General features: G+C 35.1%; 2 protein-coding genes across 2 annotated transcripts; one reads left to right on the forward strand and one right to left on the reverse strand.

The window, feature by feature from the left end:
• Positions 1 to 20,714: 20,714 nt before the first annotated feature.
• Positions 20,715 to 21,206, reverse strand: LOC149536311 (uncharacterized). The gene has a single exon (XM_089806266.1). The coding sequence runs from the start codon at positions 21,204 to 21,206 to the stop codon at positions 20,715 to 20,717; it is 492 nt and encodes a 163-aa protein (XP_089662392.1).
• Positions 21,207 to 36,263: 15,057 nt separating this feature from the next.
• LOC149536312 (peroxidase 57-like) lies at positions 36,264 to 56,561 on the forward strand. The gene is made up of 7 exons (XM_089806267.1): positions 36,264 to 36,418; positions 36,765 to 36,816; positions 37,039 to 37,111; positions 41,717 to 41,952; positions 42,124 to 42,318; positions 42,396 to 42,956; positions 56,361 to 56,561. The coding sequence occupies exons 1-7, from the start codon at positions 36,264 to 36,266 to the stop codon at positions 56,559 to 56,561; spliced, it is 1,473 nt and encodes a 490-aa protein (XP_089662393.1).
• The last annotated feature ends 15,528 nt before the right edge of the window (positions 56,562 to 72,089 follow it).

Consider the following 72,089-nt stretch of genomic DNA (forward strand, 5'->3'; position numbering starts at 1 on the left):
TGTGTTTTGAGGTTTTGGTTTCCACAATGGATAACACTTTAGTAGAAATTTGTGGTGTAGATGGAGAAAGAGTTGGATTAGGAAGAACTACTTGACATTTAAAAGCTAGATGGGTAAAACATCCTTATGAAACTCATATAAGTTATGCATAAAGGCTTAGTGCAAGATAGTGTAGGGTTTTCATTTTTTAATCTTCTCCCTAACTGTAAAGATGTTTTCTTCCATAAAAGGTAGATGAAAAAATAGGAAGGATATAAGGTCATGATTCTGAAAATGACTTAAAATGGGGAAATGGTAGTAGTACAAAATATGAAATATACCCTTAAGCATGAGATATCACAAAATAGTAGAACATACTTCCTTCTAGGGATCATGAAGCTTCATTCTTAAAATCCAACCTTGATCATGCATAGGGATTTCTCAAACTCAGAAAAATTGATTGAAACTCATTTCATTAGCCAAATAGGTTCACTTTGTCCTTTTTATGCCCACCTATGAGAAACCACCAACCAGATCTATGACATATTTTTTGATATCAAACGAGATTCCATTGATTAACACCCTCTTATTAATCCAAGAGTTCACAAACTACATGGATTTTACTCATCATACCCTTCAATGCACTGCATAAAAACCATTGAATATCCTTCTCTTAGATATGTTCATGCCACCTCTTTGTAGTTTCTAATAAGACTCAACTCAATATGAGCTAGGTTTACAATCATTTCCCCACTCTCACCCATGTCCTTAATAAAATCCTTAAAGATATCTACCATAAATAGAGCTTGGCCTAGATGAAGACTAAAAAAACCTCAGAGAGAACCCAGAAAATTGTAGCTTAAGAAAATGAAATGATGAACACCCAAATACAATTACATTAAGAAAAAATTCCACTCAACAGACTTGGTCTATGAAAACCCATTATTATCATATTTACTTTCCACCTCATTTGAAATTTCACTTCCATTCTTTTTGATGCAAGTATATGTCCTTTAAGGGTATGTGTAGTATCATGGTGCACCAAAAAGTGCCCATTTTAAAAATAAATGCCTCGAACCATTTCAAAATCTATTATAAATTTTTTCTAACCCATCCTAATAGAAACCCAAAACATTAATACATTTTATAAGGCCTAGTATTGCTTTGGATACCAACCCTACATGGTCAACATTAAAAATGTCCTAAAACCAAGTTTTTGTGGTTGTTCTTGTGTGCTTTTTTTACTTCAAACATGTTTTTGATAATTTTTTCACCCAAATTTGATGAAATGAAAAGGGTTTCTTAAGAATGTGTTTATCTTTCAATAAATGTAATGTTTATCAAACTATTAGTTTAGTAAGTAATTATTATTCATTTTATAATAGAGTTACACATAAAGTGTTCATTCACACACTAATTGATAAACAAATATAATTTTCAAATCGTATAAAATTTTTGAAATCCAAAAGACGTGTCACATTATATACTTCTTCTAATATAAGGAAAATCAAATAAAAATTAAATTTTGTAAAGTTTTGAATTAGTTAAGGTTGCCAAACATGAGAGTTTTTGTATTTGAAAAGTACTATAGGAGAAAATTTGCAATTAATTATTTATATGTAATCAAAATACCCAAAAATATGTCTAACATCCAAATATGATTCTACTTCTCATATCTAGAATCATATTAAAAAATATTATCATATGATTTTGATTACAATTGTCACGCATATGCCTACTTCTTAGTTTTGTCTTGAAATTTTTGTACTATTGCATTAAAATTCAAAATTTTGACCAATCATTTTTTTGTATCTTCAGATAAGGCCTATTAGTTTAGAAATCAAATTACATTTCCTACATATTCTTTTCTATCATTTTTTTTGATTAAAAATTCATAACAAGTTTAAATTTACACATCAAGTTGACAAAACCTTGATTTACTAATTTTTCAATGCTACTTAAGGGCATAGCATGCTTGACCATGATCATGCACATATACTTAAATCATACCACTCTTTTTGGTCATAGAATAGTTAGTGATGAGGTCTAGATGATCTTTTAGTGATATCCTCTAACAAGGTAACTTTAACAAAGTATATGTAACATGTAACAATGTTGCTTCTTAGTTGAGCTAACTTCATAAGAGTGAAAATATTTAGGTTGTCGATCCCAAGAGGTTTTTCCTTTAACAAGGATTCCATGCTACCAATAATGATGTTATTTGTGTTAATTTTCTTTGTGTTGCAAGTTATTTTATATGTTTTTACAGTATTCTACAACTCACTAATAACTAAGTTTAATTGGTAATAATGAGAATTTTACTGACAGTCAATAATGCAATGAACATAAATTTAATAGTTTGAAAAGAAGTGAATAAATTATTTAAGTAGTAATTTGGATGTGTACACTAAATTATTGTTCTTATATTTTCTAATTAATTTTTGATGGTAGAATCTTTGAATGAGACTATGAGATGATTGGATATAACTTATTCACAACCCCTTCTACTATATAACACTATGTTTCCACAATATCAATTTGTATTTTTGTATATGTATGTATGTATATTTATGAATATATATACATAGACACACACACACATGTATATATAGTGTACACATGCACATGCACATGCATAACATACATACATACATACATACATACACACATCTATATACATACATACATACATACATACATACATACATACATACATATATACATACATATATATATATATATACATACATACATATATATATACACATACATACATATATATATATATACATACATACATACAGACATACATACATACATATGCATACATACATACATACATATGTGTGTGTGTGTGTGTGTGTGTGTGTGTATCCACATACATATATATATATATATATACATACATACATATACATATATATATATACATACATACATATACATATATATATATACATACATACATATACATATATATATATACATACATACATATACATATATATATATACATACATACATATACATATATATATGTATATATATACATACATATATATATATATGTATATATATACATAAATACATATATGTATGTATGTATATATATATACATCTATATATATACATATATATATATATATACATACATACATATACATATATATATATACATACATACATATATATATATGTATATATATACATACATACATATATATGTATGTATCTATATATGTATATGTATGTATGTATATATATATATATATATATGTGTATATATATGTATATGTATGTATATGTATATATATAGATATATATAGATATATATATATAATTTGAATATTTGGAAGAGAGTACAAGTACAAACACCAAGCATGATAAATTGTTAGTCCCTACCTTACAACACAATATTTAAGTTTTCAATTGTATTTTTTGTACTAATTTAGATTTTGATTATGTGTCGTAACAATTTAAACAAAGATTTTTTTCATTTTCCTATTAAAATAATTTTAATTTTTTTTTTTAAAAAAATTATTTTTATTCACTCAATTATTTTTACCCCAGTGGTTTTTATAATTTTTTATTCAAGAAAATATGCATTAACTTTTGGAGTGATGTCAAAAAGTGGAAATGGTGATAACATGTAGAAACTTGTGAAAAGTGAGGGATATTATTATGTAGAGAATTGTACATGGCTTCTGCATGTTATTTTAACATTCATTGAATCAACCTATATCATGTTGATGCCATAGAGGAGGGTCCATTCTTTCTTATAGTTTTATTATTATAGATATTGTTTCTTAAAATTTCTATTTTTGATTTCTATTTTAATGTATAGTTGTTAGGTCCTCTCTTCGTTGTTAAAAAAAATCCTCATCATATTGTTATTCTCAACCTATTTTTTCTAATTCTTAAGCTACTATTGATTTAGGATCCATGATTTGTTTTGATAATTTATAACATAAAATAGTTTTCTAACTTATCCTATAATAGAACAATGTCAACCTCTTTTCAAGTTCTTTATGTTGAATCTATGTGTGCCTATTATTACATCTCAATAGTTCCATTTGTTAAGGTGTGATCTTTTAGAGTCCCTAGTATAGTAAAATATGTTTCCCTTTCTATTCAATTCAAAAGAAATTTGTATAGTTTGAATCTATCTCTAATTTAGGGCATCTCGCATAAGAAATTTTTATTTCCAATTTGCTCATCTCACTTGTATATAATCAACTATTTAACTTGTTCTTATAAATAGAATTCCGGTTTAGGGTTATTTCTCTATCACCAAAGCCTAAAAATGTGTTTCAGTATAGCTTATGATTTAACAAGTGTATGTAATGAAATTCATCTATTATACAAGTAACTATCAAATGGCTATAGTAGAATACAAGCTTCAGGCATAATGTGTACCTTTTCTTTATTCCTACAATATTTTGGATCACTTTTAAAGTTTTTCTTTGACCTATTTTATTATAGAACCCTTCAATGGTAAGTGAAATTCTTCTCCTTGAATTATGTGAGGATTGAATAAGAGTTAAAGAGGAAAAATAGGGTTTGTATATGTGTACCAATGGTTTCTATTTCTAGTACTCTACCTACATCCATTCTTTGTGTCGATAAGGGATGTTTTTCTTTTTGTTTTGAATAGGGTTATCTTCCCACAAATGCATGTCACAAACTTGTCTTAAGATGAACCTAATCCATTTCCCTTGGGAATCACTCAGTATATGTAAGATATGTATTAACCCTTTGGTTTTCAAATGCTTGTGCTTGGGTTTCAAGATCCCATGCATACAAAATTCATCAAATGCCTAGTTCATCTCTAGGGGTCCTAGCTCTTGTATAGAATAGTGCTAAAATGATGAATGTAATGGATTAAAAGTACCATGGGAGGAATTTGTAGCTACACTCGAATAGGACCAAGTTCCTCTATAATGGTTGGACTCAACTTGAATGAGGGTGCTTTGCAATCGACTTCTCAAACAAACATTTCCAAATACATCTTAGTTTCTTTGCTAGAAAGTGTCATTATTTCTTGGAAAATCCTTAAACATGATATTAAACTTCAATAATGATAGCTTTGAAGTGCTCGAGGGCTCTAGAATTCTCTTAGCTCTTAACTCTTGAAATTCATGGTGAAGCAATTCAATTAATTTGTTCCTTTCAACAAAATCTAGTCTTCAAGTCATCATTAATAGATTGTACCAATGTTCACTTGGTGATAGGTTGACCTCCACTTGGATAAGTATTTAATCTCTTGGGAGATACCTTTGACTTGATAAGGAATCTTCATTTGGTAGGAACTTCAACTCAACAAGAACCTCAAACTCGGTAAGAACTATCATCACTTGGTATGATCACGATACTTGGTAAATTCACCAATTTGACATCTGCATTCAAAACATGGAAATTTTATGCAACACAACCTTTCTCGGTAAGGTCTTATGACACAACCTTGCTTGATAAGGTCTTGTGACCTGACCTTGCTTGGTAAGGTCTTTAGCTATCATCTCAACTTGGTGATCCTTATTATGAATTTGGTATGCTCATATGGATCTTCTACTTGGTAATTGGAACTAACGTTAAATATCTCCTTATGAATCATAGTTCCACTAATTTCCATAAGTAACTAGCTTGAGATAGTTGAGTCACCCAATTCATTGATTATTAAGAGATTTGTAATGAGACTATTATGTCCACCTTGTTAAAGGATTTGACTGATGCACTTGTCACGATGAATCAATGGTTGATCTATGATCTATAACTTTGTTTACTAAATGAGAATCCTTTGAATAACAATGATCACCTAACTATTATAGATAAGTGTTATATTTTTCTTATACTTCTTGTAGCCTTCTTTAATTAGCACTCATCACTAAACAATTTTTTTTAATCTCTCTCTTATTAATGTATTGGGTCATTCTTATCATCCTAACTTCTACAATCTAAAACAAAACAAGGTTTTCCAAGATGATCCCATGAAAACAATTATAATATGTTACACTTTGAAACACTTCTATATGATAATTGAAAGGTACTTCTAATAGCTAAAAATTTACTTCATTGGAAGTGATTATGCTAGGTCTTTGAGGCTTAGCATATTTTTTCATTTATCTAACTCACTTTCCCATCTGCAACTTATGCATTAATTTCTATCTCTTATTTAACTTTCTAGTCAACATTTCTTATGAGATCTTACATATGAAACTTTTACACTAACCTTATTCATGAGACAGTGCAATGCTATAATTAAACTTTTATTGTTTCCCATAAGTGATCTTCTCTATTGATGACTCATTCTATAGTTGAACTTTGTTCAATGCAAATTTTGTATCTAAATTCTAGATGTTCCAATGGTATAATCAAGGAAAAAATGAACATGACTTGAATTAACTATATGATTTCAAGCCATAGGTGAAATTGGTAACATTTCTAGTGGCTTCTTCTACATTATTCGCTACTATGTATATTGACTTGTTTCGTCAATTCATCCTTTGGGAATTGTGATACCACTCTGATGCAACTTAATTTGAACATTGGCTATGGTGTAGTTATCATATGCTAACTTGTTAGAACATCTATTCACATGAGTGTGATAGTAATATTGCACAAAAGGAAGAATGGAACATAGGTTTCATGAGATCTTATAAAAAAGAATTCATAAATCCCTTCTCCTAGCTAGTAGTGATGGACATTAGTATTGACCAAGGCTATGGGAGAAATGCTAAATAACAATGGGGAAAAGTTTCCTATGGGGAAGAGAGCACTTAGACAAATCCATTGAAGGCTTACTAACAACTATGTTTAATCCAAAATGCAAGATATTGTAAAAATATTTATTTCATGCAGTAATTATTGCATCTATTAATATAATATCGCAAAGACTTTTGGAATTTTAGGTAACCTAAAATTTAAAACATTTTAGAGCCTTAATAAAAAAAACAATAATGTTGATAATAATTTTTCTCAAATTTTGTTCTCTTTAAAATAACATTTTTATTTCATTTAGTAATTATTGCAACTATTAATATAATATTGATAATATTTTTAATCTAATTTTCTTCAATTTTTGTTCACCAAGTACATCAACCTGAACGAGAAGGGCGCGGTGATGAGACTGACTCGTTGGAGCAGCGAGTGCAGCGTGTCCATGTCTTCGAGCGACACATCGAAAGGGAGCGATCTGGCGGAGGCATTCAAGAGAATGCTCCCAAGCATCCGTCCTTATCTGATGAGGGGCCACGAGTGGGTTGCTGTGTCGATCCACAAGGACTGGATGGATTGCTACGTGAGGAAGCCATACAACGGAGAGGAGACCCCCCTGCAGCCTACAATATTCTTTCCGATGGTCCGGGAAGCAGCGTAACCGACTGTGCGACCCAGCCGACCATGTTACTCTCCCACAACTCTGCCCTCGCTTTCAATCAGATGCGCCCTGGAGATTCTCTTCTCTCTCCCGACGGCAAATATAAGCTCACCATCCCTCAGTCGGGTCGCGTAATGGCATCCTGCGTGCTCAACTTGGAGGACCAAAATGGTAATATACTCTAGCAAAGCGGCCCTAATCGTCCCGTGCCTCAGAACGATTGTACTTTCGCCTTCCGCACCGACGGGACACTGGAATTGTGGAACAGCAAGTACAACCGCATCTGGTTCACGGATTGTACTTGCGCTTCTGTGACCAAATGCGCTGGAGCTTCGTCCTTGGCCTTAAGGATGGAGATTTCAAGCTCTAGACGAGCCTCGATAACCACCTCAGCTCTTACTAGTCCGCTAGACCCTCCAGCTAGCCACCGCACTCTGCCGCCTCTTCGCTGAACGGATCAAGCTGCGCTCAACTCAGCTTTCCCTTATCTAAATAAATAAATAAACAGTTGTCGTCGTGTTTGCCTTGCAATATCCTAATTTCTCTCAGTATCGGTTTTTTCACTAGCTCTATATCTCTCACCACCCTAACGGTTTTCCATCGTTTTTGGAATGTAAATGCACATCACACTTCACACACTCACTACATCACAGGCTCACTATTTAGTTGAAAACTAAGTTAACTTTGAATATTTAACACTTTTAGCTTAAAAATCAAGTCTTAATGTGTGATGTTTAAGCCATCCTTAAATGTTTGAAAACATGAATTACTTTATGCTCAAGCAATATAAATACACAAGAGCTATGATGCGGTTAGTGTTTCTATTCATTCTATGTTTAAAACTTTAAGTTCAAAATGAATGATAAAACAAAACAAAATATATTGATTGAAATTGAAAAAAATTAAAATTATCAGATGACTTTGGCTCAAGATATAGATCAAGTTTAAATGAATTACTAAGGATTATGTTCAAAATAATTTAGATACGAAAGTATAGTGAGTGAAATTGAAAATACAAAATGTATAAAATTATTAATAAATGATAAATTGAAATGTAAAAATCAATCTGTATTTAGCATAACAACCATAGTTCAAGCAAGGAGGCTCATGTCATAAACACTTCAAAATTAAAAAACTGAGGTAGATCACATAGAGCTCAAAGGTAGAGAACATAGACTAAAATCATTCAGATTACAATATATTAATGGAAAATGGGCATGGAAAATTTACAAAAACCATTGCTAAATTTAGGTAGCATAAAATTGAGAAAATGTATTTTGATTTCAAGGTGAAGTTGTAAAATTAATTTAGTTAAACCTAGTAAACAATTTATGAAGTCTAGAGAAAATAATTAGTGAAAGTTACAGTTAAATATAGTGGTAAGTATGAATGCAATGTAGATGAAGAAAATGTTTCGCATCCTATTCAAATGAAAATGGGAAACTATATCTTCACATCATTGTAATGTTAGTGGATTTTCATTAAGTAGATATAGGGAAGAAAAAAACTAATCTAATTGAAGTTTCGTATATTTTAGAAGAAGAAAAATCGATGTGGTCCATTGATGGATTGTAATGCTAATGGATGATCTCTTCTTATCTATTTAGATGGAGGAAAGATGCCAAATAAGCTAATGTTCAATGCATATCTTTTATTAGATTTTTTTCATTTTTCTTATGAGAATAGAATAAAATGATGTTTTTAGTTGGTGGGAACCTAGTTGTATAGGGATAAAAAGAACCCAAGATCATAGAAAATAAATAGTCTTCCAATAGAAAAGCTAAACTAGAATCTAGGTCTTTGCCACTCTATAACTTTGCCACCCTCAACCTCCTTCCTACCTCCATGCACTCTTAGTCCTGGGAAGGATGAATCACCCATCCACCTCTCCCTGCCCACTAGAACTAGCCCTCATTTGTCTAGATTTGTAGTAGGTCGCAAAATCTCAGGATGGTTGTTTCCTTCTTTAGTAGGAAACTTCTGGTCTGATGGAACCTGGAGTTATTCTTGACAATTATGCTTTTTTTGGCCCCAAACCCCTAGATGATACATTGATAATAGTAACACAAAAGTCAAACTTGTTGTAACCTACTGTTTGATCCAAGACTCCTAAGGATTTTGGTGTAAACAAACATTCTCGTTAGGACCCACTAAACATCTAATGTATTTACTTGATTCTATGGTGTATTTGATTTCCTCATGGTTTTCCTTGTGCCTTACTAGAAAGATGTCTCTTTCCGACATACAGTGGATATGGTTAGAAAATCATGCTCAAAAAAGTGGAAAATAATGATTTTTGCATCCATTTCTACGATGTTTGGGGCACTCTTAAATTGTTTAGTTTCATGGGTGAAAAGGACCAGGATTCAATCATGGCTGGATCTTACAACTTTCAAAAACAAAACTTGATGCTAGTGAAATGGAAACCACATTTGAATCCATAGAGTGACCTTTACATATCCACCCTGCTTTGGATATGCTTGCCTAGGCTCCCCTTCGAATTCTTGGATGAGTGTGTTTTCAAATGGATCTATGTTTTCTTAGACAAATGGGTTTCACTAGGATCTATGTGAATGTGGGAATGAATAGACCCCTGCCAACCATACAAGACCGGCTAATGTCTAAATGGATTACCTAGTCACAACTATTGGTTTATGAGAATTCTACTACTTTCTACCAAAAATATAACAACTTTGGCCATCTTTTTATTGAGTGCCTAAAGAGTCACAAACTCAAGAGCAAGGTCTCCTCTCTAGGCATGGAGGTGTTTGAAAGTTTGAAAATAACTAAAAGTGATGTTATGCCCAAAACCCAAGAAAACACAAAGTCTATAGGTTTTACCAAAACTTGTGTGGGGGATTCTTACCTAATGGAACCCCTTTAATTGATGACAATACCATAAGCCTTGTGAAAGTGAAGGATGTAGTGCAAGGTGATGGGACCACAAGTAATCTAACTAATTTAATGGACGTTACTACTCATGAAGAGGAGATTGTTGAAATGTGGATCCTATAAAAGTTGCATTTAGATGATGGTTTAGTGGACAAAGAAATGGTTATTGAGGGGGTTGTGAGGTATTGTAGTCTACCACTTGACTCTAGGGCTATCTCACCACTTGCAAATCAAACCCTTATAATTTCCCTCAAGGTATTGTTGAAGTATTTTCACCTACTTCTGAGGGCCCAAGACTTGATTTTGTTAGCAATGAAATTGAATGGATAGTTCCAAAGACAAAGATCAAAGGAGGGAATAGGGAAAATGTTGGATCAACATGTAAATTTAGTGCATGCCAAGTAAATAGTGAATGTCAAATCACTCATACGTTGAGTCACTCAAGTGTTGAGTAGATAGTATATGCTAAGTGATTGAGGAGCCGAGCAAGTAGTGCATGTTGAGTCATTCAAATGTCGAGTGACAACATTGAAGTCATAGTATGTGTCAAGTACCAGGGATTTCAGATGTCTAGGAACATAGTTTTGTCATAGTTATTTGTATTATCATAAACTACTATGTAAACCATTTTTGAGCCAACTTAAAGATTGAATTATGATATTTTGGTGATAAGGATGAATCTTAAGTTGGAATCCCTATGTATAACATGCACCCAATTAGGTAAAGGGAAGCTTTAATAGGAAATATGGATGAATCACAGTTGTTGATTCATACTTAACCCTAAGTCACCTAGGTCATCTTAAGAAGGACACACCCTAAACATCTTATGAGTGTGAAATCAAATGAATGAATGATTGAGGAGAGTTTTGCATGCACAAACTAGGACATTTATGGTGACCAAGGCATTATGATCTGAATGAAATTACATAATTAGTTAAAGTAGAATAGAGGAAGGAAGTAGTGAATAGTAGAGAGACATCTGATTAAGAAGGATAAAGTACACAAAAAATAGAGGTGATATGTCATCAAGCATAAGAGTGCTAATTGCAGGATCATTACTAAGACATTCTAATAGGTGAATCAATTAAATCTTATAACAGAGTAGTCCTAATAGGCTATATTGAAATCCTCTAACAAGGTTCTTACTTGATTATGAGTTGAAGTCCTTTTACCAAGCACATTTCTAATAGGGTGCTGAAATCCTTTAATACGGTGAGATCCAATAGTCTTTGTAAGCCTTTGATAGGTCAGACCTTTCACAAGGTAGACCATGGTTCATGATTAAACATTGTAACCTTCATTAGATACACTTTATTACTATAGTAGTGAATATTTGTGGGTGTCATCCCCACCCTAGTTTTACCTTCCCATTGGAGGATTTCTAGGTAATCATATCATGTTTCATATGTGTGAATGCTTACTTATTTACATGCTTTAGATGTATATTCTTTACATATCATTTCAGTTTACTTATTGAATATATGAGATGGATGTGTGGTGAATATTTAATGGGTCAATGAATAAACCCCTACCAACCATGGTGGAACTAAAGTCTAAATGGGTTACCCAGTCACAACTGTTGGTTTATGAGAATGTTACTCCTTTCTACCAGAAATCTAACAACTTTGGCCATCTTTTTGTTGAGTGCATGAAGTGTTACAAACTCAAGAGCAAAGTCTCCTCCCCAAGCATCGAGGTGGTTGAAAGTTTGAAAACAACTAAAAGGGATGTTGTGCCCAAAACCCAAGAAAACATAGAGACTATAGGTTTTACCAGTGGGGGATTCTTACTTGATGGAACCCCTTTAATTGATGGCAATACCATAGCCCTTGTAAAAGTGAACAATGCAGTGCAAGGTGAGGGGACCACAAGTAATCTAACTGATTTAATTGATGTTGCTACTCATGAAGAGGAGGAGATTGTTGAAATGTAGTTCCTAGAAAAATTGCATCTAGATGATGGTTTGGTGGAGAAAGAAATGGTTGTTGAAGGGGTTGTGAGCTACTCTAGTCTACCAATTGACTTTAGGGTTGTCTCACCACTCGCAAATGGAACCCTCATAGTTTCCCTTTAAGGTATTGCTCATGTATTTTCACCTATTTCTAAGGGCCCAAGACATGATTTCCTTAGCAATGAAATTGAATGGATGGTTCCAAAGACAAAGATCAAAGTAGGGAATAGGGTGGATGTTGGATCAACTACAAGGATTGTAAGATAGAGATCATATCGTACAATGTGTGAGGGTTTCATACCCCTAGGAAGTAATACAAAATCAAACAAAAGATCATTGAACTTAACTTTGATATGATTCTTTTGCAAGAAGTGAAAATGACTGAGCAAGTCTTCTTGATAGTAGATAATTATGTTCGACTAGGTGCTAAATATACTTATAATGATGATAATGAAGCTTTTGGTGGCATTAATATGATGTGTTATCCTGATAGGTTTGTAGGTTTGGATATCTCCATCAACATCCATTTTGTTGCCACAAATTTGACCACCCAAAGTGGTAGTTGGACTATATTTAATTCCTATGCCCCCAACACTCATAATAGTAGGACTACTATCTAGAATGAGGCTACCACTATGGTTGATTCCATGAGACAAGGAAATTTTTCATGTATGGGTGAATTTAACACCCCATTGTACCGACCCCATTATACCCTTTGGAGAAATTGGTAGGATTGGATTATTTTTTGGATAGTATGTAGGACTTGGAGGATTTTTTAGAAGAAATGATCTGATAGATATTGATCTCTAGGGTTCTACCTTCAGTTGACCTCTAATAATAGATAGGAGAAAAACTTGATTTATGTTAGGTTTCATATGGCTTTAATCTCTTTTGGATGGGACATTCTCGAGCACACCTTCCTAAAGGCATATTCGAGAATCATTTTGGATCATTCTATGATGCTTCTCTCCTAGACACAAAGTTTAACCAAATGAAGGCCTTTTAGGTATGAGATCATGTGGGACTGACATAATGAATTCAAAGACTATATTGCATGATGCTGAAAGGATCTGGTTATAGGCACGACCATTTTTTTTATTGCTAGAAAAATTGCTAGAATCTAAAAGGAGGTGAGAGCATGAAGAAAATCCTCATTTGTGAATTTATGCAAAGAAAAGATTGTTACTAAAAAGAATTTGAAAGCTCTCCAAAATCAACTTGCACAAAGAAATACATACGCTAGGCAGCAATAGGAGGAGAGGGAGTGTAGAGATCAATGGAAAACCCTTCTAAATAGGGATGAAGTCTTCTAGAAATAGATATCTAGGGTACAATGGTTGGAGGGAAATAGAAACACAACATTCTTTCAAATATCAGCCTCAATAAGAAAATATAGAAAAACTAACATCATGTAGATGGATGATAATGACCATGAGTTCATTGAAATGGAATAGATAGAAGATAAAGTCAATTACTATTTCCAAGAAATGTACAACCCCCCAACTGCCTAGGTTAATAGTAACTTACAAAGTGATATCCTCAAGTCATTTCAACAAGTGATCAATGACCATATGAATGACAAAATGACGAGCAAGATCAAAGAAGAGTAAGTCAGAATGACTATTTCTAGTAGGAATCAATATAAATAGCCTAGTCCCAATTGGTTTCCTCCTACTTTCTTCAAGGAATTCTAGAACATTGTTAAGCATGACATCATCCATGTTGCTCATGAGTTTTTTAGGATGGGCAAGCTACTGAAGGAACTCAACCAAACCTTCATTATTTTTATCCCTAAGACTAATGAACATCAGAGGTCAAAAGACTTTAGATCCATTAGCCTTTGTAACATAATTTATAAAGTTATGGTGAATCACATCAAGCCCATCCTAGAAAAATTCATTCACACCTATCAGAATGATTTTGTGCCTAGAAGGAAGATTCTTGATGTGGTTATAACCACCCATGAGGTAATACACCATATGGAAAGATCTAAGAACCTAGGTATGGCCCTTAAACTAGATATTTCTAAAGCCTTTGATAAGGTTAGGAGTGATTTCCTATTTAATATTCTTTCCAAACTCAACTTTAATTAGAAGGTTAATAGTATTATAAAAAATGGTTTAACCTTTGTTACCTTCTTAGTGATCATTGATGGAGCCCCTTGAAATTTCTTCTCTACCTCCCAAGATCTTTGTCAAGGTGACCCTCTATCTCCCTACATTTTTATTATTGTAGTAGAAGTTTGAAGAAAAAAATTAGTTTCTTTGACTAACTCTGGCAAAATAAAGGGCATTAAACCTGCCCCCTAGTACCCCCCACAAATCATCTATCAATTTTTGGATATTACACTCTTATAAAGTATCTTCTCCATCCATGAAGCTAGACAATGAAAAGACATCCTGAAATAGTATGTGCTTCTCTCTCATCAATGCATAAATTACTAGAAAAGGAAAGATTTTTTTCTTTAACATCATTGACAGTTTGAGAGAAAAGGTGACAGGTACTCTTTGTTCCCAAGAGGCATCCTTCCTAGATAGTTATCTTGGTCTACCACTTACAATAAACGAAGTCCCCAATCAATATTGGAATGGCCTCGTTGAATGCTTCTAACGAAAGCTAATGGAATGGAAAGGAAAAATCTTGAGCAATGACGTTAAACTCTAGTTTTTCTCTATCTCCCTATAGGGCATCCCAGTGTATTTCCTCTTCATCTTCAAAATCTTGGGTAGATTCAAAGAGATTCTTGAGAAAGCATAGCATAATCTTTTATGGTTCAATATTGAAGAGAAGTCTATAATGAATTTGGTTAGCTAGGAGAGAGTTTGTCAATTGAAAGCTCTTAGAGGTTTCAATTTAAGAAGAATATCATTGTACTCTTGCCTTTCATATCGATGGGACACTAAAATTGTGGAACAACAAGTACAATTGCATCTAGTTGACAAATAGTGCTTGTGCTTTTGTGACCAAATGCATTGGAGCTTCATTCTTGGCCTTGAAGGATGAAGATTTCAAGCTCTACAAGAGCCTCGATGACCACCTCAGCTCTTACTACTCTGCTAGACCCTCCAACTAGCCAAATAGATCAAGTTGCACTCAACTCAGCTTTCCCTTATCTAAATAAAAAAATAAAAAAGTTTCATATTTTCCTTGCAATATCTTAATTTCTCTCCATATCGATCCTATTATGTAGCTTCATATCTCTCACCACTATAATGATTTTCCATCATTTTTTGGGGCATAAATGCACATCACAAATTACACACTCACTACATCACACACTCACTATGGAAAACATAAAGGTTGGAAAAGCAAGTCAATTTTGAGTAATTAACACTTTTAGCTTAAGAATAAACTCTTAATATGCGATGTTTAAGCTATCCTTACATTCTTCAACATAAATTCATCTTTAATAAATATAGTGAAATATAAAATTGTATTACAAATATATATGTAATACATAAATTACTTTATGCTCAAGCAATATAAATACACAAGAGCTATGGTGAGGTTAGTGCTTTTATTTATTCTATGTTAAAAACTTTAAGTTCAAAATGAATGATCAAAAAAAACAAAATATATTGATTTAAATTGAAAAAAAAAATTATCAGATGATTTTGGCTCAAGATATACATCAAGTTTAAAATGAATTTTTGAGGATTATGTTCAAAATAATTGAGGTAGGAAAGTATAGTGAGTGAAATTGAAACTAGAAGATGTATAAAATTATCAATAAATTATTTGTTGCAACAACATCATCAAGTAATCAAAATGTAAAAATTGATCTATATTTAGCAAAATTCTTCATCAAATACATCCATAGGTCCAGCAAGGAGTCTCAAATCATAAACACTTCAAAGTTAAAATAATTAGGGTAGATCACGGAGAGCTCAAATGTAGAGAACATAGATTAAAATCATACAGATTACACTATATCAATGGAAAATTTACAAAACCCATTTCTAAATCTAGGTAGTGTAAAATTAAGAAAATGTAGTTTGATTTCAAGGAAAAATTGTAAAATTAATTTAGTTGAACCTAGTAAATAATTTATGAAGTCTAGAGAAAATAATTAATGAAATTTGTAGTTAAATATAGTGGGAAGTATGAATGGAATGTAGATGAATAGAGCATTTTGCACCCCATTCAAATGAAAATGGGAAACTATATCTTCACATCATTGTAATTGTTAACTCCAGAATTTGCACCCTAAAACTAAGCACTAAAACACTTAGAAACTCTGGATAACAAGGGAACAATCATGAGTTTGTGGGTAAACTATAAAGGTGATTGAACCTCCGGATTCTAGGCCGGTTCCTATTTGATGTTCTATGATGCCTCACCTAAACTATTGAAAAAACTATAAACTTGTGAAGAAAAGTGATAGGAAGTACAGAATGAAATCTTTCTAAAACCTTAGAGGTGATGCACCTGGACAAGATAAGGGATTTTGATATTTCACCGACACAATGATAGGAATACTGACAACAATAAGATACAACTTTGACAAAAACCTCTGCATAACAGTGTTTCACAAGAAGGCTCAAATGAATAACACCAAAAAGATATAAACCACAATTGATATTATTTCCATTAAGATGCACAAATTATGACCTATGCATAAAAAATTTACTAACTCAAATAGATGTAGAAATGAGACATAAACTTAAAGGTTCTTTAGAAGAACACAAAAAATAAACATCAATCACCAATTTTGCACACAAAGAATGAGTCCCAAAGTAGATCTAGCTCGCTATATTATTCCTTCAAAGGCCAAAAACATCAGCTCCCAATGATACAATCCAGAAAAGATAAATGCAGAAGACCATAAAAATGGCACAATAGCTTTCTCTTTCTCCAAAACTGAACCCTTTTACAATCATAATACCTAAACTAAATACCAATCCCTTGGGGTCGAATCCATGACAAAAGGCTCTAAAAAAGGAAGCAAAACTCATCCAAATGAATGACAAGTGACTGATGAACTGTGCCAAGGCATAGAAGAACTTATGACTTACTCATGATTGCCCAGAAAACACTCCAGTTAGTCACGAGGACTCCGAATTACCATCACAAGTTCAATTTTGACACAACTATGAGTCCAAAAAAAATACTCCTTAAATGAATCGAAAACAATCAGTTAGAAATCCAAGTCTAAAATGCTCACTAAAACACTTGGCAACAAATTGCCAGCACTGTCAAATCACTCAAAGAGACTCCAGCTAACAACTTGAAACTAAAAGTCTAACCCTTGACATCTAGGTAATTAGAGTACTCACCTAGTTAAGTTAACTTCAACACGAAATTAACTTCACCCCATTTCACATTGCATCTTAAATTTATTATTAAATAATTGACTTATAATTGGTCAATTAAAACAATAATAATCACAATATACGTGCAATAATGAATAGAAACAATAAAAACTTAAGAATACACCTTAAATCATATTAAAACCAAAATATCAAACCAAAAAAGAAAGCATGACTTCAAAAAATCACTTTGTGGACCCAAAATTCCTTTAGAAAGGAATTAATTTGCAATGTTAAATCGCAAAAGGCAAAAAGGAAGTCTTCATTTGCTCATTTTTGAGCCCTAAAATGCAGACATATAGGGTTTTGAAACCCTCGCCGTACTGCTTACTTCCATGGATTGAGCCGACTCTGTTGGAGGCGAGTATGGTAGCTGGGCGTTGTTTTCTTGTTGTTTCCTTGCATTGAAATGGAGATCTGCATTTTGACTGGCGATTTCTTGCTATTTTGAGATTGTGACTGTGGAAGATGCCATGCTGAGGATACTTGCAGCATACACCTATGAGTACTGCCTTTTACTAATTGTGGCTTCAAGATGTAACTAAAGAAAACGTTTCCTTCTTTGCTTTCCATGGTATCTCTCTTGGCTGGAAATATCACTCGCATTTCACTTGCTATGTACATGTTCACTTGTGTTTGCTGTACCATTTTTGCTATCATTTTGATCAGATTTTGGAAGGAAAGAACCAAATGTTTTAGCTCCTATTTGTAGGTTTCATTTTGTTGTGAAACATCACTTATGGGGTTCGAGCACGGGCTTGTGACTCCCATGGCCATATTCATGACATGAAACTCATTTTCTTTTAGCATGTTTCCAATCCTTGTTCTTCAATAACAGTCCTGTTCACCATTTATCAATCATGCATACCGTATTTGTTGTCTGAAAATATATAATAGCATTTTAATTGACTGTTATTCTGTTCTGATATTTATCCATTATATTGATATCAGTGATAACCGTGCAATCATGGAAGTTTGATTATAGCATGCTGTTTTAAGGTTTTCATGTATTTGCTTAGATCCAATTGGATCTAACAACATTTCTTCACAATGCAGGACACAGGACACATAGAAGACTGAAGACGCGAGACAAGGCCAAGAACATGAAGATTCAAACAATGCATCTAATCAGTTCCTAAATGTAGAAGACCTCTTACAGGCAATGCATGGACCCTTATACCTCATCATGCATTAATCAAACTTTCTTCATTGCATATGCACTACAATATGTAATCTTCAAGGGACTCTTGTTTATTACATTCAATTTGAATGCACAATGTAATGATCACTGTGAATTTGCACTCTTGAGCATGATCAATACTTAGAGTACATAATCTGATAATGTAAATGCACTATAATGTTTAATTCATCTTCATAAGCTGAATAGTAATTTTGAAGAGGTGTGCCCTTATGTACTCTTTTGATGTTTATGGTTATCATTCTATATTTATATACTTCATTTTTTGTATCAAAACCATTCTGCAATTATAGGACAGCAACTGTTAAGTTCATACTGCAATTAAAAGGTGAAAGCAACTTACCAATTTAGTATGCAAACTAAATAGGTAACATTTTTGGCGACCTCTCAGGGGTGTTTGCCTGCTAAACAAATAGACCAGTTTTCTTTTGTAATCCATTGTGCACAGAATCTTTGAAACTTTGATAAAACTGAAACCTTCATAAACCTTGGAAAGCCTTTCCGTCTGTCAAAAAACTTATCCAGTAGCCTTTGATACCCATTGGGCATGGAGTCTGAAAATATACGTCATGAGAACTTAAACCTTAACATGACACGACCCTCTAAAGTTGCTAGTTGGGTTTGGGATGCATGAATAAAACTAAAGAGACCTAGACTCTGATTGAGTTGATTGATGCATATGGCCGAACTCAAGTAGCAACTTTAAGAGCTGAAACTTTCATAGTTGGTCATTTGATGTATGCATGGGTGAACATATGTATTGAATGAATGCATATGAATAGTAGATATGTGGGTATACATACATGTATGGTTGGCGGCATGACCCTAGAAGACCGCAACTCTATATGGATGTATATGCATGTGTGTACCTGATATGTATGCATTCAACACATACATTGATGTATGAATATGTGAGATGGACGAGTATGGAAATGCACACTAAACAACCCAAACTGGAAACCTGACTAACCTAAAACCTAAGGAAAACAGGAAACTAATCTAAGAAAGGAAACAACTGACATGTGTTTGGAAAACACTTTAGGAAAAACTTAAACTATTATGCAAATGCATTTATTGGAAACATGAAACCTAACCTAGCATACACAAGATTGGGCTGATAGATCATACCTCAAAGCATGGCTTGAGGTGTATCCCATTTACAGGGATAGGTAGAATATCTCCCTCCACGGTAGCAAGCTGAAATGAATTGTGCTCTTTACATTCAACTATCAAGAATGGGCCAGCCCACATATGATCAAACTTGTTATGGTGGCCTGGCCTGCTCTTCAAAACATCCCACTTCAGAACCAGATCACCCTCCTTAAATGACCTTGTTGTTGCTTTTCTGTCAAAAGTACGTTTAGCTTGCAGTTGCTGATACTCCATTGTTTGCAATGCTTTCCTTCTTTCTTCCTCCAATTCAGTTAATTTGGCATATCTTAGATTTAGAGGATCGTCTTTCTCAAACAATAGTAATTGATCAGCCAACTCAAGTGAAGGAAACTCAGTGGAAATAGGTAACCTTGCTTGTTTTCCATAGACCAGGACATAGGGAGAATTACAAAGAATTTGCTTGGGGGTAATTCTATCCAGCCATAAGGCTGATCTTAGCTTTGCATGCCAATCCTGCTTATTCTCTTCCAACATCCTTTTGATAATGCGCAGTAGATTCTTATTAGTACTTTCAGCCAAGCCATTACCCTGAGGGTAATAATTTGATGAAGTGTTCAGATAAATGCCATTTCTAAAACCCCACTCAGCTATTTTAGCCCCCACAAATGCTAAGGCATTATCAGAGATAATTGATTCTAGAACCCCAAAACGGGTGACCAATTCATCATAAAAGCTTAAAACAGAACCTTCATTGGCATCCCTTAGTGCAACAGCTTCTGTCCAGCGAGTAAAGTAATCCATGGCAGTTAGGATCCATTTGTGACCAGCACTGGAATTAGGATTTATAAGCTCCACAAAATCAATGCCCCACCTCATGAATGGCTGTTCAACCAAAATGGGCTACAAAGGCATAGCAGCCAACCTCTCTTTTCCTGCAAACACTGCACATTGCTTGCACTTTCTTGCCCAGGAATGGGCATCTTTGAACAAGTTGGGCCAAAAATACCCAGCCCTCATGATTTTATAAGCTATTGTTTTAGGTGAAAAGTGGCCACCTACTTCATGAAACTGCTCTAAAAACTTGCTGGTCTGATTATTATCAATACATCTAAGAAGAACACCATTCAAGTCCTTTCTGAACAATATATTGTCAATTAAAACATAGGGTATAGACTGTAACCTGAAGTATCTTCGCTTGGCTCTATCAAGCAGTGGAGGACACTCTCCTGTTCGTAAGAAATGGACTATTTCCTGCAACCAACTAGTTGTTTGTTCCTCTGCAACATTCTCATCACCATTAAACAACAAATTTTCATCATAAATAGCCAGAACATTATCTACCAGTATATTTCTTCCTTCTTTTCCTGAAATTTTAGATGAGTAATCTGCCATATGCTCACACAACCCTTTACCTCTCACCAGTTTTAGTAATTTTGATATCAACATCATATTCCATCACCTTAGTTATCCACCCAGCACGCTTCTCATTAATATCTCTACTAAGAAAGAAATCTTTGACACTAGGATGTGAGACCATTAGGTGTACCTTGTTGTTTGACAACAAATACCTGAACTTTTTGAGACTTTTAATGACTGCAAATGTATGTTTCTCCAAAAAACTGTAATGTTGTTCATAGTCTTCAAGCCCTTTGCTGTAAAAAGCAATAGGCTATTCATACCCTTTGTCATTTTTTTGTACTAGAATAGCTGAAATAGCATCAATAGATCCATATGCATATAAAATGAAGTCTTTGGAAAAATCAGGATTAACTAACGTTGGAGCTGATGATAGGGCTTCTTTTAACAACTGAAAACTTTGTTTACCTTCCCTAGTCCAAGGGAAAACTGCATTCCTTTTAAGCATTGTTGTGAGAGGCTTAAGTAAGGCAGTAATGTCAGGCATGAATCTTCTTACAAAGTTGATTTTTCCAATGAAACTTTGTAAACCTTTCGTATGACTGGGTAGGGGTAAATCCAGAATTGCTTTAACTCTTTCTGCATCAATTCTGATACCATCCTTTGAAATGATATGGCCCAAAAGCTTTCCCTCATGTACTAAAAAAACACACTTCTTGGGATTAAGTGAAATCCTGAATTGTCTGCACCTTTCAAAGACTTGCCTTAGATGAGCAAAATGTAAATCTGCATTCTTAGAAAAAATAGTAATATCATCTAGATATACAAGAACCATTTTATACAACAACCCTTTAAAAGACATATCCATTGCCCTTTGGAACGTGGCACCAGCGTTGGATAAGCCAAATGGCATTCTTTTGTAAGCCATGGTGTCCCATTTTGTAGTAAAGGTTGTCTTATATTGGTCATTGTTTTTAACCAATACCTGGTTATATCGTGTTAAACCATCTAGAAGTGAAAATCTCTCAGATCCAGCAACTACTTGTAGAATTTGTTCCATAGAAGGAAGTGGGTAATGATCTTTTAAAGAGGCTCTGTTAAGATCTCTAAAATCAACACATAGCCTAATCTCCCCATTCTTCTTCCTAATGGGAACAAGATTAGAAACCCAGCTGGTATGTTTGATTTCATATATAATACCCCCCTCAATAAGCTTGGTTAATTCTTTAAACATTAAAGGCTCTAGCTTTGGATTAAGAGGTCTCTATTTCTGCTTAACAAGCTTGGTGTTAGGAAGCAATTCAATTTTATGTTGGGCTGAATTTGTGTCAAAACCCTTCAAATCTAAGTACTCCCAAGAAAATACATCAGGAAACTCCTTATACAGTTCAATAAATTCAGACTTTTCTTGTTGTGTACAGACTTTACCGAGCTTGAGGAACTTACCATCAGCCACCTCAAGGTCCTCATAATGATCCTTTTTGACTTGCATACCTGTTTTGCTCCTTCTCAATTCATCATCCCTGCTAAAAATAGACTCCAAAGTGACTAACCCTTTTGGAAGTTTATTGGATTTGAGCTGAATAATTTGATCATCGTAATGTTTTTTTAACTTGTCCTGATTTGAAACCAAAAAGACATCTTCTTCTAGCAAAAAACTAAGTATTTGGTCATCATTATCAAAAACCTACCAATTAGTGTTTTTATCAGGGATAGAGGGTCTTACTACAATCTTGACATGCTGTTGGATATTCTCTTTACTGATTTTTGCGGGTATGTCAAATTGCGTACCAATTGCCACCAACCTATTAGTGTGCTGATTCTGTAGTGCCTGCCCCTGATTCACATTTTGTTATCGTTGCTGAACTCTTTTGGAGCTAGTTTTATGTTGATGGTTAGCAGCATTGTTATGAGATTAACAGATATTGTGCTATGGATTCAGTTTATTATGTGATGAGATCACTTAGACTTTATATTTCGTGTATGCATGATGATTACTACATTGCTTTCAGTTATTAATGATGATTAATAAGATGGTTTATTATCATATGTGCTTTATTATGGATACTTACCCCATACTTGCATGTGTATGGTGTGCATGTTTGTTTTGCGTGTTTGCTTTTGTATGGCATGTCTGATGTGGTTAAGGAAGGGAGTCGTAGTCACCTGCCAAACAAGCTTTTTGCATAGGAGTATAATTGAGTTCATAACCAACTAGGATTCTACTGATGTAGTAGATGGCTCTTTCTCTTCCGTAGTCATCGAGCTATGCTAGAAGTGCCCCTAGAGCACTAGGCGTTGCTGATATGTACAAAATCAGGGGACGACCATGAATTGGTGGAACCAAGATAGGGGGATTGGTGAGATATTGCTTGAGCTGATCAAAGTTGTGCTGACATAAAGGATCCCACTTGAAGTTCTCATCCTTCTTTAGTAAATGTGAAAATGGCGTACACTTATCTGCAAGCTGGGAGATGAAGTGCCGAATGGATTGAAGCTTTCCCTAAAGAGAGCGAAGATGTCATAGTGTCTGGGGAGGAGGCATGTCTAAGATAGCCTTGACCTTCTTGGGGTCAATTTCTATACCTCATTTAGAAACTATAAAGCCTAGAAGCTTCCAAGATGTGACCCCAAAGACACACTTCTTGGGATTCAGCATGAGATGATATTTGGCTAGCCTATCAAATACTTTCTCTAGGTCAGTAAGATGATCCATGAAGGTGTGAGATTTAACCAAGATATCATCCACATAATCCTCCAAAATGCTATGGATAAGATCATGGAAAATGGCTGTCATAGCTCTTTGATAGGTAGCCCCATCATTCTTTAGGCCAAAAGGCATCATGTTGTAACAAAAGGTTCCCCAAGGGGTAGTGAATGCTATCTTATGCTAATCCTCTTATGTAATATTGATTTGATTGTACCCAAAAAATCCATCCATTAGGGACAAAATTTCATGTCCAGTTGTAAGATCTATAATCATATCTATGTTGGGCAAGGGAAAATCATCTTTCGAACAAGCTTTGTTAAGATCTCTGAAATCAGTGTAGATTTTGATGTCACCAAAAGGTTTAGTGATGGGGACCATGTTGGAGATCTACTCTGAGTAGTCAATAGGTCAGATAACCTTAGCAGCTAACATTCTTTCTAATTCAGCTTTGACCAGTAATGCCACCTTGGGGTGCATTTTTCTAAGGTTTTGTCTAACGGGTTTGATCTTTGGATTGATTGCAAGATGATGAACTACAAGCTTTGGATCTAGCCTTGGCATGTCCTTGTATGACCATGCAAATTGGCCAATGTTCTCTTGTAAGACCTCAAAGATGAGATTAGCTTGGTCTTTTGATAGGGATGCAGCAATGTGAACAAGTCTGGGGATCTCTAAAGAACCGATGTTGACTTCTCTAGTATCCTCAATTAGGATAGAAGACACCTTTGGTCGATTATCTTGAGGAGGCAACGCTAAATCCTCATGTTTTGCTTGTGGCTCTAGATTTTCTTGCTTAGGGGTTCTCTTCGCTGCCTTACCTAGTCCCGTATTCACCTTAGTTCCAGTTTTGGGTGTATCAGAACTAGGTTGGGGATTTTCTCCAAAATACCACTTGGGATCTAGCTTATAGATATAGGCAGAATCTGGCTTTGTTTTCTTGTGAGGTGTTTTAGCTCCCATGAATCTCAGAAGTGCTTCCTCTAATGTGAACTCATCAATGTGTATGATGCTTGGTTGGTCCCAATCTATGAGTTGTGGATGGACGAGTGGTAGGTCAATGAAATGGATGGATAGTTCTTGGAGAACAGAGTCTCCGAGGAAGATTTGGTCTGGGATATCGTTGTAGGTTCTCTTTTCAACTTCCTTAGGAATGTCTTTGATTTCAATAAGGTCATGATGAATGTTTGAAAAAGCGTGACCATTCTCATTGGTGCCCCCAGTTGTGGGTATGTCAAAGCCAAGACCTGACTTCGATTCCCACTTGTGTGCGTCGATGGGGCACTGCATGCCTCTTTCTTCTGGTCCTAGACCACCACCTTGATAGTTCCATTTGTCAATGATGAGCTTATGTTCTTGGGGATACTTCTGGCTAAAGTGATCAAGGGGTGCTTGATTTCTTGGAGGTGCATCCTTATGTAACCAATTGTTGATATCTGGAGTGAGCTCCTTATGAAGAGGGATTTTCGAGGATACAAAGGTTGTTGGGCCAAACTGTTTGTATCAAGGAGGTGAAATCTCCTTAGCTTTGTGATATGTCGATCGTCCATGGGCATGTGGATCAAGTGGGAGTGCCCCAACAACAAATGTATCTGATAGACTATACTCTCCACAACCTTTGTTATTGATCTTCACGGTAGATAGGGTGGAGGTGAGGATGGTTTCTAGGTCATTACAAGTGTGGGATGAGCTGGCGATGGATGTGCTGATATCAATTCTAGGGCAATGGTTTGTATATGAAGCTTCAACGACATTACAGTAAGCAAAGGGTTCTGGATCGGCATGGATGGTTACCTCAGTGCCCTGATGCAAAAATTTGACACACTGATGGTAAGTGGATGGAACGGCTTTCATGGCATGAATCCATGGGAAATCAAGGAGGATGTTAAATGGTAGGTTTAGATCAATAACATGGCAAAGTGTTTCTTGGATGACTGGCCCAACCTTGATTGGCAGCAAAATAGTTCCTTCTGTGGTTCTTTCCAAGTTGTCATAACCTTTGATGATGATAACTTTACTGATGATATCTGCCTCAGTATACCTAGCTTGTTTTATGAATTTTAAGGTGCAAATATTCAAGGCTAATCCATTATCTATCATTACTCTTTTTACGGCAAAATTAAATACCATAATGGCTATGCGGAGCGGAAGGGTGTGATCTGGCTCGACCACGGGTATGTCAGTGGGTTTGAAAGATAGGGCACATGAGGATGAAAGGTGTCCAACAAGATTACGAAAATTAGTAGCATTGATATCAAAAGGGACATGGGATTCTATGAGAGCACTGTCAAGGATTTTTTTGTACGTAGGACTAGTGCGGAGAAGGTCTAACATGGAGATTTGGGCTGGCATGTTCCCAAGGTGTTTCAAGATATTGTACTAGCTTTTTGATGGAGCTGATGGTGTTGGTGAAACTGGTGGGCCTGTGATGTTAAATCACACTCTTCGAGTGGTGACCGTACACTCATTTTTTGGTCCTTGGATATTGATAACATTGATAGAAGGCTCCTTCTCAGATATGCAACCTATGAGTCTACCATAGTCTATATAGGATGAAGTGTGGTCATTGTTCTTCCCATGTTGTTGGTTTGGCTGGCGATTGTTGGTGTTGTTGTTGTTGGTTTGGATGGGTTCTTTTCCAAGATTTTGGTTGTTGTGAGGAGGAAAAGCATTTTGATAGATCTGTAAGCCTGCATTGGGAGAGGTTTGGGCACCAACGGTGATTTCTTTACGATCAATGAGGTCCTCCACATAATCTTTCAGTTTCATGCATCTGAGGGTGGTGTGACCCTTTACCCTATGAAATTTGTAGTACTCATTGTCTTTGTACCATGCAGCTTTGGATTGGCTTGGGTCAATTTGTTGGGTAGGAAGGAATTGGATGAGGTTTCCCTTGACTAATTTCTCAAAAATGACATCCAATGGCTCACCAAGGGGTGTATAGTTTCTAGGTGCTGGTTGGAATCTGGGCTTTTGCCCTACAGCTACATTTATGGCATTAGCTTGATTGCTAGACCCTTGGAAGTTGGGTCTTGGATTGTGGTTTTGATAGCTTTGGTTATTCTGCTATTGGTAATTGATAGCTTGCTGATTGTTTGGTTGATATGGTGGGTTGGACTAGTTTTGAGAAGGACCAACAATATTCGCATGTTTGGTGTTAGTGACGCCATCTGTTGCAACGTGCTTGTTTTTGTTCCAATACCTAGACTTGTCATTGGAATGTGATTGATTTTGGTTGGCTTCCTTGTAAATCTTGACCACACCATCTTTAATGAGTCCTTGCTCAAGGATCATTCCTTTCTCTTTGATATCTTTGTAGGTCTACAAATAGTTCATGGTCATGTGGTGAGCCAAGCTAGGATGGGCATTATCAATAAACATTTTCACCAAATGGAACTCTGGCAAGGTGCTATATTTTCCAGGAAATGCCCAATTTCTTTCCATACTACGAGTTTTTCTGAGTTGTTGATTGGTCCATACACATTTATGACAATAAAATTAAGATCCAATTTTAAACTATGTACCTTCCCACTTATCCAATTTTTTTCACATTTAAGAATATTAATGTTAACCTTGCTAGGATCTCAAAGAATGCCCAAACTCCCTAAGGCCCATATAGACTCTTGAAACATAGAGCACCATACTCTGGGCATTTTGCTAAATTTATCTATTTCTGCAGAATTTAATTTGGATTCCTGAATAAAAATAATATCAGAATTGAATGCTTTGAGGTTCTGTTTTGATAACCTCTTTTTGCTAGGGGCATTAAGGCCCCTAGCATTCCAAGAAGTAAGCTTCATACCTGAGCAGGAAGGTACTTCCCCTTCCCATTGTGGAATAGTTGGTCAATCTTCTGTTGGTCCTTACTAAGGCTCTCTGATTCTCTAAGTTCCTTTAATGACCTTCTTCCTCTTTTTCCTTTTGGCTTACCACAACATGGAACCTTGGGCCCTTCTTGTGTCATGCAGATTCCAAGTAGTCTGATATTGCCCTCTGTAGTCTGAACTATGTCAATCTTCTTTTTGGATAAATGTTCTTGATCCTCTGAGTTGCTTTCTTCAATAATCTGCTTAGCTATTTCCGATTGTTTGAAAGATGCTGCTGCCTTTTCTTCCATTTGGATGTTCAATATGTCTCTTCTAATATTTTCACAAGAATAATTCTTGCCACCCAATTTAAGGACCCTCAAAACAAGTTCCTTCTTTTGTGTTTCCAATGTCTTATCAAGATTGTCTGGACAAAAGAATTGGGCCATCTCTTCAGCAAGCTGGTCAATCTTTACTTCTTCTTCCTTTGTCATATTTATTATAGTGTTTGAAGGATCTAAGATTCCCTCTTCATTCAAAAATTCTTCTAATACCATTATTAGAGAATCCTCTACTTGAGTTTCTCCTTCGTGCATCTGTTGGGTCATGTTGTAAGGAGTATGAAGTGAGCTATTAACTGTAATGGGATTCTTCCCACATATATTGAGAACTCTGAGCGGTTTATTCAAGATATATGGAGCAAGAGACAGAGTTAATTGGTTGTCCTCTAATTGTCCTGTTTGATGTGATGTAGAGGGTTCTTCCTGATCCTTTTCTGGAGTAAAGGGGGATGAAGCATACTCAGCCGGGGTCTACCAAAATTTCAAAATTCTTAATTATTTGTTTCCTTTAATGTTGTGACTAAGATGCTCTATTTCAGTCTCTCTCTGAGTGTGTGATTTGTCCTGGACTTGCTCCTCTGAAGAGAATGAAATGTTCTTCCTTCCCGTCTCCAGTGTCAAAAGTAGCAGAACTTTTTCTACTTCTAATATATCTGCAAACTCTAACATAGGAGTAGCTGTAACTGTGTCTTCCTTATCACTACTTGTGGGTTCTTCCTATTTTCCCTACACTGTGTGTCTCATAGGTGGGTCAAAATTTGTGTTGAGCTGGTCCAGATCATCCCCTGCCTCTTTGTTGGTCCTAATCTTCTCATTTCCCATGACTAATGAAGAAATATCTAGGAAAATTCCTTGATTTTCAACAATGCTAGTATCTTTGAAGTGTTTAGGAGCAAATTCCTCTCTAATCTTAGTATTTTTTTCCCTGGTATTCTGCTGTTGTGTTTTACTCAAGACATTTCCACTTCTGTTAGTGTCCTTTCTAGAAATGTATGTTCCTTTCTTCTTATGTTTTTTTACTTTCTTTGACGAGCTCCCAGCCTTCCCTCCTTTCGATTTCTCCATGGGCTCTAACATTGGTGCAGCTATAGACTCTTTCGCCTTAACCACTATGATGCTATTTAAGGATATCCTTGGATTATTCTGGCTATCTTGCCCATTCTGCTGCTTTGGATGGCAGTACTCTCTACCCTGTTCTTGCTTCCTATGGTTTAAAAAAGAGCTCAATTTTGGAAATTTTCTTTTGAAATCCATGGTAAGGGGAAGGATCTTGGGTCTGATTTGATGCAATTCATCAGATCTCAAGATATCAATGATTTTCCCTTTTTAGAGTTGGAATTTAATATCATAAGAGGCTTGACCAGTTTTGATTTTCTTTCGGATTACTGATGCATGTTTAATGCTGACATTAATAAGAATTTTGATACTATTACAGTAGAAAAGGATGCATCTATAACAATTACTTCCCCAATTATAGAACCTAAGAAATAAACAATATCTACATCGTACAGTTCCAGGGGAAGACAAGTCAAGGTAAACCATAAGGGAATCATATAATCAACCAATTCTATGTTAAAGTTATGAAACCATTCTATAAATTTAACACAATGACCTTTAAAGAAACATTCAAAAACATAGATTAATTCTTGTTTAATAAATTCTTCCTCACATTTTAAAAATAAAAATATTATCCGAATGATGGAATATACTTACATGTTCCTGACAGTTATCCTTTAACCAGTCTATTAATAAAGGGATATCTTTAATAGGACCATTCCAGATGGCAAAAACCCCTTTCTTAAGGAAATCACACTAGGTTTCATTGATGGCTTTCATGGCAATACTAATGGGCCTATCTTGGGGTTTAATAGGGTGTGATCCTAAAGATACCTTAGGGTTAGCTTGCCTAGTGGTTTTAGTTATCCTATGATGTGGAGGAATGTATGATGGAGGGGAATTGGGCTTATAGAGAGACTCCACCAATGGGACCATATTCAAATGGGATATATTCTTTGATTGGGATGATGACATGAAAAATGTGGTTTGCGTGTATCTTGTTAGATTGAAAATTCTGATTTGGTTGTCTAGCTATTCCACAGTAGAGAAAGGGAGATGGGATAGGGTTTTGTAGCTACCTGAGGGTTTAGTGGGGGTTGTTAGAAAGTCTGGAGTTCCTTGCTGCTGATTTACCCATGAATGCATTGGGTTTCTTCCTGCATGTTCTTCCAGGGCTACAAACCTGTTGGTTGTCGAGACCATAAATCTATCATCTGATTTCCCAGAGTTATTACATTGTGCTAAATCTTTGGGTTGCAATCTTTGATTTTGTTTCATCCATTTTGTGCCTGATATTCCCACAGGCTTCATTTTCAAATATAGCAATTTTTCACATAGCAGAGCAAAAAAAGAAAAAACATGCGATGGTGAGAATAATTATTCTGGTGGGTTAGTTGAAATTTTATTTTAAAGGTTGACAAGTATGTTCCCTCCACCTATTTCCACTCATTTATAGGAAGTGAAAGATAGTTTTCAAAAGAGAAGGAATTTATTAAAAATAATGATGCTAGTGAGGATAAGGAGGATTTAGACAATGAGGCATTTTGCTTCAAATACTTTGAAGAAAACATTACCAATGATGTGTTTATCAAACCAAAGAATATGCCCCTTAAAGCCTCCCATAAATAAATCAAAGAAAATAATGAGGAAAATAGAGAAAGGATTTTTCCAATGGCCAAGCTAGATAATTTGAATGAGGTCAAAATGAAACTAGTGGAGGATGACTTGAAAGAGATGGACATTTAGCCTCCTCTAGGAGTGCTTCAAATGATGAATTCATTCTCTACGTATACGTTTAGAATGGAGCAATGAACCTTTAATTCCATAAAAAAGCTCAATATAAATTATGAAGCCCTAAATGACAAAAATTAAAGTAGTGTACAACATGAATGAGTGACCTATGAATAAAGCTATTGGTTATAATGTGGAGAATAATAATATCTTGTGGGGTTTGGTATACAGAATTGGGAGCCTAGAAAATACTACCAACAGCATGGTCAAAAACTATTAAAAATACTTTGAGGCAATGATTGAAAGCATGAACAAAATTATAAGTAGTGTTGATTTAAATGTAGACAAGATCATGGTGTTCAACCTTGATGATCCTAATGGTGTGGAAGAGTCTGTTAGGAAAAATTGAACCAGGTCAACAACAAGGAAGCTGAAGGCAAAAAATAACAAGATTAACAAAGATTTTGTTAAAGTGGTTGTTGAAAAGATTAAAGAGATCCAAGAGGAGATGACTGTAGATCCAACCTAATATGTGGTTATTTATTTGTCTAGCTTATTGGTCATTTTTTCTTTCTGAGTTCAAAGGATAGATTTATAGTTTTGTTTTGTTTCTAGTCTCAATTTTAGTATAGTTTTGGTTATGTGGTGGGTTATTGGTTGTGTTGAGATGATGGTTTTCTTTAATGGGACTATTTAAACTAGTGAACTATTTTTAATATTTTGTAATGATAGTTTGAGTTTTTGATCCCTATGAAAAACCAATTTTGACACTTCATTGAAAATAAGTTATTGTGAACCACTCACTACTCATGAAATATTGCTCTTGTTTCCCTACAAAAAATACCATCTTCATGACACTTGATGACATACAAATGAACATTATCATTGTAGAATATTTTATAACTCACAAAGCTTATTAGTATATGTTTTTAAATAGAGTTGGCATGTTCACTTAATCTTAGGAGAATATTCATGTTTACATATGTCTAATATAGAAGGCTTTAATGCTCCATACGTAAACTACACATGGATTAAAATTTAAAAATATTAATGAAATATTGATGAATGAATGTGACTCAAAATATATAAAATTTGGTTAAGCTAGAAGGGCTAAGAGGTTGGAGGAATTTGAATGCTTTACCTAATTTGGTGAGGGTGTTAGTGAATAAGGAAATAAATAGTGATGAATATTAGCTAGTTACTTTGTATAATGTTGTTGAGTTGGCAGGGTTGAGATGTACTTGATGCGTACGTGGTAAGGAGAAAAGGCTTGAGTATAGGAAATAATTATAACACATGGCCAAAAAATTGGAAGTTTGAAATGTGGGATTTTTTATTTATTTCCCTTTATGGATCATCGTATGTCGTGCAAAAAAAAGATTTATATTTTATAGATTTGTGGCATGTTGGGAATGATGGAAATGATTGTGGGAAAGATCATGGTGGCCAACTTGTGATATTTTCTCATCAATTTGGCAGGTTCCATTATTACTATTAAATATAATTATAATCTTTGTTTAAGGGTTTATCTTTCCAAGAGTGAAGTTTTTTTTAGGGACTAGCTTTTGAATGGAGAAAGAGGAGAGAAAAAATTTATAGAGATGGGAGGTGACCTATTACACATTGAACCAACTATGATCAATGATAGTGTGAGGAAGCCCTTGGTCTGGTACATTTTGAGAGAGGGCAGTTTTGTCCCATTCATGGAGACTCTTAATGGTCATGACAAGAATTGTTCTATGCAATTTGTTAACTCATGGGAAAATTGTAAGGTGACAATTAATTGTATCTTGTTCCACGTTTCAGAGGAGGTGATTGCTATGGTGATGGGAATGATGATGAGGGGAAGAAAATTGTAGAAGTTGACATGAGTGATTGATGAAACTAGTCTACAATGTTTCTTCAAGGATGGTGAGGAACCAGTTCAACACAAAGGGGTTTTCATGAGGAAATAGTTGCCTGACCCATGGAACGAGGTTTGTCTAATTCTAATGAAATATATTACCCTAGAAGGAAGGTATGGAGTTTGCTACTACTACCATTTTCCTCTTCTTAATCATTTTATGAATCATGATTTTCTTTCAATTTGCTTCATCTTGTTGCATGATCTTGAAGATTCTATTGTTGATGTGAAAGATAAAATGAGAAGGGGGGTTAGTTTTACTATTCTACACTAGGTTCTAATTTTTAGGTTGTACTAATTTCACCTTGCCTTGGTCCCTACTAGGATTGTGGAAGTTGATATTCCTATTCACCTGAACCCTAGGCCCAAAATGGTCCCCCTTAGGATTACTAGTCCTAGAGTTCCCACCCCTCAGCCTTCTTTTAGTGGGTCCCCAATCAATCCTTCCCCTAGGGGGAAAAAGGGAAAAGGTAAGTAGAAAATGAAAATGGAGTTGGATGATGAGGAGAATGGGGGAATGAGGAGGTCGAGGAGGGTGGCTAAGTCTCAGGCTAAGAGGAAGTTAAGGGAGGGAGCTTCACAGGGGGAGGAATCGAATTCTAAGTATTCAGCAAGCCATAAAAGAAGAATGAAGGAGAAAACTATTAACTTTGGAAAGGGAGGCACGAAGGAGGTTGAAGAATAAATTTCTAATTCCTCTAGGTTGATCTTGGGTAATGGCAAGGAGAATAAGGAGGTGTCACATGTCTTGGCAATGGTTATGCCTGGGTATGTGGACCTAACAAAAGATCAATTCCCTGAAATGGTGGAAAGGATGCCTTCCACCATTATGATCTCCTCCCCTGTTAAGGCAGGTTATTAAAAGGCCACTGACCCCCTTATTGTGTAGGATATGCAAGCTGGTAGGGATGGACATCCAAGTTTTTCAAATAAGGTTGGTAATGAGCTACAGGAGAGAATTCAAGTGTTGGAGGAAAGAATGGGTCTATTAACCAAGTTTACGGTTAAAGTCACTCATGTAGTGGCTACCACTCTATGCCTGTGCTGAAGGGGACCTACCTAGGGAGGACTCTAAGCTGCTTTTTGACTTCCTGGTAGAAGACGAGGTGAATATCCTCCTGGGGAAGAAGGAGGACAAGAAATATTAAGGGCTCCCCCCTCTTTCTTTTGTTTTGCATGCTATTAATCCATTGGTTTATAGAATTTTTAGGTTTTAAGGCTGTCATGCCTTTTTTTCTGTTAAGTGATTTCAATCAGTTAATAGGAATTTTGTTTAAAATCTATAGTTACTATAATAATTATAGTGTAAACTTCTCTTTTTGTTTTATAAAGCATTAGGGGTTAGTTTTGTTCTGATGGTTATCTGCTGGTAATCGTCTAGCTAGTTTGAAATGGGCCAACCCCCTTGTTTTGGTTTCTTTTATTTCAAAAAAAAAATATGAAATCAATATTATTATGGATATTTTAATATATAAAATATTCTTTATTAGAGAGATTATGAGCCCATCATAAGTTGGGCACACTTTAACGAATGGAATCAAGAAACTCTCCAATATTACTTGATGGCATATGCATTAACACAATCCTAGTAGGATATTTTATTACTCACAACACTTATTAGTATGTTTTTAAATGGAGCTGGTATGTTCACTTAATCTTGGGAGAAACTTCATGTTTACAGATGCCTAATATAGGAATACTTAATGCTTCACATCTAAAAAATTATTGAATTGATATTTAAATCACATAATCACATAACATAATATACAAATGAGCCTTCCTTATATAGGAAAGGTGATAATGTAGTGACAACTACCCATTGTATAAATATTAAATATATGATACAATATAATAAATTCTTAAAGAAAATATTAAATAATAAGCTTCTATCTATCTTCTAGAATGATATCCATGATAACTAACTTGACCTTATAAGCAATATTGAATTATAAGTTTTAAAAATAATGTTATGATAGTTAATTTAGGTTAACTAATATGAATAAAATAAACATGTAAATGATCCATAATAATTAATTTACATTTGTTTTAATCTATTAATATGCTCTATAATGTGAAGAAATGGGAAAAAATAATACCGTCATCAATATTGATGGTAAATATAACATAATTATAAATTAGGAAAGATAGAAAATTCACTTTTGCAATTATCATACTATAAACTAGGTTAATTTCCCTAATACAAAGTTTGAAAACTAGGCATAGAGGAGAAACAAACATATGAGAAAACAAAAAATGGGGCTTTGCAGATTGCATTGTTATTCATCAAATTTATAAAGGATTGGATATTAAATTCTATAGAAATCATAGATCAAATTTTATTGCAACATTAATTGTAAGTAGGCACAATGTGAAAAGCATGTTTAGACTAGTGACTAGGTCAGTGTTTGATGGTTGTACCCTCATTGCCTGTGATAATTAATTTATCTTATAGCCTTCCCCATTTAAATAATAATTAGATTATTTTAAAATTTCTCCCATACTCTACAAACCATGTGTCCTAGCCTAAAGTCTTGTTAGGTACCTCTTTACTAATATCGAGTTAGAAAACTAGGTACAAAGGAGAAACAAACAACCAAGAAATCCAAATATGGACTCTATAGATTGCATTGTCATTCATCTAGATTATAAAAGATTATATATTAAATTCTACAATCATAGACTTAAAATTGTGGTAGTATAAATGATAAATAGATGTAACACAAAAAAATATAATTAAATTGGTGACTATGTAAGGTGTCTCATACTATGTGCCCACATACTCTATGATACTTAATTTATCCTCTCACATACCTTAAGGGCCCATTTGGCAACGAGAATACAAGCAGAATAGGCATATGTAAATTCTTTAAATTTTGAATTCTTTGTTTAGATGCACCAAATCAGAATTGGAATATGAAATAAAATAGGAATATGTATTCCAATTTTGGCTCAAAAATGAGGTTTTGCAATTCCACCCAAATAGGTGGAATTGGAATATGTATTCCTATTCCAATTTTATTTATTTTAGAAAACATAAATTTTTGTGTCCACGAATTCCCCATCAAATTCTGGCTTAACCAAACAAAGAGTAGGAATATGTACCCCCATTTTCTATTCCAAAATAGCTATTCCTATTCCCCTATTCCTATTCCTGCAGCCAAACAGGCTCTAAAGCTTAAAAGTTAAGAATTAAGAAATGAAATGTGAAGTGTGTTTAAAAGTAAGAGGAAGTTTACACAAAAGTGGCATTATTTTGAGGAGAAACACTCCTAAGTTAATCATAGCTGACATAGGTTTAATAAAAAATGTAACGAAAACATTACGCTAAGGAGAACTTTCTCGAAGTAAATCATCATTAAAATAGAGTAAAGGAAGAAATGGATACGGTCAATCTCAAGTGCAGCATAAGTATTGGATTGAAGAAACTAGTGCTCCAAACAGCCTCTAATATATTTGGAAGTGGTCTCAACAGTTTCGGACAAGGATGCTCATTAAAATAGGGATTGTACTCTGGCCTTCCGCAGTGATGGGACATTGGAATTGTGGAACATGAATAAGCGCATCTGGAACACGGATAGTGCTTTCTCTTATGTGACTAAATGCGCTGAAGTTGCATCCTTGGCGTTGAAAGATGGAGATTTCAAGCTCTACAGGAGCCTCGACGACCTCTTAAGACCTTACCGGTCTGCTAAAGGCTCCAATCAGTAACAGGAATTGATGGTTTAAGCTACAGGGGTTCAAGCCCTTGGCTGTAGGGCAGTTAAGTTGCTGTCATAGTGAGTTAGAGCTATTTTCCTTATTGCAATTCACCGCTAGTTTACATGCACCACCCATGCATAGTTTTCATAAGTTCTTTTAAGAATTAATAGTAATTAACTCATACATATTATTGTAATTTGGTGTGTCTCGTGATTTTGTTAAACAATTTCTTAATGCATGAGGAAGTCTACGAGGCCTGTAGATTCTATAAACGGAATAATATTGTAATTGTTTTCGATATTTCATAGAAAAATAATACTTCACTTGCTGTGTAAACTACTGTTACCGCAGTGAACCCTGGCTTCTCCATCGTAGGATTCATACTTCAGGAGGAGTTTCGGAAGTTAGAATATATATATATATATATATATATATTTATTTATTTATTTATATGTAATAAAAGGGAAGCTACAGAATAGAAAGTAGCAACAACATGCAAGGATGTAGTTGATCAGTATGGAATATGAATAAAAGGAATTGTGCTTGTTTGTAAATTATTAGTGTTTCATTAGTGCTCCGTTTTTTCTGTTTTTCCTCTGCTTACAATTTCTACAATTGGTATCAGAGCGGACGAAGATGGTGGGCTGTGAGGTGTGTTCGTGAGATTATATCAGCTGGAATTTTTGAAGAAGATCAGAGTATGAAAGGAGATTCTACGTGTGATGCTTGTAGATTGGTTGAAGGAAAAGAGAAGGCTGTGCTGAAAAGATTATCTCTGTTTTTAATTTGTCAAAGGAAGATTAAATATTTGTAATGATTGAAGGAGATCTATGGGCTGTGAGGTGTGTTCATGAGATTATATCGGCTGGAATTTTTGAAGAAGATCAGAGTATGAAAAGGAGATTCTAAGTGTGATGCTTGTACAATGGTTGAAGAAAAAGAGAAGGCTGTGCTTAAAAGATTATCTCTGTTTTTTATTTGTCGAAGGAAGATTAAATATTTATATGAGTGAAGGAGATCTATTTTGTGCAAAAAGTTTGCTGTCATTGAATCGGAGCATAAAGACTTGAATCTTTCAGAGACAAGAGCGTGGAGCAATGGATAATTAGAGTCAACCAGCATAGTTAAATTACTTTTGTGAAAAAAAAATTACTTGTTTCAATGGGGAAGAAACGAAAAAGCTAAAGAAAGAAAATGGAATTCTTATTTGTGAAAAAAGATATTTTGAATGATAAATTGAGAAAATTAAAAAAGTCTAATTTATAATTGGAAGAGAATTTGAAAAAGCTGAGACAAGATGTTTATGACAAAGCTTGGGAAATTAAGAATCTTGAGGAAAAAATAGAGAAATCTAAAAAAATCAAATGAAAAATTTAAAGAAAAATTAATATTGTTTGACAAAATCAAGGACATTGAACACGAGTAAGAAGTTGAGGATTTTGGAAAAGTAAAATGTGATATTGAAATCAAAGAATTTAGTTTGTGATTATGTATGTGGTACGAGTGATCAATGTGGATTGAATATGGATGATGTAGAGAAAGGTTCTCCTATTTAGTCAGGTAAAGGATATTTTATTTATATTCATTTGCATAAGACTTGTACAAGATATGTTGAGCTACACATCATACATATTGAATATTGCAATAATTTTTAACAACATTTAAAAGATTTGAATTTACATCAAACTGTAGTCCATCTGTAAGAACCTTTCTCCTAAGCCCTTATATCTAAGTTTGTCTACTATCTTGAGATGCAATTGTGGCCCAGAGACTTTTACTGCCCAACCACATAGTAGTTAGCTCTTCCAAGGTTCTTCCTAATATGAGAAACTCCCCAATCCTACTTGATGAACCTAACAACTTGGGACAATTAGATTGGATGGATCTAGTACAACCATTTGACTAATCTACCATGCACATATTCCTAAGTAGCACTAGAGATTTAGGGCCCATTTGGCAATAGGAATACAAGCGGAATAGGCATATGTAAATTCTTAAAATTTTGAATTCTTCATTTGGATGCACCAAATTGAAATTGGAATACGAAGTAAAATAGGAATAGGTACTCCAATTTTGGCCCAAAAATGGATTTTACAATTCCACCCAAATAGGTGTTATTGGAATACGTATTCCTATTCCACTTTTATTTATTTTAGAAAACATAAATTTTGGAGTATGTGAATTCCCCATCAAATATTGGCTAAACCAAATAGAGAACAGGAATACATAGCCCCATTTTCTATTCCAGAATAAGTATTCTAGAATCTATTCCCCTATTCCTATTCTCACAGCGAAATAGGCCCTTATGTAGTAAGAAGTAAAATAAAAATATGAGGTCATCCATAAAAAACTTATGCATTTATGAATATCTTGGTCAAATATTTAACTAGAAAATCTAATGGATAATAAAAAAAACAAATATATTATACTACCCTTCTCTATATTACTCACATTTAACACTCTTGCACTAAAAACAAGAATTCTCAATTACTTTTGAAAGCTCACACATCTATTCATTATTAAAAGTGATATGGTTTAGGAAGCATAAGAACCATAAACTTAATTTAGGAGAGAATTGATTCAATGTTTACTATGCCATGTTTAGGTGATATTTAGGTGGTTGTAATGTCCCCACTATTAGGGTTAGTTTAGGATAAGTAATACCTACAAAATAATTGTTAGAATCACAACAATAACAAAAATAACTATATTATTCTACCTTCTAATTTAACCCTAATCTCAAGGATGTCTCCAAGTCAAGCTTCCTAGCTCAAAGCTACCTCATCATCTTCTCGGGAGTGCACCCCTTAAGATTCTTCTTGCATGAGACATCCTCTATGAAAGGTCAATCACATATGCATATGTCGACATCATCATAATATTCTGGCACATGGAGATTATGCATTGATTCCCAACCATGGTGGCTAGATGGAGATCTTAACATATCCCATACCCCATTCTTCAAGTCTCATTAACCTCCATGGTGTTAGCCCCATGAGGTAACACAATATTATCCACAAGTATGATATATTAATATAAATAAATTCATAAACATACCTTTCTTACCTTCTTCTATTGAAAATTCCATGTGGCTTTATCCTTAGTTGGGCCTTCAATAAATTATTCCTTCTAGATTATCTCAACTCTATATTTACTTTCTAAAATTCATCATTTTCTTATTATAAGGAAAGAATAAAATATAATTTTTCATTTCTTCTTTTTCAAGAGTTAGAACCTTCATAATATAAATCCTTTTAAAACTCATAACACTTTAGAGTTATAATCCTTTCGAAAAGTCACAACACTTCATAACTAAGATCCTTTGGAAAGGTCTCAATACTTTATAATCATAATATTTTTGAAGAGTCACAACTATTCATAATTATGACCCTTTCGAAGGTTCACATCCTTTCAATATCATTGATACCTTTTAAGAAAGTCACTTTCTTATTTTCTTCATATTACTTTCCTCTTCAATTTTTCCATTTTTAACTCCTATCTTCCCCTATTATTTCTCCTCCCTCTCTAAAATAAATTTTTGTCCCTTTTATATTTTAATTTTAAGGACTCATGTCTATTTCCTAAGCATGTCTTGACTTTTTATTAGATTTAGTTAAATATATATTATTCTATGTTATCTTATTTTTTGCTTACCTTTTTGTGTTTATTATTATTTGTCATTAAATTCTCTTTAGAATGTTAATGTACTTTCTACAATATTGTCTCTTGTATTTAATTTTATTTCTTTACTTACACATTGAAATTTTATTATTGTTTAATTATTTAAAATATCATACTAAATATTATTTCATTGGTAATATACATTAAATAATAACGATTTTCTATTTTTTGATTTTAGTATTAGTTTTAATATAAGTTTATTATCGTTATTTATTTAATAACATTGTATTATCTAATTGTTATTATTAAAATTCTATCTTAAAATAGAGATATGATAGAGATGACTTGAGGATACAAAAAAGTTGAAAACAAAATGAGTCATCAAGAAAATCTATCACAATTCAAATAGAAGAAATGTACCAACATTTATCATATGTATCTGAAACATAAAACTAAAAGAAAATAAACCTATTTTGTATGACTATTTTTGTTAAAATATACATTCTTCCAATGAAATTTAAGGTAACCATAAGGGAATAATTTGAATAGATTGGAGTGTAGTATTTTAATGAATTACTCATGATAACATGACTATGTCACACTACCATTTATTGATTTCCATGCAAAAAAAAATTGAAGAATGAAAGAACCATATTATCCAAAGAATATGCACAACATGACATTAAGCACTTCACCTTTTACACAACAAGTTATCCTAGTGTGAGAGCTTCATATTAAGGTTTTCTAGTATGTTGGATCTTGGTTAGAAAAGTTATCAAATACAATTGTTTATGGTTTAAACTAAATCCCACATTAATTGCACACAAAGGATGGGGACTGCTTGCCAAATTGTTTACCCTTGATCTCGATTATCTAGTTGGGAAATTATGGCTTTGTTAAAATACAATTTACCCACACCTAACATCATGATGTTGGATTTAACAATTTAAGGGCGAATGAATTGTGTTTTATTGTTTTTGAACAATGAGAGATTAGGAAATGGAAGAAATTGGCCATGGTAGATAAGTGGAGATATTGCCTTCATGATGTCTCCTATCAATCTATTTGGTTTGACGTGGAAGAGTCGATGCACATGCTTTTCTAGGAAGAAAGATGAGATGAGTAGGAAAATTGATCTATTGGACAATTTTGTAGTACTACATGCAAACATTTGGACATTCTAAATACAATATAGAATAAAGAAAATGATACATACATATTCTCTTAAATTCTAGTCTTATGGTATAACAATAGAATCAAGCCAGGGTATTATTAATTTTGTTTTAAAATCTATATATTTTAATTTTGATTAAAGATTCTACTGAATATTACAATATTTGTGAACATTACATTATAATAGCATGTATATATATATATAGACATACCTATGTATATGTATATATAAAAATACACAATGGACTTAATAATGTATTGAATAACATCGATAAGAAAATAACAGAAAATATGACAATATATAATAACAATAACAACAATGGATAACAAACACAAAGTAATAGGTAACTAAACTATGCTATATACATAACAAGAAGCAGGAAGCAGAAATTGCAAAGCATTCATTCATGCTTCGTCAAGGTAAAAGAGTTCGCTTCCCATCAGCGTAATGTTCTATTTTTGTTCTATATCTTTGTCTAACATCTTGCTCTATTTTGTCTCCTGTTCAGCTCTTGCGCGAAGAGTGACGATGGGAATTTGTTCAATTGCCTGTGTTTTTGTTGTCACGTTTGCAATACTGACATCGGCGAAGACAGTCAATGGCTTAGAGTTGGACTTCTATCAGAATTCATGCCCACGGGCTGAACAAATCGTGAAGGCCACTGTTAACGACGACTTCAGGCAGAATTCATCAGACGTGGTCCCTGCACTTATTCGACTGGCTTTCCATGACTGTTTCGTCGAGGTAAAGTACAATTTTCAGACCCATTCAACTATGCTGAAATTGCATACATTCCTGTAAATTAAGTCCTTCAATACAGTCCATCTTAAGAAGTTAAGTCTAGTATTAACACTTTTATCTTAGAAATCAAGCATTAATGTGATGTTTAAACCGTCCATTCCATTGAAGACGCAGGGATGTGATGCTTCCGTCCTACTTGATTCGGTGGAGGGGAAATTCGTGTCTGAGAAAGAAACGATCGCAAATGCCAATTCTCTCCAGGGATACCACTTAATCGATGTGATAAAAGAAAAGCTTGAAGCAGCCTGTCCTCAAACTGTTTCCTGCGCTGACATTATTGTGCTGAGTGCGAGAGACGCCATAGCTGCGGTTATTCTTCTTCTCTTACAGATTTCAACTTAATATTTGCATTCTATATATACTTATATGTGAATTCTGTTTTGCAGATGGGAGGTCCTTATATAAGGGTGGAGACAGGGCGCAGGGACAGCACATCTGCGTATGCGAGGGAAGCAGAGAGAAGTCTGAATCCTACAGGCTACGGCGAAGGTGCTGTGAGCGCATTCCAGGAAAAAGGGTTCACCGAAAAGAATGCGGTGTCGCTGTTGGGTGCCCACAGTATCGGAAAAGCCCCCTGCCGCTTTTTCCAGTCTAGACTCACGAACTTTGACGGCACCGGGAGGCCCGACCCCACCATCGACGGTCATTTCCGAGGGCATCTCACGTCCCTGTGCAGCCACCCGGGAGATCCGTCAGTGGCGTTGGACGATGGCAGCCCAACGTCATTCGATAACAACTATTACAAAAATTTGATAAGCGGGAAAGGGCTTCTGTCTGTCGACCAGGCGTTAATGGCTTCACCAAGCAGCCGCGCACTTGTTGAAGCGTATGCTGTCAATCGCACCCTGTTTAACCATGGTTTCTCTCAATCCCTTCTCAAGCTCTTCAACTACAAGGTGCTCACGGGCAACCAGGGCCAGATAAGAAAAGACTGTTCAAAACTTGCCGTTTGATTATGCATTTTCCCGAGGCTAACCGGATAAAATAAACGCCTATGCTTGGCTACAGCATGAATAAATTACGTGACTATACTACCTTCAGTCACTTGAATAATACTAGTAAAAGACCATGTTTCAATCTAATACCATCAGTCACTTGAATGATACTAGTAAAATACCATGTTAAACAATCTAATAGAAATAATAGAAATATTATTATTAGTTCCTGCCTTGAGAGGATTCTATTACATTTATTGGATATCTATTAACTTTTACTATTTTGGAAGTAATTTATTTTTCTTTAATTTTATTAATTTGACATATTTAATAATATATAATAATAGTATTTAGTAAGGAAAAATATAATATTTGGAAAGTACTACTTAATTTTAAAATGTTTTGTCAAATTTTTTATGTCCAATTTTAGTGATCAATTTGTTACAGATCTAACAATTTTGAACGCATTTGTTGTAATTGATTACAATACTATAAGTGCATGGTCAACAATCCTTCTTGCAAAGTTAAAACATTTTTGTGAGTGCTTGAATTCTGAAAATATTGCTACAATCTACAACTCCAGCTTCTCTAGCCCCAGCCTCTCAAGTAAATAATATTGAAGAGAGAATTTTCAAGTTTTCATTTTGTTAATTTAAAAAAATTTCCAATCCTCTTTGTCAGTAAGAATCCCTTTGTAACTGTTTCTCACGATCATATGGTGTGTGAGTACTCCACAACTATTTTCCATTTCCCTTTTCTCTAGATGTTTTTCTTTACATTTCACTTTTATTTTAGGTTTTTAGCTTTTCATTTCTCTCCCCCTCTTCCTTTTGTGGCATCCTGTGCATAGCATTGATTTGCAAAATATAGCACTCACAAACCTTGTTCCTTGTCTAGCAATATTCCACAAAATTATGTGCATTCTACCATGCAATACCATTTTTTTTTTAAAAACTCTAATTGTCTCTCAATATTCTTTCAAAAAAATTGATTCAAATGCCTTCGAATCCAAACTTCACAATTAAGTGATAATTATCATCTAGATGCTATCACATATGGAAAGGATAAAATAAGCAAAGAGGAAAGGGGTAAAATAAAGATATATATCTCAAATCTTTGCCCCAAAAATTAAAACATTAAGGTATTAAATCCATGAAAATGTCACAATGATTAGTAATTGTGATTAACCACCAATAAAAGTTAGATATTATTTAGAGGTTGAAGAGATATGAATATCCCATGGCCTCTTCCACAAAAATAGATGGAATTCTTGACATTTTAAGAGCCATGAGATGTATTTTTGCACCGAAAAGCCATAGCATACTGACCCTCCAATCTAGTTTCTTTTAGATGAAAAATTTTGTGTTCATTATTGAAATGAGGCATTTCTCATTCCACCAATATTTGTTTGATGTCAAGCTTGTTCTTCTCTACTGCATGATAATAGCTCTAACAAAACCATTCCAAAACTACATGGACACTCTTTGCAATCAATAGATTGTGCAAAATTATTCATCATTAAGGTAATTTCTAGAAAATTAGATGGGTCCTATAACACTTGAATAGTCTTTAAAAACCTCTTATGTTCCTAATAAAGTGATAAAGTTCAAATATCATAAAGAGAGAGGTAAATAACAATAATATTGTTGTTAAACTTATTATAGAAGGAGATGAAGAAAATATGAAATGAAGGCATAAAGAGGTTAGATGTAGCAAGCATAAGAAGATGATGCAAGCGCATAAGATATATATAGGTCATATAATGTGGATGATACTAATGGAGAATGATGGGGTATATGTGCATATATCATAATGAGAAGCATTGACATTGCATAAGTCATTACAGTTTACAAATGTATTATCGTAATGTATAATTGTGCATGTAATTTTAATAAATTTATTTGTAATTGATTAAAATGTAATTAATCCCTTTTTCTTACATGATTGTTGATTTTTCTACATACAAAAAGAAAGTATACAACTTTGATAGTGATCCAAATTATTTTTTTGACATTTATTAAGTTTCTTATCATTTCTATTTTTTTAAAAAATATTTAAGACTAGGACATAATCACAACTTTAGAAAAAATAGTGTTAATTTGACTACTACAATAATTTTATTTGCATTTCACCTTTAATTCCTCTTATGTCTCTTAGTTGATGCTTGTTTCCTTAAATGGGAAATACTAGTTGATTTCAAACCACTTAGCATAGTCACCTTTCTATGCATTAAGGTCTCCTATTAGATACTGCTAAAATGTTGCATTTGACCTCATTAGAAGAATTATAGTCAATATCTAATAACAAAAAAAATAAAACTCTAACTAAACTAGTGCTATGACTGAAATTCGGTTGAATGGTGTATCCAATAGTGTTGTATTCCTGAATATGTTTGCAAATGTGACAAACAAAAAAAATTGAAACTAGTGGTCACTTTGAGAACATAGTAGTTTTATAAATATCAATATTAAAATGATACTTAGATTATAAAAGAGTTCAATGGTTATTCTTAGGACCTAGCTTATAAGTGTATAACATGCATGTCTAGAAGTAGATGTCGATGTATCTAGACGTTGGATTTTCTTTGGATGTCCTATGGATGCACATAGGAAGTTCTTTGTGGGAACCTAGATGCTCATGGAAGCTAACAAAGTATCAAAACTAAAGATGAAAATTTTGGGATGTGCCAAAATGAAGTTTACAATAAATTTTTGTATAGGGAACATGATCAATTGTTTTCTACAATAGATTGGTGCTTCTTTGTATTGGATCCACCGTAGAAATTAACAATGAAACATAGCATCAAACTTATTGATAATTGAGATGTAGGTAAAAAGCTAGCACTCTAGGAAAAATGAAAGTAGAAGGAAAAGGTTCCTAATATGTATAGGCAAAATGTTGTTTGTGAGGTGGATATGATGGATTTCAAAACTTCAATTTAAAAATGAATTTTCAAGCCTTTCTCTATGTCAATGGTTGATGAGAATCTAAGAGATGATTAAGAATGTGGATGGGTCTCCTGGCATCTATATCCATCAAACAAAAACTAACTGTTTTGACATACTATACACACTCATCGTCTGTACAATGTCATTGACACCATTTAATCCCTCTCCTGTGTTGTTACACTATAACTAGGTGCTTTTTCATATTTACTACATGATTTATCTTATAAAGGTTCATTGTGATTTCCTCCTTGATCACTCATAGCTTTCTATGATATATATATATATATATGTATATATATATATATATATATATATGTATATATATATATATATATATATATATATATATATATATATATATGTATATATATGTATACACACACACACACACACACACACACACACACACACACACATATATATATATATCACACATTGTGCATTTGATTCACATATCCATATCTGAATCAGCAACTTAGGCTAGGACCATACAATAAGGATATAATAATTTAAGTTCTCTAAAAGTTTTGTTTCTTCCATTGCTCATTTGATAGTAAATATGACTATTGAAGTTGATTAACGCATGTCATAATGAATAGTCTCAAAGGCTGGGATTAAGTGAAAAACCTTCATCTAAGAGCATAAAAAGTTCAAAGTAAACAAGTATAGTTTAATCATTAGATTTATATAAATGTATGTATATATATAGTTTTAACTCAAAAAGAAAAAGAAAAAGTACATAAGGTTTTCACACTTTTGAGACACTATCCTTTCATAAAGTGGAAAGGATAATGAGTCTGCAAACAAAATTAATCCACATTAGAGGGTGAACTATACCACATAACATTAAGGTCACTATGTTGGGGTAGAGTTGACACTTTGGTTCGTGGAAGATGACAGGAATTGGCTTTTTCAAAATGCAGATTTGAATTTTTTTGCATTTGTTTCAAAACTAACAAAATGGAATTAGAATACTAAACTTCTAATTTTGTCTCAAAACCAGGTTTTCTAACTTCGTACTAATAAGTAGGAATTGAAAATCAAAACCTGGTTATATTTTTTGAGGAGTGTAAAAACAATAGATTGGACTACTTTTTGGAGTCTACCTGCAACTCCAATCTTATGCAAAAAGAATGTGTCTTCACGCTCATTTTTTGAGCGAGACAAACAGTTCAAGTAAAATTTCAAAAATAGGAATGAAAATTTATAAAACCTTGATTTGGCTAAATTGAGATTTGTATTTCTACAATTCCATGGGCCAAATGAACCTTAAAAAAGACTTAAAAATACAATATGAACTTAAAATGCTCTTATATGCACTGCTCCAGCTGAAAGCAATTTTCAGCTGCCACAACCTTTCTGTCCATGCCGACTACATCAAAATGGGCACTTTGGAATATGGAATGGATATCCATTGAAGGATAGAAGAAGAGATATTTTGGACAGATACCATATTCGAAGCCACCATGGAGCTACTGGTAGGGTATGAAAATTATTCCACAGAATGCCTCAAATAAATGTTGCCAGTGTATCTTTCCAACACAAATAAAATTACAATAATTACAATTATAATTTATCATCTATATAATTTTCTTCAACGAATTCATTATGTGCATAGACGTACACTAAATGACACTTTCCTTTAGGTATATATTCGAAGAAATTACTTGCCTCTCCTATTTAGAAATATTTGCAAACATTTCAGTTTAGCTAGCTGCAATAGTAGTATTGCACAATAAAAACCCCTCTTTCATTGCGCTTTGATCGATGCCCATCTCTTTTCATAGAGAGTGCTATATCAGGTCGTGGATTCTATGTCCTTGAAGTTTTCTCAAACCTTCGAAACAACTCAATTTTAAGCATTTTATTGAAATCGTTGATATACCACACTAATCTTGCCTATTTTAGACACCAATGGCCATGCTCTATTTTAGACATTTTGCCAAACAGTTCGCATGCCTTGACTGTTCATTTATATTTTGCATACATGTACCCGACAACATTTCCAACTACATATATGGGAACAGACAATATTTGTGTAGAGAATATATTCCGCAAGTAGAGAGGATGGTTTACATATTGAGCGAAACATAATTGGGATAGACACTAAAACCCAGAGTTTGGATGGTTTATGTTTCTGCCCTGTAGATACTCTTGACTTTAGCTGCAGCTGCTCTTTCAGCATTTCATTGTTCACATAGAAAATAAATTAATCAAGAAACTTAATAAATTTTCCATTCAGCCTAAATCAATAGTTCGTTGAGCGTTTGATAGTAAAATTGAAGATTGTTGCATGTTGTATTAGTCCCACATTGGTTAAAACTATGGTAATTGAGACTCAACAGTGCCTCCATTCAACTAATAACATATATATACCAGAGAGACAGATGTCTGCAAATTGTTGTTTTGCCGCTATCTAATGGTTAAGAGTACGATTGATATCGTCTCTTGATCAATTCAACCCTAAACCGGTCTCCATTGTGGGGTTTATTAACAAACCACTTATGGAGTGTTTCTCCATGGTTTCCCTCACGATAAAATGAAACCATGATGCCTAAGGATATGGCAGTTTTCAAACAGTTGGATCTCAGACAAGGGTTTGCAGGGGGTTGTTATGGTGTAGTGCGCTATGCATGCAACGATTGTCCTCGCCCTTGTATTCCTCCCTCTATGTTTTTGAAAACTCCACAGCCAAGTGAGCGTTATTATCATCTCTATTCGATCAAATTTAAATAGCTTCAATATTCATCTCTTCGCATGAGTTCGTACACATGCATTAATCATGTATGTGGGAACACACATGTATATAAACACAAAAAGCCAGTCATAGACTATGAGGTAGAAAAACAAAAGGCTCTCAACACCCTGGTAAAGGGACCAAAACATCCAATGTTGGTAATAGAAACTCCAACTCTTAAACATGGAAAGAGAATAGAATAATTTCAAAACCTCCCCCAACATATGCAAAAGAGGTCAGAAAGAGAACCTCCAAATCCACAACTATGCAGAACACCGTGGCCAAACATCAAACCAGGCCAAGGCTCTGAATGAATAAGGGGCCGCATATGCAACAAGAGCCTCCAGCACAGCCAAGGACATGTAAAACACCCAAGACACCATATAAGAGAAATGGGCCCAACCACCAAACTCTTAGCCATGAGGTATTGACAAAATCATAGGGGCTAAACTCCATTACTAAAAAAGATCATGTTGATCAAGATATAGGGGTTGATGAACCCACAAGGAGAAGCCCAACAAAAGTGAATCTTTCCACCAAAATAAATTTATTGTCAAGGTCCCCTTTGAAGACACCCAAATACGAATCTATGCCATGTCTCAATTGTCAAATAATCTAGTTCATTGCTTATGTTGCGACTAGGTTGATTTCACTAGTCAACCCTTCTTTGAACATGGTTAAAGAAATTTAAGTTGATTATCTACACATTGCATTGTGAAGCATTAATTAGTGTGATTCAAGTGATAAATTGATGCATACAAGTTGTTCTTTGGAAATATAAGATAGGCTAGGTTACTAAGAGAGGAGGGGTGCATCAGGAACTAATAAAACATATTCTTATTTCACCAATTAATCCTTCATGTGTATCCATGAAAAAACTAAAACCATTAAAACATTCATAACACTTTGACACAAAATATGGTGACCCAGAAACTTTCTTAATAGAAAGTAAAACTGGGGTGGGGATGATACCCACAAGATTTAGTACTGCAATGCCTGTTAAGGCTTACAATGATCACTTCTAATTACCTACCCTATTAGGAGTAATAAGGACTACTAGGTCCACCTTGTCAAAAGATTTACAAAACATACAATGAAGTATGCACTCGGTAAAGAGATTTACAAAAGATTGTTAAGTCTACCTTGTGAAAGGATTTAACTATTCCACCTATTAGGATGAACTAGTGGCTGATCTCTAATTTGTAACTCTGATTTGTTGAATGAGATTTCTTTGTAGTGTAATGATCATCTTGTTGTGATAGATAAATCTTTGTTGCTCCTTATACTACTTGTAGCCTTCATGCTTCGCACTTCTACTCTTACTTCCTTTTATTTCTATCTTTTGGATGTGATACAATACATTGCATATATACCAATCCAAATTACAATTCATCAATGTTGGCTATAATACAAGTTTCACCAAAATACACAAAGTCAACCCAACTACTAGTACTTGGATTCTAAAGACAAACTTAGTGAGGTTCTGAATGTCGGTAACTATTATCAGTGCTTGGAATCATCATTCACTCAATAGACATAGAAGCTCAGTTTATACTAATCATTTCCAATTAGTCTAAGCTCGGTCTACACCGGTAACTCAATGAACACTGTGAAACTCAATATATAAACTAAATAACTTGGTTGACACTTCATAGCTTGGTCAAAACTATTACTATGAGCTTGGTATAAATAGAATCACTTGGTTAACACATCCTAGCTCGGTCAATACTAGATTGACATCACTGACGCTGGGAACTCAGTAAATACTGGAGAACTTAGTTTGCACTAAGAAACTCGATAAACACTATGAAGCTTGGTTTACACTAATAATCACCAACTTGGTAGATACTACTTGGTGCAAATTGAATAGTATTTCTAGAACTCGATAGCAACTATAGAACTTGGTAGAGCCCGAATTACTTAGTTAACATTGTAAACTATAAGATACACTTGGTAGCTACTAACCATTTGATTAAGTGTCTGTGCCACTAATAAACAAACTTGACTATAATTCAATAATCTCTCCCTTTGGCAATATTGAAAAAAACACTTATCAATCATAACTAAATTCTCAAAAAATTTATGTTAAAAAATAATCCTTAGTCTCCATCCCGTGTCTTCAACTTGGTAACATACTCTGTTTTTGAGATTTTTCAAAATTGCTTTTGTAAGATATTTTTTTGATCATATGTACATGTATATGTATAATTTTATGATGCTACCCCATACATATATATACACCATACTTTACTTTCTATATACATGTATCTTATGTCACTTATATTACATCTTCTATTCTCATCTTCTCCCCCTTTATTGCATCATCACATATTCTCCCCCTTTTTGACATAAATGCCAAAGGTGTATGATACATGATGATGCTAAAATGTGACAAGAAGTCAAAATGTACCTTTAAAATCAGTGACATTATCTTCTCCCAATTTTTTTTGTAACATATTGCTTGCATGCAATGCAATCGACACTTGTACTGATAGCTCCATCATCTGATCAGTTATGGAGAAGTTGTTGTCATGGATAAGAGTTTTGGCATGTGTAATGTGTTTTTGCAATCCATCTATGTTTAGAAGAATCATTCCTTGAATGTATACAAGTGTGGCCCTGATCTTGTCTTCTTCCTTTAATAATTCTACTTGTAAATCAATCAAAAATCTGATTTTTGAGTAATAAGCAGAATTGTAGCTCGAGTCAAGTGACAACTGGTGTGCACTCTCCTTCAAGTCATCATCTATCTTGGAGAGTTTATCTTTGATTTTCGAGTAAAGATAGATGTATCACATAACCTACTAAATAATGAATTAACATTATTGGCAGAGGTTTCTAATGAGTTGAAGATAGTAGACAAGTCTACTTGATATATTACAATTTTTTGTGCAACTAGCTCGAATACTTTTCTTTCAAATTTCTTCTCTACTGTTTGCAACAACTTTCTTTCCCATTCAAATCTTCATTAAATTTTTGAACAACTTCTGCTAACTAGACCAAAATAGGTTGAGTAGTATCAACCTCGGTACTAAGTGCATCTACAAGTATGTTCTTTGCATCTTCTAGCACTTAGTTTTCTCTATTTTTCTCCTCTAAAAGACTCTATTGTTAATCTTTCTTTTCAAATAGCTCACTTAGTATGTGCATTTGATCAAGATTCATAGTAGAGATATCCCAATTTGGGATAACTATATCCCCATCAAGATCAATGTCTTCTTCTTTATCTTTCCCCTTGCTAGAAACCTTGGTACTCAGTTGAGGCTTGCTTTCACCTGTCTTTATACTAACTATATGTACACTAAAGATTGTAGAAATAGTAGAAATAGAAGGGCTAGCAACACAAGTAGATATTGCACTGACTGAAGAAATACCAAGTTGTTGTGTAGCCAAATCTAATGAAGGAGAAAGCACTAACTACTCGATAGATGAAGTGTTGATTGCCTTAGTTAGTGTGGTACTTAGTTGAACAGGTGCAAAGATTGATTAGGTGTTTGGAATTGTAGCAGTTTCCATGTCCAACACGGAAAAAGCTTTCTTTGAGCTTGATGGCTTTAAACCTTTGCTAAGAGAGTATGAAAACAAGGCCACAACTGCTATTGCAATCTTTTCAAGGTCAATTTCCTCAATACTCTAAATCTCAAGGAGATTCTCCTCAGTAGCTTCCTATTCTTGCTCCTCATCATCTATTTATTCTTCATAATCATTGTCATTTTCTTCATTTTCATCTTCATCATCATCTTTATCACTGACATGAACAACAAAATCAGTCTTTTGATGAAGATTGTCAATATTCTTCCAAGTAGTAGTGGCAGTCTTCACCAAATATTCTATGTCATTAACCAGTATCAAGCAAGTGTTGAATTTTAGAGTGAGTTTTTCTTCATTCCTCTGAATGGATTCTTTTACTTCTTTATCATTAAGACTTGACATGAGCTATCACAAAGTCTATTCAAATATATCCTTTGCAGTCTTCATGGAATGTTCCCATCTAGATTTGATTCTTTCCATTAGTTCATTGGAAATTTGCTACACAAGTTGATCAAGTGAATATTTCCATTTTAAAACTTAGACATAATCATGTCTTCAACTTGCTTCTTCTCTTCTACATTCCTAGTCTCATATCTTAGTGATTTAAAGTTTTCCATGCTAGCTCCTAAATCAATCTCTTTGATTTTCTCCTAAAATGTAGGTGGAGACCATTTGAAAATAACATCCTCTACTTCTTCTTGACCTAATTTCAACTTCTTTCTTGATATGGATGCTCTTCTAGTGAATACTACAATAGATGACTTGGTATGTCTGGTTATGATAACCTTGCCTTTCTTCTTTATTGGCTCTTCTTCATTTGATTTACTTTCGTCTAGCTCATGTTTTGCATCATCTTCTTCCACATCTTCTCCTTTTCCTTCTATCACTAGGAGAGTAGAACTTTCTTGCCTCTATTTTGCTATCCTCTTCTTTCCTTTGCCAATTACTTGAGGAAGCTTTATTTAAAGTTCTATTCTAGCTTAAGCTTCATCATACATACCAAAATATATAGCCTTGGGATCCACAAGTTCATTCAATAGTGTCTCAATGATGTGCTTGGAGCTTAGAGGTTTAACCCATACCATTCTAGGTTTGACTACTTGAATGTATACATTGTCATAGTCTACCATAAAATAAACATCATCCTTGTAATCTTCCACAAGTTTATTAGGAATTCTTAATCTATTATTCATCTTTTCCTTGATTGAATCAAAATAATTATCCATGATACTAACATAGTTTTCACCCATCTCTACTGTATACTCATTGATCTGGTATAGTACTTGTACATCTTTCCTCCATATGACTGAACCTTTTGAGGGGAAAAACATTTGCACAAAGAAAAATAAATGGGTTAAGAGTGAACCAAACTTACATGGGTTATTCTTCAAAGTCCTGATGCTCTCCATGTTTTTGTTGAATTGGTTTACCATAAGCTCAGGAAGGTTGAAGCACATGTTGTTCTTCACCACCTTGAGAGCACAATTGCCTCACATGATATGCTATTTAGATGACTAGAGCCATAAATTTTATGTGCTATCGCATGGATTTCAAATTTTAGCTCATGTCAGTTACACAACCGATCTTCATACCTCTTCCATCCCATTCGGCAAGAGTTTTGCTTTCCAAATCTACCCAACTTAGGGTTTTGATAGTCTTAGCCTTGGTCAACATTGGGAGTGTTGTGATTCAATGAATCATTTTCTTCATTATTAAAATAGGCTACTCCAACCATAGTTTCCCATTGTGTACATGGCTAAGGATGAACCTTATCCATTTTATTTGCAAGTATCAGGGCATATGTGGAACGTGGGTTAAACCCTTAGTCTCCAAGTGTTGATGCTCAAGTTTCAATGCATTGTTCACACAAATTTTCTAGAGTTTCATCCATCTCTAGGGTTCCAATGTCTTGAATCGAACAATGAAAATGTGAGTGGATATCATTAACTAGTAGTACCTTTGGTGGAATCTATGACTAAGCTCCAGTTTGATCAAGTGTTTCCACAATTTTTGGACTTAACTTGAAGTTTGGTATCTTCCAATCGACTCCTCGAACCAACATATCATATCCTTTCTTGTTCTTGCTACTAGAGGATATCATGCTTGGTAGGGTTTCTAAAAACATGAAAAAATTCAACAAAAAATTGTATAGATCACTTGGAAGAACAAAAACAGCTCTTCACAAATGACTCTTAAAAAATTCACAATGTCAAATGAATTTGTTTTCTTCCTTTTTCACAAATTTTACTTTCCAATCACCATAAATGCTTAGTACAATAGTGACCTCAGTGATAGACTATTTTCCACTTAGTTTGATCTTAGTGCTCAATAAAGTCAACCATAACTTAGTGTCTACATAGTGACTTAGTGTATCTCAACCTTGCTCAATAGGGTCTTGCAACCTGACGTAGCTTGGTAAGGTCTTGATTTTCCTTAAACACTCAGTGACACTCTTGCATCTTTAATGCTAAAATGGATATTTCCTTCTAGCTAACTAGAACTGATGTAAAATGTTTTCTTTAGAATATTAGTTCTAGTTATCCCTATAGGAGATCAAGCAGAAAATCTTTAGTCACCCAATTTTTGAGTGACATGTGGTTCATGTCTTGGAGTTGCATTCTCAAATGATTTTAGAATCCATTGTTGTCTCATCTGCTTTCTGATGTTGTCAGCCTTGGTTTTCTTTTTATCTTCAATTCTTCCAATGTTCATATAGTTCTTGGCAAGGTGTCCAAGTTTCATACAAATAAAAAATCTTCTAATGGTGTCTCTTGTCCTCATGTGATGTTTCACACAGTTTGTTCCAATATGTCCAAATTCTCCATAGTAGTGACATCTACACCATGTGTTGTAGTCCCAACCATATATAGCTTTCACAATCTATTCTATTGGGTTCAATATCTTGGTTTTGCATTCATAATATTTGTGCCTATACTTCTTGCATTTGTGACATTTTCCTTCAAATTTAAGTTTCTCTTTGCATTCATTAGCTCTATGACCATGCTTATTGCAATTGTAACATTTTTCATTGAATTTAGCTTTATTGTCAATACAAAATTTCCTTGATGTATGACCTAACTTACCATAGTGATTGCAACTAGGTCTTTGATTCTTTTGAGCTCCTTTCTTGGATGATTCGCCTTCTTCTGTATATCCAATTCCTACTTTTTATTTCTGTCTATATTGATTTTTCTCATTCAACTGATTCATGTCTACTTGAGATTTCATCATCCTCTCATTATTTTTCTTTTCAATTTTTAGATCATTTTGCAATCTTTCATTCTCTGATCTTAGATTCATGATTTCTTCATTTTCATTAGTAAGCTAATCAATGAAGTCTGCCTATTGAAGGGATAGATGTTGAATTTCATTGTTCTTTCCTTCTATCTCTTTTTTTGCATTGTCTTTTTCTTCCATGACTTCACACAATCTTACTGAGTGAATTTCTTATTCTCTTTTCAGCTTTCTAGCTTCTTCTTGAAAGTTACCATTCTTTTCTAATAGTTCTCTAATTTCCTCATTAGCTTCATATAAATTACTTTCTAAATAGATATCTTCAATTCATTCTTCACTATAGAGTTTTTTATTCATCTGTACTACAAGATCTTTTCTTCTTTTCAAGGATTGAGAGAGTTGCTCCTTTCCTTTCTTAAGTTTCCCAATAGCTAGTTTCAAATCTAGATTTTCATTGTCAATAGCCTTATCAAGTTGGAATACTTCCATTGTCCTTGATCTTTGCTAAAGTTGTTAAACTTCTTCTTTGAGAACCAAAAAGCTCTGATACCAATTATTGGAAATATAAGATAGGCTAGGTTACTAAGAGGGGAGGGATAAAACAAGAACAAATAAAACTTATTCTTATTTCACCAATTAATTTTTCATATGTATGCATGAAAAAACTAAAAGCATTAAAACATTCATAACACTTTGACACACAATATGGTGACCCAGAAACCTTCCAAATTGAAAGTAAAACTGGGGTGGGGATGATACCCACAAACTTTAGTACTATAGTAAAAAGTTGGCCTATTAAGGCTTATAATGGTCACTGTTACTACATTTTGTTTGCCCCGCCAAATTTCAAAATTTGAATGCTACCCCACCCGATGGTCACCTCACCGATTACTAATATTTTAATACCGACGAAGACATTAAAATTACCTAAGTTCTGAACCTTATGATATTTTTGCGCCTTGCAAGTTCTCTGCCGTCAGATCAAGGCCGATCGATGGTCGTCGCCATCTCGCTATGATAACGTTGTGCGAGAGTTACGATGACGACATAGCGTCTGGTCGACGCGTGTTCGATGGGTCCAACTTGCAAGGCAGAGGATGGCGCAGGTCAGAAAAGTTTCATCGCGGGCCGAAAAGCCCAAAAGACGGCAAGGCTCCATGGAGCTAATGAAAAACTCATGAGTTTTCTGATAGTGACATAGTGATCGACCGGCCGGAGGGTGTTCGACGGTGAGTTCCAACAGTCGGCAGGCAAGTTCACGGCGATGGGAATGTTCATGGCGAGCGTCCAGTTTCACGGGACAAAAAACCTAGTGCTACGACGGCAAATTAGATGAGGCCACGTGTCCCTCAGTAGGGTTAGGGCAGTATGGGCCCTCCGAGTTGGTGCCTTGTCAGATCGAGGTGGTGTTTCATTAATCCAATGGGGAGAAACCACGTGCGCCAGGTTAGAGTACAGTCAGCGTCACCAGTGCATGAAAGGGTTAAGATCTCCACCGTCAAATCAAGGCCGATCAATGGTCATCGCCATCTTGCTATGGGTAAGCCACTCAATTTTTATGTTAGCGACACTGCACCTGAAGGACACGTGTCCTCGTGGGTCTAGGTTTGGAGGTGCAAGAGATACAGATGGTGATACGTGGTTGGTTTTCGTTCTTTAACGCGCTCAGGGCAATATCCATCTTGCGTGCCATCCGATCAAGGATAATCGACGACTGTCGCCATCTCACTATGATGAAGATGTGTGATCTTTACCATAGCAACATGGCACTCTTTTTCCACGTGTCAGTGGGGCCAGGTCTCCCCAGGGTGCGGTCGCTGAGGTGTTGCCAGGTATCGTTTGGGCGTAAGAGATCGCTAAGGTGCCGCCAGATATGATGGGCCTAGGGTAAGGATAGCATAAAGTAGTACGAGGCAGTTCTAATCATCATATTGAGACAGATTTACGGTGTTCACCATCTCGCTATGAGGAACTGTTCGAAAGATAATGTTAGGGACATCGCGTCCTGATGATACGTGCCTCACTGGCCCGGTCAGGAAGGAAGGTCAGTGGCTGGCGGTTAATGTAATCGTCACAGTTAATATTAATATCTGCAACGGTGGCACGGTTAGTTCGATGATGGAAGGTCAACCATGAAAGACTTTCCCAGGTGGCAGAATGAAGAAAGGTGATTGGCCAGCATGACCCAGTTGGCTCGTATAGCCTGTTTGACTTGCTTCAACCCTATTGATTCATGAACCAGGAAGCAAATATGATAAATGTTATCTTGCGATCTAATCTTCGCGATCAATTTTGACCTACCAAAAAAGAATGCAAGGCATAGGGAAACACTCAACCGTCTCAATCGACCCATCTACTGTGTCAGGATCATTCATTGGCACCGCTTCTGTCTACTCGAGGCATTTCTCAGAGGAATATCAAATTTTTTACTCAAAACCACCAGATCTTTGATCAGATTTTTTTAGCGCAAGAAGTTATTACCATTAGTTGAGCAGTTAATGCAAAGCCAATGTCGTCAGTTATGCCTAAACTATAAAGGCAATTTTGTAATCTCCAAGGGGGGACTCTTTCTGATTTCTCTAATATTGCTCTGCAACTCTCAGTGTAACATTCCCTATGCCTTTGAACTGAATGATTCTCTGTTTTATCTCCTTCAGCCATTAATGTGTATGTGCATCCCTTTTGCCTCTCATTGGTGTATGGTCGAGATCTATAGCCTACATATTGTATCTATTTTTGCCTACTGGATAATATATAAGTGAGATTCCTCTTTCCTTGTGTTATTCAGTTTGGTTTCTTGATCTGCATGAGGTTATTAGATCAAAACAAGCCTGTATGTGTATATCCTTAGTTTCATTCTTGTTCAATAATGCATACATGGACAGAGATGGGTCTGAACACTCTATTTTGGTGCATCACCTTCGTAGTTTAGGTAGGGTAGAGTTGTTTTCTGCATCTCCTTCTTCCCCTTTTCCTTCTGAAAGTAGTTAGGTGTGCCCTAATAGTAAGAGGAAGCCGGACTTCTTCGAAGACTCAATCTCGCAGTTCAAGTCCCACAGCTTGGAGGTTGTTTCCATGTTTCACTAGGTTGTCCTCGCACATAGGCCTTGGACAAGGGTGCAAACCTAAGTGACAACAGTTTCTGGCACGCCCGGTGGGACAATCCTATTGAAGATTTAAAGTCTACTAGTGTCGAGAGAAGAAAGAGTTTTAGAGACTAATGCTAAAGAGGTAGTGCTGGCTTCAGTTTCCAAGCCTTCAAGAGGCTGATCCTTCAAAGTACTTGGTGACTCTGAACATCAACAAATCTAGTTCTAGGCCAAAGTTGCAGTGATTCATGCCCAGAACTGAAACAAGGGCATCTTCCAAAGGTAAATTTCAATATCAAGAGCTTTCTCTTTTGAATCCTAGAAGAAGGAGGATTAGAACTTCATTATCACCAGTTAGGGGTAGAATAACAGTTAATATACCTGTAAGATCTGTCTCTACTCCTCCTACTGTCTGAACTCAGCCTAGATTGCCATAAACACTCATCAATAGAACACTTTTTTACATGGCACAGCCAAGAGTTCATGCTTTTGCCAACTTTAATGGTGGGATTCCTCTATTGTTAGCCCAAAGACATGATATACCAATATCTGCACTAAAAAGTATACCTGATTTTACTGGTGAAACTTCCATCTCCCCTTTGGAGCATATCCAAGAAGTAGCAAATGTCTGTAATATTCATCATATTACAGAGGATGATGTTGCTGTCAGACTTCTAGCCTCATCTTTAAAAGGAAAATCATTACAGTGGTATAGAGGCTTAGCTCATGGTTCTATAACTAATTGGGATGAACTAGGAGCAAGATTATGCAAATATTTCGAGGATAGAAGTGACCATTTGTCACTATTAGAGCAGTTGACTATAGTAAAAAGAGCCCTACATGAGTGTATGATTGATTTTAATTATAGATTCCAAAAGATATGGGATAGAATACCTACTATAGTAAAACCTACCCCTGGTAATGCCTTCTTGCATTACTTTAGAGCTTTTAACAAAAATATTTGCACTGCAATCCAGACTATGGGAGGAGATACCTTGCCTAATGCTTATGAGATAGCCATAAAAGATGAGAACATCCAAATACAAGGAGGAAAATTGGCTCCAAGGTCTCCTATGCCTTTCTTTCCTAATGTTCCTAATCACCAACCAGCAATGGCCCCTCTTCCTACAACTTCTACATCACAAACCCTTACTCCAGTCCCTCGAGCTTCTACATCCTCAAATGGGTTAGATGAGCTCAAGGAAATGCTCCAAGGTCTAGTGCTGAATACAAATAAAAGAGAGAAGACCCTGGATAAAAAATTGCAAGAGCAGGGGAGGGAGTTGAAGGACCAGGGGAAGAGATTAGAGGATAGTCTCTCTATGATACAAAAAATGAGTAACAAGGTGGTGGCCTTAGAAAGGCAGCATGCTCAAAGTGGCAAGCCTCCCCAACTACAATATCAAGCTCCAAGTGGTGGTAGGCTTCCTAATCAGTGGAATAGCTCCTTTAATTAGGGTAGGCAAAATAGTCATGCTTCTACTTCAAGCTCAAATCAGAATAGAGCTATAGTCCCTCAAAATAACTTGGCCCAAGATCAAGATTTTTGTCCTTCTTGCAACTATTCTTATACCTATTGCATGTGCCAGAAGGTAGAATCTTATATGGCCCTAACTGTCCAAGAACCTGCAGCAAAGCAATCATACAAGGAGGTCTCATATATTCAAAGGCAGGATGATTGCTCTTTCATGAATCATCAGGTTGGGGAGCATTGCAATGTAAACCAGGATTCCGTTGCTCATAACACAAGAAGCAGGAAGAGAGCTATGGAACATGCTGCCCCTCCCTTTCCTAAGTAGGCCTCAACTTCAAGTGATACACCTCATACACAACTAGCAAATGAACAGACAAGTACTTCACAATAACAAAGGAAAGATTCTAGAGAGAAAGATACAAGTGATCCTCATGTTGCCCCATCTCAACCTCTTATGAGTGCAGCTCCCAAAGTTTCTACCAAAGTTCCTAATGCACCTTTCAGTGTGGTAGAGAAAATGAAGAAGACCAATGTGAATATCTCTATGTGGGATGCTATTGCTACCATACCAATGCAGAAGAGGATGCTGCAGCAAGAATTAGAGAAGATTGAACTCAAGGATCAGCCATCTATCATGGAGAATACCACAAGTCTAGTAAAACCAGTAGGGGATGTGGAGACAAATAAAAAGGTTAGACCTCCTCCATTCTATGTTTCCCTGATTATAGGAGGCAAACTAGTTGACAATTGCATGATAGATTCAGGGGCTAGTAGCTCAGTAATATCTAGGTGTGTTGCTGATGCTTTAGGAATGAAATATGAGCCCATTGTTAGGGATGTGTTACAACTATATGGTAGTACCGTCAAAACTATAGGTATCCTTAGGAATGTGGAGATGGCCCTACATGCATGCCCTGGTTGCACTGTGATTCAAGATATATCTGTTGCTAAAGTCAAGCCCTATTTTGCCATCTGTCTTTCAAGAAACTTCACTGCTTAGATTGGTGGATTCATATTTGTTGATTGGTCATATATGTCATTTAAGACCAGATATGGAGCCCACGCCTCAATTAAAGTAGAACCTCAAGCCCTTCATCACACTGAATCTTACACCCCCAACTTCATCAATATGAATTGCCCTATTCTAGAGATGGATGAAAATGACATAGTAAATGAGCTTATCACTTCCATAGCAGAGATTCTTGATTTCTTCTTGGATGAGTGGGCAAATGCACATCAGTTTGATCCTATGTCGAAAACTCTTGAGACATGCCTTAGTACATATTGCATAATAGAGAAAGAGGCTCAAGTTCCTGATCTTGTTGGGACTAATGATGATATAAATGGAATATGGAGTATGTACTTTGATGGCTCAAGGAATAGAAATGGATCAGGGGCCGGTGTTATGTTGGTTTCTCCTACACAAATAAGATACTACTTCTCCTTTAGGCTCCAATTTAGTTGCACCAATAATGTAGCCGAGTATGAATCCTTGATTCAAGGTCTCCTACTTGCCCAAAAGAGAGGGATTCAAGCCTTGAAAGTATATGGAGATAGTGAGTTGGTAGTCAATCAGGTGAAAGGCCAGAATATCACCAAAAATGGCCTGCTCAAGTCTTACAAACACAGAGTCTGGGATTTTCTTGAGGGTTTCAATGCATTTAATATTCAGAGCATTCCTAGGAAAGAAAATAAACATGCTGATAGACTTGTAGCAGTGTGTGTAGCTTATGATGTACCAGGGAATCTTGAGGAGGAGAAGAAGCAACAAATTAGGGTGGTAGTGAGGCCTGCCATCCCTAACAACAACACTTATTGGCAAGTGTTTGACTCTGATGAACAAATTGTGAGTTTCTTGCAGAATAAGGCAGAATTCTCAGATAGAAACCAGTCAAGGCTGCAAGATCAGTATGGTGATCAGATCATTCACCTTAGTTCTAACAAGTTTCCCAAGAGTCTCATTACCTTGGAGAGTATCTTTAATCCTGATGATCAAACAAGAGGCAAAGGGATGAATCTAGCTACAGAGAAGGATGATTATGCCCCAGTTACAATTGTTGATGGAAAATCTCTGAATATGGGGAAGGTATGTTCTGAAACTGAGCAAGAAAACTTCATTCATTTATGTCAAGAATTTAATGATGTATTTGCTTGGACATATGATGACTTAAAAGGGTTTGACCCTAGTTTGTTTCAGCATACTATAGATTTAATTGATAAGGCCAAACTAGTAAGGCAAAAACAGAGACCAGTGAATCCTAAGATTGAGCCCTTAATGAGAAAAGAATTGTCCAAGTTGATAGAGGCCAATATAATATTTCCTATCAAACACTCATAATAGGTAGCTAACCTTGTCCCTATAAGGAAGAAGAATGGGGAAATCAAATTGTGTGTGGACTTTAGGGATCTTAATCAGGCTTCTCTTAAAGATCACCATCCTCTCCCTTTCATGGAGCAAATTCTATCCAAGGTCAGTGGGTCAAGGAGATTCTCTTTTCTTGATGGATTCTTTGGTTACAACCAAATGCTGGTTAAAGAATCCGATAGACATAAAACAACATTTACTACTAAATGGGGCACCTATGCTTACTACAAGATGCCATTTGGACTAACAAATGTAGGTGCCACATTTCAGAAGGCAATGGAGATGGCCTTCAAAAAATTGATTGATAAGTTTGTCTTAGTATACCTTGATGATATAACTGTATATCCAAAAGATGTAGAAAATCATTTTGATCATCTAAGGCAGGTATTTCTAAGATGTAAAGAGTTTCGGGTTTCCCTCAACCCAGCCAAGTGTGTCTTTGCTACAAGCCAAGGAAAATTATTGGGACACATTGTATCTGAGGACGGTCTAACCATTGATCTAGAAAGAACAAAGGTAATACTTTCCCTTCCTCTTCCTAAACACAAGAAGGGGCTGCAAAGTTTCCTTGGTAGAATAAAATTTGCGAGAAAGTTTATCCCTAATCTTGCTACCATGGTGAAACCTCTTACAGTAATGCTTAAGAAAGACATGGTCTTCTCATGGACCAAGGAGGGGAAGGAGAGTTTTGAAGAGATCAAGACAGCCATAGCCTCAGCCCCTACTCTCATGAACCCAAATTTTGAGAAAGATTTCATCCTCTACACTTTAGGTGGTGAGTCAAGTATCTCTGCTATCTTGACTCAAACAAATGGCAAGGATGAGGAGCAGCCCATAGCTTTCTTTAGTGAAGGGCTCAAAGAATATGAAGATAAGTATAGCTTTGTTGAGAAGCAAACCCTTGTAGTCATTAGAACTTTGAAGAAATTAAAGCACCTCTTATCCCACAATAGGATCCATTTGTTGGTGCCCCATGCCAGTGTAAAATATTTTTTGTCAAGCAAGGATATCAGTTAAAAGAGAGCTGGATGGATCAATAGAGTAATGGAATATGATGTTGATATTTAGATTACCAAGCTGGTAAGAGGGAGAGGATTGTGCAAAGAAATTTTATCAGGTTAGGATTCTAATGAAGAGGCTGCTATGGTATTAACAGAGCAGCAGGAGGAAGGAAATGTAATGGCCCAAAAAGCTGGATAAATAATATGGAGAGCTTCTTATCAGGGGATGGATACCCTCAGGGATTGGATAGAGCTAAAAGAAGACAATATAGACTGCAGTCCATTCCCTATGTTGTAATTGATGGTATCCTATTCAGGAAAGATTTTAATGGGACCCTGTTGAGATGCATTGAAGGGGATCAGGCTGAAAGGATGATTAAAGAACTTCATGATGGCCCTGATGGCGGCCATTTCTCTGCAAGAACAACTACCATGAAGATCAGGAGGGCTGGTTATTATTGGCCATCTCTATTCCATGATTGTTATAGGTATGTGAGAAAATGTGAGAAATGTGCTTTCTTTTCAGGCAAACAAAGGCTTGCAGCTCTCCCCCTTCATCCTATTCAGGTGGATCAGCCCTTTACCTAGTGGGGGTTGGATTTTATAGGCCCCATTAATCCTCCATCTAGTGCAGGTCATAAATGGATTCAGGCTGCTACTGATTATTTCACTAGGTGGACAGAAGTAGTTGCCTTGAAGGATGCCACATAACCATCAGTTGTTGAATTCCTTGATGTGATTGTGTCTAGGTTTGGTGCTCCTTCTACTATCATCTCAGATAATGCTAAATCTTTTGTTGGAACCCAGATTTGTGCATGGGCAATGAATCACAATATCTACTTGAGCAGATCATCAAATTACTATCCCCAGGGTAATGGTTTGGCTGAGTCTTCCAACAAGAATCTGATCAAAATCATGAAGAGGACAATAGAAGACAATTAGAGGGTCTGGCATAAGAAACTAAGAACTGCTTTATGGGCTGATAGGATAACACCCAAGAGATATGTTGGGAATTCACCTTTTGTGCTGGTATATGGTAGAGAGGCTAGACTCCCAATTTCATTGGAATTCCCATCCTTAGAGTTGGCTCATCAGTTGGAATTGATTGAAGATAATGCCATGTCAGTAAGAATGGCAGAGTTGATTGAACTAGAAGAAAAGAGAAGCAAGGCTGTGCAAACCCTAGAAATGCATCAGCAACAGATGAAAAGGAGTTTTGACAAGAAGGCAATGGCCAAAAATTTCAAAGAGGAGGATCTAGTTCTGAAATGGGATGTTGATAGGGCAAAACTAAGAAGACATTCTAAGTTTGATGCATTGTGGAGTGGCCCTTACCTAATCTCCAGTTGCAAGCAGCCCAACGTATTCCAGCTAAGTAGGCCAAATGGCGAAATACTGCCCATTCCAGTTAATGGGATCCATCTTAAAGCTTGCTTCTGATTAAGATTGTGAATCCATGTACATAGTTAGTCTAGTTTCTTTTCTGTTATTTCCTACTTTTCAAGAAGTGCGCGTGCACAGGGTTCTCTTTTTGAGTTGCCAGCTTTTGAAGTTTTGACAGTCTTAGGTTGCAGAGGAAGTTCTATTGTTGTTTCCAATTACAGAAACAAAGCTAGGGTTTTCAAGGTTTTCAATGTCCCAACAGGCGGGTTAGAGTTTTGATGTTCTTAGGTTCACACTTTTTGACCCTGTAGCCCAATGGAGTTTTTTGCAGACATTCGTCTTATGCATCGAGCAAGCTCATGCCCCCTGTGAGTCACCAGAATGTTACCACATTTTGTTTGCCTCGCCAAATTTCAAAATTTGAATGCTACCCTGCCCAACGGTCACCTCCCCGATTACTAATATTTTAATACCCACGAAGACATTAAAATTACCTAAGTTCCGAACCTTATGATATTTTTGTGCCTCGTAAGTTCTCCGTCGTCAGATCAAGGCCGATCAATGGTCGTTGCCATCCTGCTATGATGAAGTTGGGTGAGAGTTAAAATGGTGACATAGCGTCTGGTTGATGCGTGTTCGGTGGGTCCAGCTTGCAGGGCAGAGGATGGCGCGGGAGGGAAAAGTTTCATCGCGGGCCAAAAAGCCCAAAAGATGGCAAGGTGCCATGGCGCTAACGGAAAACTCACAAGTTTTTCGATAGCGACCGGCCGGTCGGAGGGTGTTCGACGGTGAGTTCCAACATTCGATGCGAATGTTCATGGAAAGTGGCCAGTTTCATGGGCCGGAAAGCCTAGTGCTACGACGGTGAATCATATGAGGCCACGTGTCCCTCAGTAGGGTCAGGGCAGTATAGGCCCTCTAGGTTGGTGCCTTGTCAGACCAAGGTGGTGTTTCGTTAAACCAATGGGGAGAAACCACGTGCGCCAGGTCAGAGTACAGTCAACGTCACCAGTGCATGAAAGGGTTAAGATCTCCACCGTCAGATCAAGGCCGATCGATGGTCGTTGCCATTTTGCTATGGGTAAGCCACTTGAGTTTTATGTTAGCGACACTACACCTAAAGGACACGTGTCCTTGTGGGTCCAAGTTTGGAGGCGCAGGAGATACAGATGGCGATACGTGGCCGGTTTCCATTCATTGACGCGCTGAGGACAATATCCATCTTGCATGTCGTCAGATCCAAGATAATCGACGACTATCGCCATCTCGCTATGATGAAGATGTGCAATCTTTACCATAGCGACATGGCGCTCTTTCACCACGTGTCAGTGGGGCCAGGTCTCGCGAGGGTGCAGTCACTGAGGTGTTGCTAGGTGTCGTTTGGGCATAAGCGGTCACTAAGGTGGTGCCAGATATGATGGGCCCAGGGTAAGGACAACATGGAGCAGTACGAGACAGTTTTGATCATCAGATTGAGCCAGATTTACGGTGGTCGCCATCTCGCTATGAGGAACTATTTGGAAGATAATGTTAGCAACATCGTATCCTGATGACACGTGTCTCACTGACTCGATTAGGAAGGACGGTCGGTGGCTGGTGGTTAATGTAATCGTCATAGTTAATATTAATATCTGCAAGGGTGGCATGGTTAGTTCGATGACGGAAGGTCAACCATGACAGACTTCCCCAGGTGGTAGAACGAAGAAATGTGATTGGCCCGCATGACCCAGTTGGCTCGTATAGCCTGTTTGACTTGCTTCAACCCTATTGATTCATGAACTAGGAAGCAAAGATGATCAATGTTATCTTGCGATCTGATCTTCGTGATCAATTTTGAACTACCAAAAATGAATGCAAGGCATAGGGAAACACTTAACCATCTCAGTCGACCCATCTACTGTGTCAGGATCATTCATTGGCGCCGCTTCTGTCTACTCGAGGCATTTCTTAGAGGAATATCAGATTTTTTACTCAAAACCACCAGATCTTTGATCATATTTTTTTAGGGCGAGAAGTTATTACCAGTAGTTGAGCAGTTAATGCAGAGCCAATTTCCTTAGTTATGCTTGAACTATAAAGGCAATTTTGTAATCTCCAAGGGGGGACTCTTTCTGATTTCTCTGATATTGCTCTACAAATCTCAGTGTAACATTCCCTATGCCTTTGAACTGAATGATTCTCTATTTTATCTCCTTCAGCCATGAATGTGTATGTGCATCCCTTTTGCCTCTCATTGGTGTATTGTCGAGATCTATAGCCTACATACTGTATCTATTTTTGCCTACTGGATAATATATAAGTGAGATTCGTCTTTCCTTGTGTTATTCAGTTTGGTTTCCTTATCTGCATGAGGTTATTAGATCAAAACAAGCCTGTATGTGTATATCCTTAGTTTCATTCTGGTTCAATAATGCATACATGGGCAGAGATGGGTCTGAACACTCTATTTTGGTGCATCACCTCCATAGTTTAGGTAGGGTAGAGTTGTTTTCTACATCTCCTTCTTCCCCTTTTCCTTTTGAAAGTAGTTAGGTGCGCCCTGATAGTAAGAGGAAGGTGGCCTTCTCTGGAGACTCAACCTCGCAGTTCAAGTCCCATAGCTTGGAGGTTGTTTCCATGTTTCACTAGGTTGTCCTCGCGCATAGGCCTTGGATAAGGGTGCAAACCTAAGTGACAACAGTCACTTCTAATGATCTACCCTATTAGGAGCAATAAGGATTTCTAGGTCCTCCTTATCAAACAATTTACATAATATACAATGAAGTATGCACTTGGTAAAGTGATTTATAAAACACTATTAAGCCTACATTGTGAAAGGATTTAACTATTCCACCCTTAGGATGAACTAGTGGTTGTGCTCTGATCTATAACTCTAATTTGTTGAATGAGATTCCTTTGTAGTGTAATAATAACCTTGTTGTGATAGATAAATCTTTGTTGCACCTTATATTGCTTGTAGCCTTCTTACTTCACACTTCTACTCTTATTTTTTATTTCTATCTTTTGGATGTGATATAATACATTACATATATACCAATCCAAATTATAATTCATCAAACTTAGCTACAATACAAGTTTCACCAAAATACAAAAAGTCGACCCAACTAATGGTACTTGGGTTTTGAAGACAAACTTGGTGAGGTTCTGATACTCAAAAACTATTATCAACACTTGGCATTGTCATGGACTCGGTAGACATAGAAGCTTGATTCATACTAATCACTTCTAAGTAGTCTGATCTTTATCTGCACAAGTGATTTAGTGAACACTATGAAATTGGGCATACAAACTAAATCACTTGGCTGACACTACATAGCTCAGTATAAATAGATTCACTTGGTTAACACATCCTAGCTTGATCCACACTAGAATCATATCACTGATGTTGTGAAATCAATAAATATTGGAGAACTCAATTTGCACTGAGAAACTTGATAAACACTATGAAGCTTGGTTTACACTAATAATCACCAACTTGGTAGATACTACTTGGTGCAAACTGAATATTGTTTCTAGAACTTGGTAGGAACTGTAGAACTTAGTAGAGCCTCAATAACTTGGTTAACATTGTAAACTTCAAGATAAGCTTGGTAGCTGCTAACCATTTGATTAAGTGTGTGTGTTACTAATAAACAAACTTTACTGTAATGGCAACAGTTGTTATGGTGATTTCACTTTTTCATTTCTTATATGATGTTGCTATGATGATTCATGATATGATCTAAATATTTAATTTGATATCTAATTACCTGATTATGATTAATACTAACTCATTTATTGTTGTGATTGTCTAAGTGGATACAAGAACACTAAGATGAGAATTTGGTTAAAGAAGGGAAGCGCAGCCTCTCGAAAGGGGATGAATTAGATCATCCAAAGCAACCCATGGACACACTTAGTTTAACTTGATTTAATTTTATGTGACATGTTACTTTTGTTCAATTTCCCTACTAATAATGTGATATGATGAAAGTAGTTTCTATGTTATAAATTAAGTTGGTATTTGAAGGATTTGATTGTGTTAGGTATATTGGGCTAACATTGTCATGCCCAAACTACGAGGCAAAAACACACAATTTTATTTTTTTGAATAATAATTAATAACTAAACACACTCTAAGTTGAAATGATTGATAATAGTTTTAGTATAGATTGATAATAGTTTTAGTATAGGTTATCTACATTACATCTTAAGATTATAAACATGAGGATGATTACATTATTAAGATTTGAAACTTTTCTTATAAGATTGATATTGATAAACTTATGTTCTTACATTAACTTTCAACAATAAGAAACAATTATTTAAATGACAATGTAAATGTATTCGAGTTTAGATTAATTGAAAGTAACTAATCAAAATCAACTGTAAATCTCTTAGACATTTATCGATTTTCAATCTAACCGATAATGAAAAGTAACTTTAAGAAAAAAACAATTGACTAAAATTAAAGCTAAATAAATATATCTAAAATTTATTAACTTTAAACATTTCAACTATTTTAACAAATTAATAAACCATCAAAATCTTACTAAATTTAAATAAACTAACTAAATATGAATCAATAATACATTTAAACTAGTTAAAATTATATCAGAATAGCACTAACGTTACACTAATTTAAATGATGGTAGAACTTACAAATTAATATTAATTTAACATGATACTTAATTCATAACCAAACTATACTTATCATTTTAATTCTAATATGATCGCAAATCAAATACCAAATTCAATTGACACAAAAATAAAACTAAAATAGCAACTAAACTATATAAATATATATATAAAGACTAATTTAATATTAATCTTAAAATTAACTAATCTTTAAGTTATGGCTTTCTAAGTTGATTAACAACTAAATTAATTGTAAAACTAAACCAACTACATCTAATGTAATCTAACCTTTAAATTAGTTAAATACTAATACAAAATGAATTAACAAAAAATATAGCTAAATTTATTTAACAAATAACAAAACATATCTTTAAGATTTAATTGAATTAAAAGCTTTAATCCAACTATACATATGTATATATTTTAAAACAAAACAAATGAACATCTAAAACAACCATTAATATTAAACTAACCAAATATGCATTGACAAAAAAAAAGCTATACTAAATAATAAAACTAACATCCTATACTCTAACTTAAGTCATAAAACACAAATTAAAATAAATTAATAAAAACTAACTAACTATCAACAACTAACCTAACCTAACTATCATATCATCTAACACTAACCTCAAAAACTAACTCCTTATACTAACACTGCTCCACCTACACCCCACATCAAATTGACCCCCCTATACCCCTACTCTATTAAACACCCCCCTAACTCCAAGCAAATAAAAGAGCTGCGCTTCCCAAGTGGAGGGGACAGGGTACGTCCTGACCTAGACCTGACATAAGAGGTGGCGTCCCAAAAGAAGCTAAAAAAAAAAACATGTTTGAACAAAAGCATTTCCCAAACAAATGACATGAAATCAGCGCTTCCCAAGAAGGCTTTTCTCAAGGTTGTAATGAGGGGACAAGGTGATGTCACCCTCATTACCATAAGTTGCCCTAGCTAAAACACGTACAACATGAAGTCTTTTTAAATTATCTAGAAGGGCTATGTAGCAAGGAGATGAAGGAAAGCATTTAAGACAAAAGAAATATAGGTAAGTTTAGGATATTTTAGGATAGTTATTGCCAAAGTTTTATAGATGGAGATAGGATATAATAGATATTAGATAATAAGTATTTTATATTATGGTAATATTATATATATATATATATATATATATATATATATAAAATTGAATGGTAATAATTTTCTAATGATATTCAAAATATAAAAGAATCTTAAAATATTCTCTGTCACCCAAGAAAGAATAAATTGGAGCCCATACAAAAGGCAGAGAGTTTTTTTTTACTCTCTTGAGACTTTTTTTTTTTTTGCTTTAATTTTTCTAAGTATACTTTTTTTTTGAAGTTGATAGATTTACTAAGAGGGGTTATATATATATATATATATTTTTTTTTCAATAAATCTAATAGGACCCATTTCAAATTAAATATGCCAAGGATTTGAATGATCCATTTCAACTATAATGCAAGAATTGATTAATATCTAATAATCATAAAAACTAAATCTACATGCATGATCATAAATTTTCATTTTCAACATATATGAACAACTTGATATTTTTTCCAAACTGAACATCATCATTATTTCCATCCTATTCTTGATGTGCATCCATCTAAATTAAAATTACGATCAAATCACATGATAAGTAACATTACTCAATCACCATTTTTATTGGGAAACCTGATTCAAAGGCTCAGCTGGAAAAGAATCAGGAAGAAAACTCGGCTTCGTTGCCAATCCAACAAAGTTTGAAATACCAATTTACATAGGATATCAATCCCAAATTTCAACAATATAATTGAATTTTCTTCATTACCCTCATAAAGGGATTTATAATGTTTTCTGCAACACATTTTTAGAACCATGGAGGGAACAAATATCTGATTGGGTGACAACCAAGCATAACCAAGAGACAAATTAAACAAGCATAATCATACATGGTTTACACAATAGGATTCACAATGAATCAAAACTAGGGAAAGGTGGATTCTTCCAACCAGGAGAAGTCAAGCACAACACCAAACAAATGCCCAATCGAGGCTATATACCAAGAACTTCCGTTCTCCCATTTCAACATACCATAATCATACAAGGTTTGTGCTGATAGGTAGGGGCCCATAACACCCTACCCTTTCTCCCTCTTCTCATCCTGAGAAGAGACTCTACACTGGTTGGAGTCCGACTAAATAGACCTTTCCCAAAATTGGTCACTTTTGCCCTCTCCAAGGGTGAGTAATACCAAAACACCCATGCAAGAAAAATCTCAAAATTGCAAACATAAACATGAAAGGAAATCATCCAAAAATAACATGGTTTTCAAAGCTTCCCAACATACCCACAAACATACAAACATTGAAACAACAACAAGGTAACATAAGCATGAAACAAGAATGAAATCTGAACAAGGGAGATGAGAATTCCAACCTTCACAAAGAGGTAATGGCAATGAATAAGTTTGAGTAGAGTTTTCCTTTTCTTGCTTCAACCTTCAAGAACTCCTCTCTAAATGTAGAGATTGGGTAGCAACCTCCACAAGTACAAGAAGGGCCTCTAAATAAGCCTCAAACTCAACCACCAAAAGGAGTAATAACTACTTCCACCCACTACCGATTCTAGAAACTCCTAACTCAACCACACTATGGTTAAACACTAAGTGGAGGTGAGGTGAGGTGACTCAAGATAACCACTTGCAATTTTCGCACAAAGAAAAAATGAGACTTTTTGAATGGCCTCAAAAGTCAATAAAA

The sequence above is a fragment of the Cupressus sempervirens genome, chromosome 10 (assembly GCF_028749045.1).
Source record: "Cupressus sempervirens isolate cs-2001-9-10 chromosome 10, ASM2874904v1, whole genome shotgun sequence".
NCBI lineage: Eukaryota > Viridiplantae > Streptophyta > Pinopsida > Cupressales > Cupressaceae > Cupressus > Cupressus sempervirens.

Excerpts from the sequence above, each read along its gene's own strand:
- LOC149536311 (XM_089806266.1), bottom strand. The coding sequence starts at position 21,206 with ATGGCAGATTACTCATCTAAAATTTCAGGAAAAGAAGGAAGAAATATA.
- LOC149536312 (XM_089806267.1), top strand. The coding sequence starts at position 36,264 with ATGAATAAGCGCATCTGGAACACGGATAGTGCTTTCTCTTATGTGACT. Across the intron at positions 36,817-37,038 it reads CTTCAGGAGGAGTTTCGGAA|AGCGGACGAAGATGGTGGGC; the intron begins GTTAGAATATAT and ends AATTGGTATCAG. Across the intron at positions 41,953-42,123 it reads TCCATGACTGTTTCGTCGAG|GGATGTGATGCTTCCGTCCT; the intron begins GTAAAGTACAAT and ends TTGAAGACGCAG.